Here is a 72,089-nt window from a genome sequence, read left to right as displayed (position 1 = left end):
AAATTTCTCTCTCTCTCTCTCTCTCTCACTCTCCTGTGATATTTCCTCAGATGACTTTAAATACTCAGCCGGACAAATGGGGAGCGCTAAGGGCTCTAATCCAGTACAAAATTTAAGGAAACAGACCAAGATTTCCCAATAGGGCGAGAAGATTATATTTAAAAGAATTAATCGACCCTAGTGGGCCGATATAGATAAGTGCTGAATGAGAGAAATCTTCGATTGCGCCGGCGGGGTCGGTATCGCGGTCATCTTCTTCTATCGTGTAGGTTGTGAGGTGAATTACCAACCTCGTCAACCCTGGTGTCAGTGTTACTATTGAGCCGCCAAAGGCCCTTGACATGGCTCATAAAAAGTTTGTTGTCGCAAGCTGATTAGCCGCCTCTAGAAAAATCATCTCTTGAGAAATTAAGTCGTCAACTACATACTATGTACCTCTCCCTACCCCTTTGGGAATACAGGCGTGACGCTATAGCATGTTACCTGTTCAGCTATTTTTGTTGCCTTAAAATAATTGTACCTATCAAATTTAAGAACATTACAAACAACTTTAAAAAATTAAAAGCCCTCACGATTTTTAACAAAACAAATACTTACCATTATAAGTACGAACTTTCATGCAACCTCGTCATCTCTTGGGCAATATTACTAATGCTAAGTAGTTGGAAATTGATAGCCGGTTGTTCCGAACGCATCACCACATATAACCGTCGGGAGGTCGTGAGATATGCATGAGAACTGGGCATGGTATTATATCTACCTACAGGGATATACGTGGATACATGTCTACACTGGACACGCCGCACCCACACGTATTGTCGGAGTATGCATCCGCGATCAAATGCCAAAGCAGACAATAGATTTGTTGGAATGATTGTTGCTAATTTATAACCGAATAATGTCAGGAGTTTGCCTGTATACACCTCTGAAGCTAAGTACTAAGGCTGCGTTTCCATTGACGCGGAGCTGTGCGGAGATGAGCGGAGATGTGCGGATTTGACCAATCACAGCGTTCGAGAGAGCTACAAACGAAGACGCTCTGTCTGTGATTGGTCAATTGCTGCACATCTCCGCACAGCTCCGCGTCAATGGAAACGCAACCTAAGTGAGGTGTGAAGATTAATAAGGTGATCAGGTGATTGGGACGTCAATTAGCACAGCTAATAAGTCACGAACAACAGATTATCGTAGCAGAATCTCGTTGCCAACAATCAGTTTAAATTTAGCCGAGTTAATCAGTAGGCAAGAAAGATCTAAACTTGTTTATTCATCCTGATGAATTCCAACACCCTGTTGAAGATTGCAAATGTTTATCATGACTATTTAAATTGTAATATTTGTAAGGAAGAATAATCCAGCAGGTAATCATCTAGGTAATTTACAGGTTGAAAAATCATTATTTTTGATTAAAATTTTCTTCTTGTCTGCTGGGCCAAGTCATATGACTAAAATACCATGGTGACGCAACTGTAGTGGTGCCGCTATGGTGTCCTAGTGAGGTATACATGAACCTAATGAGTTTTTTTTAATCACCACATAGCATAAAACAAAGTCGCTTTTTCTGTCCCTATATCCCTATGTACGCTTAAATCTTTAAAACTACGCAGCAGATTTTGATGCGGTTTTTTAATAGATAGAGTGATTCAAGAGGAAGGTTTATATTATATATAATAACATCCATTAAATAGTGGAAAATACTGTTATTTTCGAGGTTTTTGTAAATAATTTCATTTTTTCCTCAGCATTGCACCCGAGCGAAGCCGGGGCGGGTTGCTAGTTATTTATAATTCTGCAATATATCTTCTGGTGACGGGCAGCTACCAATCCTCTACATTACAGACGTGAGTTTCGTCTGTCTGTCATTATGTTTATTTAGTCTCTCCAGTACATAATTTACCCAAAACCGTCAATAGTCAACCGTATCACGATTGCATCGCTTCAAATCCTAAGGACATTCTCAAAGTAAAAGGTCTACCATTCACACCTGTCGCGCGGTTGCTAGACGACGAAAAATCCCCAATAATTGGTTGCGTGTGCGCACGAACGCTGCGGGCAAATTGACGCTAATAAACTCGTTGTCGATCTTGATTTGTGTACACTGCATTTGAAGCGTGGATTTAGAATTAATACATAACACCTCTATAGACAGCGTGGGTAATTTTATAATGAACTCAGATTAGGTGAATAGATGTGACTACGAAAATCGCATTAGGTTAATCTATGATTCTATTCCATTGTATAGGTCTTCTTCTTCTTTCGTGTGGGTTGTGAGGTGGATTACCAACCCTATCAACCCTGGTGTCAGGGTTACTATTGAGCCATGTAACAACTACGTACTTACATCAGTAAGTGCCTTCCGAAGCGCGGATCATCTGACTTTCGGACAATCAGGTGATCAGCCTGTAATGTCCTAACCAAACTAGGGATCACAAAGGGATTTTTTTGTGATTTGTCCCCACCGGGATTCGAACCCGGGACCGGATCATGAGCACAACGCTCAACCACTAGACCACGGAGGCCGTTATTGTATAGGTAGGGCATAGCATGAGATAATTTTTGGGTTTTGAAGTGACATGTGTAATTCCAACAGCAAATAATATATTTAATTGTGACGTCAGTCGTATACAGCCTATTTACGAAGCCTTTAGGCTAGTAGCGAAGTGGAGTATGCTCCATATTCAATCCGGTTGATTGAGAGGAGGCTTGTGCCCAGCAGTGGAACGTATATAGGCTATTTAGGTATGCTAGCACGAAATCTCAATAATGATACACAAACACAAGCGCCTGAAATAAATGTTATGCAACTTAAATATACAACATTAATTTGCTTCAAAGTAATATCGCAGGAGCACTAAACTTACAAGCAATGTTTTAAGGATGAATATTATTTTTTTTATAATGTGACAACATATTTTTTCTTGCATTTGTCTTAATAGTCCTCAGAACGGTTAAACGGATCTTCTTATAATATTCACATAGAGATTGCTTCTTAGCAATAAGGCGGCCTATTGTACTCTTTCTATTTTTCTTTTGTTTTGTATTTTATATTTCCTGTTTATGCAATAAAGTATTTGTTATGTCATAGAAATATCTATAACTTTTTTTAAATTATTTTAATAGACACCTACAAGAAACATAAGAAGGGTTCTGGTGCCTAGTATTAATTAATTTATTTATTTAATTTTTACAGTAAGTACCTACCTACTACAAACTGCGCTAAGTGCTATGTACACAAGGCACATTTGCCGCCATTTGCAGCAGTCATTAGGTTAGGTGATGCGCCGTTGATATTTCGTCGTCCGCGACTTGCGCCAGCGCGGATGACACGACTAAGATTTGCGCCCGTTTGCACCAACGTCGATTAAAGTCGTAAACAGCATTACACAACAATCATTGTGGCGCTACAGGAGCTGATCGCCTTAGCAACGCCTTTTTATGTTCTATTGAGTTGAATAAGCTCTTTTAATCACCATTGACAGCTGAATCAATTTACTTTAATTATAAAACAAGTTGTGCTGCTGTCATATACAATTTCATAACAGGAACGATAAATGAATGACTTGCTCAAATAAATTTCCAAAGTGAGTATCTAGCATGAATCTACACAAAACAAAAGAGAATCTAGGTTATATACTGTGCCATCTCATTCAAATGGGGACTTATCATTAGCTTACTTAACTCTGCTATCCGTGCAACCGACCCCGCAAGGTCTCCGCGGGCGGCGAGTTCGTGTGGTCGTGCCCGTAGCCAGATTAAAGTATTGCACCTCACCGTAGTATGCTATACTAGTACCTCTATACTCACCGACATTTCGGTCGCCATGGCAGCCGAAACACGACTTACTACCACTGAACAACCCTCCTTCATGCAACAACTATAGAGCTCATTTTAAAACAAGATGCTGTTTATGAAATAGGACAGTTAGACCTGTCGAATGCTTGCACGAATTTATGCTTGCAATTGTGACGTTGTTTCGGTTTTGCAGGAAACGTTTGGTACCTGTAATTGGTGCGGTGTAATGATTGTACGTAGGTATGTACTTGAGGTAAAGGCCCGAGGAAAATAAAGCCTGCTAGCCTAGTAAAATATTGGACGATGCCAATCATTCTCAGTCATTAACAAATGGCTGCAGAGAATTCCTTATTTAGGTACTTCTAGCTAAACCACCCGAGCTGTGGCGGAGCCGTGTTAACCCAGTTGGCAGAACGCTTGCCTCTCACTTTGAGGTCGCAGGTTCGATTTCAGCACAGGCCTAAACCAATAGTTGTCGAATTTGTTTTCGAATTAATGTTTGGATCATAAATGATTATCACGTCCTTAGTGGTGAAGGAAAACACCGTGACGAAACCAACATTCCCGAGAAATGCATTTTCGGAGGTATGTGACCTGACCTGTATTGGGTTGATTTTCCCTTCACGAGTTGGAAGGTAAGACAGGCGGTCGCTTCTGTAAAAAACCGGTCCTGTCAAATCTTCAGGCTAGGGAAGGTAGATGATGATGAAGTACATCTACATAAATAGATAAAGACAATCGGTCAAAAAACCCTCGCTATATTAAAACTAGTTTTAAAATAATTTTACTGGTGTCTTAAAAAAAGCGTTTGCTAATAACAAATGTTCAGGACCTCCGCGAAATAAATATATTGTATTCTATTCTATTAAGACTACTGAGACCTTTCAAACCACACAATTGGCAAAGCTAATTTCCTAGAGAGATCAGTTCACTACTAAAATATTACTCAATACTGTCTCTTCCAGTTTTACACGCTATAAATCACTTGAGTGCAAGATAAACGGAAACAGTGTACAGTTTGAACAACTAAATTGAAAATCATGAACTTATTCTCCATTCTGCACTTTAGCGCCTCTATAATTGGGAGTATTTTATTTATAACTCGAAAATTACACCAGCAAGCATTTCATCGACAATCGTGAATTGTATGCAAGCGGCTATTGGATGCTTTGTGCTGTTGCAATTACAGACACATATGTGGTTGATAATACCACCTATATTGAGGAATAGAAAATCGCTTAGGATTGAGGACCCAGAGTCGAAACTAACTTAGCCACTGAAATACCTACAGAAAAGAAGTAATTTAAAATTGTTATCAAAGCTGAACTTAAAAAAGTAATTAATTAACAATCTAAAAAAGATTTAAGGAACTACATGTAGTTATAATAATTATACATATAGTAGCTTTTTTTTTTTTTTTTTTTCTTTTCTTTTTTTTTTTTTTTGACGTGACTTATTGTAGATTTGCCGCAGATGGCATTAACTACTTGGCCGGACAAATGGGGAGCGCTGAAGGCTCTCACCCGGTACAACGTTTAAGACAACAGGCCTGAGGGTGCCCAGTTGGGCGCGAGCATATAGTAGCGCCTGTAAAACAATTAGTAACGATTCTTATAATAGGCGTAACTACTTGAATTTAAAATATAACAGACAGGAAACATTGCTCGTTTTTACATCAATAATTTTACATATTTTGTGTAGCGAGTAACATAAGTTGATGATACTGTGTGCTAGAATTGAAAATCACACTGATTTCATCAAAGACACACCTGAAGCTACTCTATACTTATACATGGTGTGTCCTATTCGTGACTGAATCCGGCTAATGTGTGTAGCCCGCAAAGGTATCGGCTCGCAATGAAGATAGCAATGGCAGTATTAATTCATTGCTACGGAACCCGAACATGCCCGTCGGTCATTATCTGCGCTTCTTACGGACCCCTACATTCTCAACACCCTGTAAGAAGTTCATTCTCATTCTCACGGACCTAGAATAGATACCTTAATTACTTTCTTAGCTGATATTATTTTTATTGTCGAAAATCGATCTAAAATCAGACAGGCACGACTGCCTGAAAAAAAAAGAAAAAAAAGAAGAAGTTTAGAAGCAACCTTCTATAAAAAACCGGATCTGTCAAATCTTTAGGTTACTTTAGCGGACCTTATGAAAAACGGAATAAAGCTATAATATAATAGGTTAGAATAATGATAGGCACTTCTCATCAAAAAAAAAATTAAACACTTCGCAAGTTCATGTTTCGTAAGAATTATCAGAAATATATTAAATGCGAGTGTTATTCGAATAAATCATAAATTTAATTTCAATAAAATTTGCAATATGTATTAAGTTTTTAATTCTTTATGTAATATTCCAAATTTAAAATTAAACACGTGTTTTGCTGCAAAAATGTGTTTCAATTTTATTGATAAGAATTAAAGTTTCTTTTTTTTTGAACTGATTATTTAGACGCGGAACAGCTATTAGTGATACTTATTCACATTGCTCGATATCTATCCGGGAGTCTGATGTATGGTCAACGCTTACAATTTAACTATTGGCCATTTAAATACGTTCCACTAGGCGCATATCTTCTTTTTAACTAAGGCTAGACACACATTAGAAACAAAGTAACGAGAAATGATATTCCGTAAATATTATTTAACAAAAAATAAAGACAAAATATCTTTACTGTGTTGCACCTTAAGATTTTTCTAATTTGGTTTTTTTAAAGATTCGTACTCGCTTGCTTGGTTGGTTCGTGTTTGCAGTATTTTTATTTCCTCTATATTCTAAATCTGTTGTAGGTAGATACACACACACACAGATATAATATACCTACACTCACGGATATAATATACCTACACTCAGGTAGTTAAATAACAGATTTAGAATATCAGCTCTAGCAAAGCTTATAATCAATTGATTTGATTTATCGATTTCTACAAGATGCATCGGATTAATATCAAATGTAAAGGTTAAGATGTTATGAATGATGTACTTCCTCATATGGTACCTAGACTAGGTATCAATGGGCATTGTGACCATGTAATTCATCACATCGAATGGATCTCACTTCAATACCAAGTGAAACTGCAAGTTGGACACTGTCTGGGAACTGATATTAGGCAGACAAATTACTAAAGTGTACAACAATATTTTGTGTTTTTGTTTTAAAAAAGAACGTTTAGAGCCCTATGCCAAGGCTTTTCTTGCAGCGTATTTTCCCCGTCTATACAAGTTGTGAGAAGCTGCAGTAGCTTCAGGCTGATGAGACTTTCGTTATATAAAAAATGACGATTCAAAGTGTAACCTGAATACAGATATTTTTGAAAACTCAGACAAAAATCTCAATTATATCATGTGCCGCTTTACCGCGTAAACTAAGTAAAAGCGAGACAGACAGTCCACGCACGCCTTCACCCCTTAGCACCAAATTAAGACCCAAAGGGGGTGACGTATATCAAGTTAGGCACCTGATAGGAATTGGTGCGGGGTGGAGAACTCACGCCTATTTCCGATCGTGGTAACCAGAGATTATGGAATTCCATTTACTTCTTCTACTATCGTGTGGGTTGTGAGATGGAGTACCAACCTCACCAACCCTGGTGTCAGGGTTACTATTCAGCCGCCAAAGGCCCCTGATGTGGCTCATGTAACGACTACTTACTACTACTCACTCGCTCTCTACTTATTTGCTTCGATCCTGACCTACTTCTCTTGCTTCCTGCACATTCAGAACCTTTTCTAAAAATGTCTTCAATGTATTGGCACCGTTTCATTCAAATTGTAAGAATATGTTATTAAAACACGAACATACCCATATTTCGCAGCCCTCATGTACTCCCAGCTCCGAAGTAAGTATATCTTGAATTAATATTTCGCATTAGAAGCATAATCTCTTGGCACCGTAAATACGAGAGTCGTGATCAGTCGGTGCGCGGCAAAGTGCGAATACACATCGGAGCACGCTAGATGGATGCGGGATGACCAGCCGGAGATATGGACTGTATTAGATATACGTCACATGAGATATAGGAGAAGAATTGATTAAGGCGACTGGCATGAATGTTCGCTGAATGTGAGCATGTTAGAACAAGGTCGCACGACGCGTTGTGTGTCCGTTGCGACGTCAGAGCGGTGAAGCTCCGTTGTTCTCAGCAACATGCTACTTACTATACTTTTGACAGTCCGTTGCGATGACGCAACGTAACGGCGACATCCGTGTGGTCTCTTTTAAATCATGTGTCATGGTATTTGTTTCTGTAGACACTGTAGGTCGGGGACTGAAGCATATCGGAAGCGACTGAACCAAGCTAGAAATCTTACGACATGAAATATAAATTTCTTTGGTCTATATTGCTTTAGCATCTCTATAATCTATATTGTTTTGGAATATGCATTCATATTGTATTATTAAACCTTACACAGCTCATTCAAGGACCTTATCTTAACCATAGCATACCATACAAAATCACAACTGATTTAACACTAATTAAATGTCACTTGAAGCCGACCAATAAAATGTTATGGATAAATAAACATGGTATTTTACTGTCTTACCATTTTGTACCAGTAAACATCAGCAATTACCAACGCCATCAGTAAATGTCCATCCAAATGCCAATAGTAAATAATCTGTAGTTCAATCTCATACAATTATAGTAAGCTTTAAATATGGCGGATAGATTTATGGTCGGTAAGATGACCGTCTGCGCAAAATGCGCGATAATTTTCAATAAACATGTGTTCGGCCGATCACTCATCTTCGATGTTTATTGAGGGCATCAATACATTTACGATGTACTTATTAAGGTAAATAGTGGCCCTGATTTCTGCAGACACCTCTTAATTTTACTTTAAGTTTTACCCGTCATTTTCTTATCCGCCGAAAAGGAAAAGGACGAATGATTGACAACTGTTAATTTTATGAAGAATGAGTAAATTAATGAATAACCCGGGCGAATCAAATAGGTATCTCGCTGGTATGCAAACTTAATTCGGAATGAATTAAACTTAATTCTGTCGGGCCAATGTAATTTTTATAGGGTTGTTTTAGATTCCATAAAACTGAACCTGATAAATATTTTTGTAAAGTGATGCATAAGTTATTTCACTTCGCACCATACCGCACTCTATTTATCTTTATAATAATCTTTGTAGATAAATGTCAACTTCGTGGGCCTTAGCCAAGTCACAAACGATAATGAAAAACGACACTGACAGTGATAAAAATATAATTATTGAATTGACTTGTCGCCTTATGTCAATCCCATATGGTTGAAGTTTAGTCGATTGATCATCTATCACCTCCCCTCAAAACTCTGATTTACACATCAAAATAAGCCAAACATGATTACGAGACCTAATAGAGGATGTTCAGAGAAAGTCGCATAACGTTGGCCGGTAACAAATTGCATACAACCTCGGGGTGTAGGGTCGCGCATGCGCGGTGTGCGCGTGAGTGGACGCACGCCGAACCGTGCGCGCCGGCGCATCTGTCTTCCCCAGTCGTCTTGTCGCGCGCTTGCCCAATTTTGATGTGAGTTAACGAGGCTTCAACCTGTCTCGTCCTGGTTGTAGACTATTTGTAACCATCTAAGTTATGCGGCGATTAGATATGTCTGTTTCGGATGTTTAGTTTGGAAGATAGAATTTATCATTAATGTAATATTATAAATTAATATTTCGATTTTCTTTTTAGAATAACATAACATAAGCTCACGACTATATCACGATTGGGGTAGTCTAAAGTTACAAGATGAACTAAGTACACATACCTCACCGTGGTTGATGGTTTCAGTACTTTCAATAGAGAGACGATTTTTTTTAACAAGAAATAATCGAATGCAAGAAGATAGAAGCAGCTTAGATGTACAGAGTGATTTGTCTCGGCTTAGGTCAATAGGTATTTTAAGAAATAAACTAATTTTAAACTATAATTACCTATGAATTAAAGTTTTAAAAACCTAGTCTTTACACTTAAGAACAAGTTAGTAATAACTAACCGTAATTATTTCTGTCAATAGTACGTTACTAATTTACATAAGCCACTGCCATTATCTATTCGCATATCGCTTCACAATAGGTAATACTTAACAAAAAAACCTGCGTAGAATTTGCGTACCGCGCGTGAGTTTGTTCTTAAGTGTAAAGATTCCTTACACGAAATATATGAAATGCTCTCTTATTGATTTACAAGTTTAATCTCTTAAGAAATCAAGAGAAATTCAATGCAATTAAGTAATTGACACATTGCAATTTATTTTCAATGAATCCTAAATGATAACTGAATTGATTTGAAATTTGTTAGAAAATAACTTTAAAGCTCATGTGAAGCTTACTTTATGTAAAAAAGCTTATTATAAGATTAATGACTACCTAAATGATAAAAATGTCTGGTATTAAATGTGTTCCTCTAGTTATTAAATAACTTGTAATGTATACCCTCATTGATTTAAAAGATGTGTTGCTGTTGCAGTTTCTTGTCATTTCTTCTCCTCAGCCATGACACCTTGCGAAATGACGTAAATTTAAAAATGTTACATTGACCTTCAACAACTTTATCCATGATAATTACGTTGAATTTCTAACAAATGCAATTGATCAAAAAAAGAAACAGCTTTGACGTAGGCAATGGTGCTTTTTCAACGGTTTAATTGCCAAACGTTAATACAAAACCTTAAAATAATGAATAATACTACAGAAAACAAAACAACGTTATCTTTCTATTCGAAAATATTTTTGTTGCGGATCCCTAAGAAAGCAACTGACAATTTCTCGACAAGAGCGCACCCATGTGGGTTTTTGAATCGACATTTCCGTTACATGAAAATTAAGCTAACACGTCTTTAGACAAAGGTGATTGTGGCCAAAGCTCTCATTCTGCCTACACTTACAAGTTAATCACTCGTTAATGGATTCAGGTGCGTGGGCGCAACGTTTATGCGAATGTGTCGGCCATTGTTGGACCTCGCCCAGGCTGTGTTTACACGTCCGATACTTAGTGCTATACTCGGATGTTTTGTAATACGGTACATTTTGTAGTTTTTCCTGTATCAAAATAAGTGCAGTTTATGGTATTTATATAAGCAAGGTCCTTTGCTGTAGCCTTCTTTCCTAAAATATCGACGCTTTTATTTACAATGTTCACTGGATTTCTTATAATAGCTATTTTACTTAAATTTTCTACTCCTTGGTCTTTTTATTAATTCATCATCACTAATTTAAGAGCCACGCTCTTGGCAGTGTAGCATTCCTGTCCATGCTACTTTTTAAGGAAAAATAGGGCGGCGGTTTCCCTCTTACCTTGTACTCCGCAGTACTCTGTCTGACGCGAGTGGGATGGCGCCGAGAGTAGTCTATTTCAAAGCCGTACTAGGACTCCTGTCCTCCGCCTCTGAATAATACTGACAGTTACTGCTGCTCTCTGTCAGGTTCTTTTTATTTATAAATTAAAAAAATAATGGGCTCGCTCTGTGTGAAACGCTTTTCTATCCACTGTGGCAAGACTGTAAAAGTAATAAAGTCGTCAATTATAGTCGCGTACCAACGAAGACTCGTATGGCGCGTATGTTACTTCTATAACTTATAAGTCATGTTAAACACTCGAGTATAGTCCACAAGCGGCAGACTGTATGTCTCAGGCTAGCCTCATTTGTCCAAAGTAATTATGCACGAATTGGCCCTAGAATAATTTATACGGAACCCTACAGCGGCGGGCTCGGTGCATTGTATACGATGCTGAGAAAGCTACACCAGTTCGTATATTAAACTTATACTTTGTTGCTACTTAATAAACTTTGTTTTTGCCTGTACTTTAGTGCTGATATTTAGTTTGTGCTAATAATTATTTTCAGGTAATTAATTTGAAAAAACAAAAAGGATATAAAAACTTTGCATCTTTGAACTATTTTTACTCTTATAGTATAAAAAATATAAAATCCTCATGAATTGACATTCTTCTTACAAATTACCTAAGGCAGTAAAAGCTTTTAATTTTCATATCCTATTTGTCTTAGGGTATTTATAGACCTAGAAAGTCTGACTATTAATGCCAATGGTTTAAATTTTATCGCAAGGAATTTGTTGAAAATTTTCTAAGGATACCTGAACGCAGGAATACTAGGTATAACGCTTTAGTACTTTCTATGAAAAATACTTTATATAAAAATATAAAAAAAACCGTTCCTTATACGTTTTCTTCCTCTTCTCCATCTCCCTCCTCTCTACGCTTTTATTAAATTCATTTCCTATACCTAAAGGTCGCGTGGGAGAAATTGCTATCTTAGCAAAAAGGCCGCTAGTGAGGTAATACTCACTGATTATAATTGTTTATTTTTATGTTGTTTTAAGTGCAACAAATACTTTGTAATGTATTGTATAGTATTAGTTGTAGAGCTGAGTTTTGTTTGGAATAAGGAAGTAAGTATAGTATAGTAAGTGCAATATAGTATAATATAGCTTGGTTACTACTTTTAAATTGCAAAATATTCTGCACTCCATTAAGTTACGATGAGAGCTTCCTTTTATCTCACTCACCTCTAGAACAAAAGGTAATTTATAAATAATAGTAGTTTAGCGAATTTGCTTGGACCAGTTGGGAGTTTATTGCATCGTCTGACATTTTTCTAGTATTACTCAAATGACGCCTACGCATCTATTGTTTCATTAACAATTTAACTTTTGTGTGAAAGGAAAAGTAAGTTAATACCTTTTTAGGAATTTGTAGATGAAGGTGTTATTTCGTCATAACTTGACGTTTGTTATTTCATAGAGGTGCTTTGTTGACGTAACTCACGCCTATTTTCCACTAGGATAAGCAGAGACTATGGAATTCCTTTTGCGTCGATCCTGACACACTTCTCTTGTTAAGTTCTACGTTCATCAATCGTTTCGCCGATTCGGAATAGATCCTAATGAACCTTTTCTAAGGATATCACCTATTTTCTTACTTTTAATTAAAAGAGAACTTGTAATATGACAATTATGTACTTTCAAAAACAGCTACGTTTCAGATTGCGCCTATTTCTCGTTAGGGTAAGAAGACACCACGGAATCCCACTTACTCCTATCCTGACATACTTTCGCACTTTCATTTTGCACTTTCCTATTTTTATTTTCAAATTCAAATTCAAAAATCTTTAATCAGTAGGTAACATACTTACTCTTTGCATCGTCATGTTTTACACAACGAACGTCTCACCCGCCTAAAACTACTGCAGATTTATATTTTTCTCAAAAAACTGTAAATAGCCCCTAAATGTTTTCTGGCATTGAACATCCTAATATTCCCAATAAGCTTGACGTTCGACTGTTTAATGGTAAACAGTGAATTTGCGAATTTCGTTAGTACTTATGACTCACGGTCGTGGGCAGTGAAATACGATCAGAATGAAGCTAATAGTCGGATTTATCACTTCACAGCATAATTGAATGGCCGTTACTTTAATGAGGCGATCTTTGCAAGGAGTCGAAGTAACTTATGTTTTCCTTTGGACAATTGATTGTGTGTTTGTTCTAATGCACGCTTAAATTGGCTACGAGAAGGTGCTAAAATACCTATAGGTGGATTGTCTTTCGTTTTGGACTCGTCTGTGTTGTTGAAGACACATTAAAGCCGGGTACAAACATTGCACTCTTTCCTGTGTATTATACGTGTCATTTCACGCAATAGAGCAACGTGATGAAGTAAGGGTAGGTTTGATTCAGTTATAAGGATTTGCGCACGAATTCAGACCCTGATTTTTGCTGTAGGACACCTAGGTGGTGGCAGCATGTCATAGACAAGCGCCATCTTTAAATTTAAAAAAATAATAATAGAAACAAAATGGAGTAACAAGAACGACGCCGTTTTATTTTCCCGCTCCTTATATTCATAATATCAACAAAGCTATACCAATCTATATTCTAATTTCTTCATATTTCTTCATGGTTTCGACAATGGGGTTTGGCTTTGTAAATGATATCGACACTGTCTTAAAGTCGTAAGACGTAGTCGATTCTTGACTTGGCTTCATAAAATATATAGTAATTATACTTCATTTAGAACCATAATAAAAACATTAAGCTCAGGTAAATGTCAACAGAACAAGTAAACAATCTTATCTGTTGCAGAGTTCCCTCAAACCTTGCTAAAAAGCTTCAACGTTTCATATCTAAGTACAGGCAAGCAGAAAAGCTGTTTCGTAGTTTTACTTTTGACCCGTTCGTTACATATTAACGTTTTCATGATAGCCACTTTACATTACCTTGTTAGTTATTATTTTATGAACAGCCTACCAGTGTGGTGGCACACTGTTGGATAATCCACCATCTTGGAAAGTTCATAATCCTTCAGTCGACGTCTGCGACATGACTGGGATGAAAGTCGCGAATCACCTTTTATATTGAAACTAATTAAAAAACTTTTAAAAATAGAAAAATGCATATTATTCTGATAAAAAAGAACCCAAGCACTTGACCGCCCTCGCAGTACTCGCTGAGACTATGATGACCATCAATGGGCCATCATCAGTGACCCCTGACGGTCATTTTATAAACACAACCACGAATGAAGTCCTGAAATATATATGACGATTCATGTAAGAATGCGTACTACGTTTTATATTCGCTTCCACTCCAGCAAAGAAGCTAAGATTATAATACATACCTAAGTACTTTTCTGAATAAAATATCTTAAGCACTTGACCATCCGACAGTACGTCGCTGAGACTGCGATGACCATCAGTGGGCCATCAGTGACCCCCGACGGTCATTTATAAACACGACCATGGGAACCGTCAGATAACGCATCGCACGTACCACCTGATTAGAATGGGAACGTTTTTGCTCGCAATTACCAACATTTTCCACCTTTTAGAGACATTTGCCATTACGTTTCGAGACTATTTTGATAATTAATAAAGAAAATTTTACTTTTTTAAGATTTGATAAGATCAAGAACTGAGCACCTAAGTAACGTTTGATCTTTCCGATAAAAGTCATTACCCATCAATTCGTCATGTTATGCAAACTTACGCCTTTTGACTACTGTCATCGAAATCATGTATTTTGACTTATTTTCATTTTAATATTTATTAATAAAAAGACAAAATGCAATATAAAAAGGCTTGCCACGACAAGCTTCGTCAAAAATTATAAACAGTCAGTGAAATTCCCACTAGCATCGTCAAAGAACAAACCTTATTAGCAACAAGTTTCGTTAACATTAAAATTGAATAAATACCTACATTTTTGGTTTTTGAAATTAATTTATTATTTGTTCATTTTCCTTAAATTTTGCTTAAGTGGCCTTGTTTCCGTAGGTCAGGCTAGAGTCGTCATTAGGTACATGTACACGCGGACACGAGTCCTACAAACGGGCACATCAGCAGATACCATCGGTTCTCATGCCCGAAGACGAGCCACTTCCGAACTATATCCTCGCTCCATTATGACGTTAGCATCACATATTTTCGTTTTCAAAAAACGAATTGCGAAAGTTCGATCGAATAGTATAAATTTTCTTCTTTACTTTCGATATATCGACCTTGAGATAGGTAAGTATTTGGAAAGAAAGAAACAAGGAAAGAGTTACTATTTTAGGACACCACAGACACAGATAGACGAGTACATTAGATTTAACACAGAAACCACTCGGAAAATAAATTACAAATAAATAAATAAACACTGTTATTATTAACTTATGTGTCACACTTGCGTGTTTCGAAACTTGTTTGTAAGTTCTGTATAACTATAAAACAATCAATTCAATTCAATAAGAACAAGTCAATTGCGTTAAATTTTATAACTATAGGGCAAATAGCAGATTTCTTGCTTTATGTTTTTGTTAATTTTACAGAAGAGTCGTTTCCGCATTTTCTTGTCAATTAAAATAGTTTTTCCTGCAAGTCCTAAATTGTCTAAATGACAAAACGAAATCTTCACATATACCTATCCAAGGCAACGATCATGAGTCTCGAATGACAGACAGACATACAATGAACTTTCACGTCGTCAGCCCACATCTGTTTCACGTGACGCACTATGGATCGAAAAATGGCTTTCATAGACATAGGGATTAAAAATTTTAAGTGGTGGTTTTTTTGCTGGATATAGCTTCTATTACCTATTACTATATAGGAAAATGATACCCGAGTTGATTCTGTGCAAAAGCGGATGAATTATAATTTTTTTATGAAAAATTTGTATGGAGCTACTATGAGAAATCCGATTATCTCGAAAACGGCAAAAAAAACCGTAATATCCTGACAGATGGTTATCGTACTAATTATTTATGATTTTTTGACATAACTCATATAACGGTTTGAGATGCCGTTTTTTTTTTAAAAATCGTCAAAATAAAAAATATTTATTTTTTGTTTAGAAACGGTTTATTTCAAGTAACACAGGTATTTAACAACATTATAAGACAAAATAGCATCACGCCTGTATTCCTGATGGAGTAGGCAGGGGTTAAGTATACCCAAGTAAGTATAAAAATGGCTTTCATAGACATAGGGATTTCAAATTTTAAGTGGCGGTTTTGTTGCTGGATATAGCTTCTATTACCTATTACTATATAGGAAAATGATACCCGAGTTGATTCTGTGCAAAACCGAATGAATTATATTTTTTTTACGAAAAATTTGTATGGAGCTACTATGAAAAATCCGATTATCTCGAAAACGGCAAAAGAAACCGTAATATCCTGACAGCTAGTTATCGTACTAATTATTTATGATTTTTTGACATAACTCATAAAACGGTTTGAGATGCCATTTTTTTTTTAAATCGTCAACATAAAAAATATTATTTTTTTTGATTAAAAACGGTTTCTTTCAAGTAACACAGGTATTTAACAATATTATAAGACATAATGGCATCACGCCTGTATTCCTGATGGAGTAGGCAGAGGTTAAGTATACCCAAGCTTCATCCGCTTCATCCGCTTTTGCACAGAATCAACTCGGGTATCATTTTCCTATATAGTAATAGGTAATAGAAGCTATATCCAGCAAAAAAAAACCGCCACTTAAAATTTGAAATCCCTATGTCTATGAAAGCCATTTTTATACTTACTTGGGTATACTTAACCCCTGCCTACTCCATCAGGAATACAGGCGTGATGCCATTATGTCTTATAATGTTGTTAAATACCTGTGTTACTTGAAAGAAACCGTTTCTAAACAAAAAATAAATATTTTTTATTTTGACGATTTTTTTAAAAAAAACGGCATCTCAAACCGTTATATGAGTTATGTCAAAAAATCATAAATAATTAGTACGATAACCATCTGTCAGGATATTACGGTTTTTTTTGCCGTTTTCGAGATAATCGGATTTTTCATAGTAGCTCCATACAAATTTTTCGTAAAAAAATTATAATTCATCCGCTTTTGCACAGAATCAACTCTGGTATCATTTTCCTATATAGTAATAGGTAATACAAGCTATATCCAGCAAAAAAACCGCCACTTAAAATTTTAAATCCCTATGTCTATGAAAGCCATTTTTCGATCCATAGTGTGACGCCATTATCATCGGTTTGGTTCAAAAGACGAAACGTAGCGATAATTACCAGGTCAATGTTATTATTAACGTCTCTCTCTTTATTTAAGAGCTGCGCTCTTGTCGGTGAGTAATCGCCATTCCTCTCTTCTTCCATCTTCATTACTCTTTATATAGAGCGTGTAGAACAGTGGTTGCCCCAGTCGCCTTCCGTTCCGCAGTACACCGACCAATTTGTAATTAACCATAGGGATATTATTACATCACATAACATAAATAGCCTATATACGTCCCACTGCTGGGCACAGGCCTCCTCTCAATCAACCGGAGAGGGAATGAAGCATACTCCACCACGCTGCTCCACTGCGGGTTGGTGGAGGTGTTTTTACGGCTAATAGCCCAACGGCTTAACGTGCCCTCCGAAGCACGGAATCAACTTACTTTATATAATTATGAATTTTTTATTGGAGATGTCCTTAGAAAAGGTTTAATGTGATTTACTCTAAACCGGCGTGCGTGTATGAAGCGATTGATGAATGTGGAGGAAGCAAGAGAAGTGTGTCAGGATCGAAGCAAATGGAATTCTATACTCTCTGCTTACCCCGGTGGGAAATAGGCGTGAGTTTATGTATGTATATTTTTTTCAGTACTTTTTATTTTTATTGTAGATTTGTCATAAATGGTATTAACTATGTGGCAGGACAAATGGGGAGTGCTGAGGGCTCTCATCCGGTAACTCTTTGTCAGTACATACGTATATGCATAACACTTAAGCTTGTAGAATTTATATCTGATATGTTAGTACGAGTTTTACAGCACACTTATACCACAGATTCAGGTCTCTTTAAGTTCTATCAACTAGTGGAGATTATGAAGAGCATAATAGAATAATCTAGAACGATTGTCAAGACTTTTTACTTTCCCGAAGTACGAGTATCTAATACACCGTAGATTGTGTGGCTAGGACTAGGTGTACTATATATACTTCTGCCTACCTCTTTGGGAATTTATGGCGTGATTCTATATAATGCTATGAGTATAATTATAATTTTCCGCAGTTACCTAAGCAGCTAGAGTGCCTAAAACTTCGTAATTTCTGAATTTAGACCACTCTAGCTTATTTATGCTTTATTCCTAAATTCCTAGGCAATGTATCACGTTATCGGCGTACGCGCAGGTTGTTGCGGGTTCCGTGTTATATTTGTAGATAACAGTACCGATTGTGACCACCAGAGGTCGAAAGCTAAGCGCTAATTTTCCGAGCCTAGATATTTTCTAAAGATAATTTATGTTAATAAATGTCCTCAGGAGATAATATTGTTTACGGCATTATTTAAGCAAAAACACAGTACAATTTTAAACTTCGAAGGTTATGTAGATATATACATAATAATGAAATAGCAACAATATAGAAATAGGGCGTTAGGGACATCGTAACGAAAACTTTGAGGGATGATCCAGACCATGATTCTGATTTAATATCAAGTGGAATTTTCCGTCGCAAAATTCGTATTTTTTTTTAGATATTTTAAATTATTTTCAAATTTATATTTTTGCTTTTGCTTCCACTTGATATTAACTCAGAATAATGAGCTGATTCATCCCACTGAGTATTCGTTACGATGTCATTTATACCCTGTATATAAAATTCAATTAGATTTTGAAGAATTGTAAATCATCTTTTCTTTCATACTTTGTATAAATGTAACATATCATAAATAATGTATTATAAACAGCCAATTTAAGTCTCACTGCATGTACATAAACTCACGCCTATTTCCCACCAGGGAAAGCAGAGACTATGGAATTACATTTGCTTTGATCCTGACTCACTTCTCTTGCTTCCTCCACATTCATCAACACCGCAAAGAAGAAGATCAACACCGCAACAGTTGGACAGAATAACAAAGTCAGCACACGTGGTCAACTTATAAAAAACTAACAATATAATCAATGCACTTATTGTCACCCAACCCAATTAACATACGACAGCAGTGTTTTCTACAAACCATTTGAATGAAACAGTATATGTAAAACACGTTTTCAGACGCGTGCGTCTAAATCCATTCCACAAGCATCATTCGTTTACATGACAATATGGTAACATTGACCTCTGGGTTGACACTATGACCCCAGTCGTTTTGACCTATCGGCTCTTAAGGACGTGAAGCGCTCGCGACCTTAGCATTATTTCCAATCCCACAGACTAAATCAACCCTTTGTTAAAAAATTACGTACTGGTCTGCAAAACCGGTTTTGAAAGGGAGTATTCTATGCTGTGGCTTATCGGTATTGTGTGTATTCCGACGAGTTATGGATCTTCCTTGCCCTCTGCCCCTAGTTTTGCGTCAGTCCATGGAACAATTATTCCATATGTTAGGCAGGAATATTTCGTTGTTCATTAGGTTAGCGGTACTGAATACGTCTTGATCTCTCTTTAATGTAGGAAAGCGTGTGAATTATGGCTTATAAGTAGATTATATACTTATATCAGTAGGTAAATATGTTATTGTATTTCTTACGTATGGTTTTTACATTAAAGGAAACTACAAAGAATAAGTAGATAGGTCTTCTATAGTCGTGGGTTATGAGGTGTATTACCAACCGTAGGGCTATCACTGAGCCTCTAAAGGCCCCTGACAAGGGTCATGTAACAACTACATACTTACATCAGTAAGTAGTAATCGAGACCAACGCAGCAGAAGAAGAGTGGATTGCTAAGTAGTGAGTTCTGGGACTCCTCTTGTGGTGTCTATTTACATAAATTCTTAGTATTGTTTTTTCATATCTGTAGTTACCAAGTGAGGCCTTGCAGTAATAAGACATTGGTACAGTCAAATAGCGATTACAACTCTAAATAATATAAAAAGCGATGTCAAAATACCTACTAGCTAGCCACCTTGACCGCGGACTTGACAGAATATTTAAAGGCAGTTTATGTATGCATTAGAAAACCAAATAGCACTAAAGAATCGAAAGCGTAGTAATACAATAGAAAGCAAACATTCCTTGTTTTACGACGATATAAACGATTTGCAATATAAACACCAGAAACAACATCGTTTGTTTGTACTTAAACCGAAATAGGTGTTAACCTGTCACCTAGAGAAAGTTATTATCGAGAAAATAGATTTTAGTTTTAAAATAGATATCTAACACTACCTAAGTTGTAAAACAGTAAAATAATAAATTAAATACATAAGTACATAAATAAAAAATACATATACTTAATTTTTGGTGCACCAAAATAAAAATAAATAATTACAAAATACTCTTTTAACCAGGTACATGACAAATGGCGGCCTCATCGCTGAAAGCGATGTGATGATTTCTTCCAGACAGATAAGGCGAGGAAAAATGTAAAAGTACCGGCTAAAAATGAGCTGTTTTTTTTTCATTGCATTTTTCATCGGTGGATTACAAAATCTTCTGTCGTGTAGGTTGTGAGGTGGAGTACCAACCTCATCACCCCTGGTGTCAGGGTTATTATTGACTGGTGGGTTACAAAATGACAAGTAGGTAGCACTTTGGTAAACTATATTTTAGAAATGTAAGTTTGTTGAATTTTGAAATCGACACGCATCGAGCGCTGAAAGAGCTCTCATCCGATAATATACAACCACTACTTTATCAGTACCTGCTGTTTTGTTCAGTCATTAGGTAGTTAGGTACATAAATAGCCTACTTATATATATATTATGTCCCACTGCTGGGCACAGGCCTCCCCTCAATGAACCGGAGGGGGTATGGAGCATACTCCACCACGCTGCTCTACTGCGGGTTGGTGGAGGTATTTTTACGGCTAATAGCCGTGACCAACGGCTTAACTTTTTCTGAGAATCAGGTGATTCAAGCCTGAAAAGTCCTTACCAAACAAAGGACAGTCTCACAAAGTGATTTCGACAATGTCCCCATCGGGAATCGAACCCGGACCTCTAGATCGTGAGCCTAACGCTCTAACCACTAGACCACGGAGGCTGTTAAGGTAGTTAGGTACCTACCACCTAATACTAACAGAACTCAGATGAACAAAATTACCATACTATAAAACCTTTACCATCCCAGGAAAAGAAAGACCGCGCCTAACCACAGTAAAACAACATGGTTGACAATAAATCAAATAACAAACGCCTTCCGTATTCCTTCATCTGCTGGCTCCACGTTACTTTATCACAACAATATGAAATACAAACGAGAAATGACCGCAGAGCAATACATGCAATAATAGCGTCCTGAGTCCACCTTCCACACAATGGTACTAGCTAAATTCATATTATGTCACTGTAGGGCCAGTGCCACGAAATCTGATTAACCCTTTCACGGGTAGAGACCATGGGTCATTGATGGTTCATAATAGATAGTATGACACCTTGGAATCGGAACGTCATTAGACGTTCTGACCTTGAAAGTGTTAATATTAAAACTAAAAAAAATTAACATAACATAACAATTACTTTTGCACAAGTAATACAGAAATTCAAATAAAATGGAACGAGTACAAATAGGTGATCTAATAGGGGCCATAAGTATTTCTTTTGGAAACGAGGTAGACTACGGAAAAGACAGTGCGACGACCTTAATGCCTAAATGGAAAGATGAAAAGGAACTCACCACCTAACAGTGGGATTGTCTAAGCTAGAAATAGATATTTTTTTTGTAGAAATGAATACAGCCGCCTTTTGTGAGTCGGAAAAATATTACGTAGGGAAGAAAAAGACTTATTGGCAACCGTAATAAAGTGCTTGCTTAATATTTTATTATGTCGCAATATTTAATTTTTGTTAATTAATTTAAACTTCTCCTACAAAATTAATATTGTCATTGCAAATTTTTGAAATAACAATATAAGGTTTACAGAGACTGTTTGTTTTAAAAACTAATCGTAGTTACCGAATGATCAAGTCAATTGCACCATAGACTTTAGAAGTACAAGTAAAACTAATTTATCTGCTTAAATTCAAAATTATAAGCTTGTATCATCATATCACGCATACGCTACCGTGAATCATAAATTTTGATGGTATTAGTACAAACACCGTTTACTAAATAATTCGTGAGCTGATAGTCATGAATTTGTTATTTGCCTATCTATACCAGCTATATTAATATCTATTAACATTACTTGAACAATGATTGTCTAAGTAAGTGTTCTATTAACTTTTACATAAATTATTTAGTAAATGGAAGGTTGGTTTAAATGGTATACCGACGAGGTATACGGCATGCGTGTATGAAACGATTGGTGAATGTGGAGGATGCACTCTTGCTTCTCTAAGTATGTCAGGATCGAAGCAAATGGAATTCCATAGTCTCTTCTTACCCCGGTGGGAAATAGGCGTGAGTTTGTGCTACTTGGCCAGAACTGTCTGTTTTTGAAAATCAAAACTTAAATACCTACCTAATCAAAGTTTACACCACTGGCCCTTAAGTTTTTAAACAGCAAATTGTATATTTATGACGGTGTCAAAACGCCCTGTTGGGCACAAATTGCAGGCGGGCCGACTAAGGGCATGAATTTGAATACGATTTGGCCCTTGAATCGCACAATGGGACCTAGGGACTAAGGCCGCCCTGGATCTGATCGTTCCTGGTCAGATAGCCTTCTATGACGATTTATTGCTTAACCAACCTTATTGAATTTTAAATGGTCATTATTCACATAAAGCTATTGTCCTAAAACATAAGATTTCGAGCAGGATTCATAACTGGGCTCTAGCCTCTCTGTGGGAATGTTGAAAGGTCAAACGTTTCGTGAGAGGAGTTTTAAAATAAATCGGATTGCTTCGACAATTTGAGCTATTAGCCGTGGCATTCGGCGATAAATCTCCCTTCTCGGACGCAATTTTAAATGTCAGCGGACATAATTCTAAATATTTTAAAGAAGAACTTTATATTAGACAATATAAAATTACGCCTGTTAAATCTGAGCGGATAAAACCAAGTAAGTAACCCGAGAAATAATTTACTTTTATACCGAAACATAATACAGCATCACGCCTGTATTCACAAAGGGGTAGGCCGAGGTTATTGAATGTATATGTCGCAGGGATATGATAAAAACGGGGATTTGATCAATTCCCTAAGGGATTCGATCAAATCACGGAAGATGTTAAAATAACAACACGATTTTATCTTTTCCCTAAACAAATCTAGGGAATTGAACAAATCCCTAAATTAGTTCAGTGAAATGACATAAATAATTTTGCTTTGGTATTTTCAAGGTTTATTTGGTAAACCAACTACAACATAATTATGATAATCAGATGTGTGTAATACAAGGAAATATTGATACTTATAAAAAATCACCATTACTTAGAACAATATATTTTTTTGAAAGAATGAACTAAAATTTCTTTAAAAAATAAAAAATATTTTAGTTGCGTATGATACATAATTGCCTATTTGTAATAATCACTTATTAAAACATGTAACTGATTTGTGGCATCGTGAATTACAAAAAAATTTTGTGTCTAATACAATCCTTGTAATATTATTTGCATCTAGTGGACCCCTGTCTACTTTTGGTACATATCCCTGCGACATATATACACCCACTCTTCATTAGCTATGTTTAAGACCGATGTAGGTAAAGGAGGCGAGTCTGTTACCACACAAATCTTTTTTATATAGTACTTTGTAGATTTGGTAATAATGATTGAATCTAACAGAAATGTAACATACATAATAGAAGGAGCAATGGTTTAAAGGCGCAAAATTCAATTGTATTAAATAAGTTAAAAACAACTCTGTAATGCGACGAACTTTTGTGGCAGGCTGTCACTCCAAAAAAGTTATACGAGTAAGACTTTAGTAAGTACCTATTAATAAAGTTTAGTAATACATGAGATAAAAATAGTTAGCGCATTAGTCACACCGTACCACACAGAATATCGGCACACTTTCATCATCGTTTTGTGCTTAAGGGTTCTATCTTAATATGGAATGGAACACGATTTTCACTGATTGTGTAACTATGCCCTTTCCTTTACCTACAGTTGTAGCTGCCCAAACGGAACATAACATAGTATTTACCTACTTTAGTAAATTATCATGTTTGGCCGGTTAAACCACAAGCCCGAAGACGCTATAATTTTGAATTTGGAAACATATCACTTAGTTTGATAAGATTTGTTCGAATTTACCAAGACTTGCTTTGTTAATCCAAGTAGCTAGTGCTATCTGAGGAAAAACTAAAATAAGACACATCAAAAAAATAAATTGACTTTCTGTTTAGTTACTCTAAATCTTGGATACCCATATCTTAGAGTAGGTAACTAACGAACTCATTATTTAAGTAAATTATATACTGGCGACTCGACTCGGCTTTGCCTAGGTAAAATTTACTCGCTTTTCCCTCGAAAAATTGCCGATTTTAAATTGCTTATCTTCCCAGGCATGTCGTAAATACCGACAACCAACTCAACCAAACCAACCAACCAACTGTGTCTTTTCCAATATGATGGTCAATTTTATAGGTGACGTGTTGATCACCAAGTCATCATCTTCCTGGCATTATTCCGTTTTTTATCCACTTACCTATCTTGAAGATTTGACAGGTCCGGTTTTTCACATTAGCGACTGCCTGTCTGACCTTCCAACCCGCGAAGGGAAAACCAGCCCCATAAAGAGCCGATTCACCTATTACCATAGGTATTGATCATCATATCCATCTTTAGGACTTTCGTATCAAAACTGTACGCAAAATGCATGTAAAATCGGAATCGTGCAAAAGCACCTGCTAAGTAGATACAAGAATATTAAGTGTATAGGTCATCGGCCAAGAGGGGCAGCGGGGCAGTAAAGGACGCGGCCAAATGTCACCGCGAATCGGGACTTCGCAACATACGGGTACATTCTAGACGTGTTGTTTTGTAACGGCGAATTGTTTGAGGACGAACATTTACATATTCAGACGAGAAGTTGTTTTGTTGGTATTTTCTATTTGGTTAAATAAATAAGCTGCATATTGGATATAACAATGATTTTGTTTCATTAACTACTATTGAAGTGTTATTAAAAATTTCGTCACGGCTGAAAACCAACACTGGATGGTGCCGTAACATGGTTCCATTACAGCACAAGCTGACCCATTTCCTTTTGTTTTCATAATATAGAAAAATGAAAACTGTTACTGGCGAAAAAAAAAATATTATTCTTCTTAATCATGTCCGTCCATTTGTCTGCTTTTGTATTTACATAGATACTATATTACATTATCTACTTGTATTTTTTTAAGATTTCACTAACTCCTGCGCTCGCGGTATAGGCTCACAGCAACCACGACGCGAGCGCCGCGAATTAGGTATATCGCAAACTTTGACCAATAAATACAGCGAATGCTATCTACGCAGATAAACGTCGAAAGGCTATTGGTCGAAACCCTCGATATAATTCGCATCGAGCTCTGCGCGGTGATTCTTCAGTCCCCGCGGAGTTTTGTGAAGTCGTCAGACTAGAATAACTCGTAAAGAAATTAGCATCCTTGACTTCTATCGAATAGGATTTTTTCGCTCTTTGATAACCCTTTTATAGCGCTTCTAATACTTATGGTACTTGTATTTTTAACAACTCACCAGTTTACCTTCTCATGATGAAAAGTGTTTTTGTTAGTCACTGTATGTATGTATCGTGTGTTTTTCATAGCGTTTGTGCTACAATTAACAAGCGTCATTGACCTTGTTTGTCGAACATTGTTGTTATGTCAAATTGACTACGTAAACCGCCTTCATTTGGCCAACATACTTTGGAAAATACATGCAAAATTACTATTTACCTTTAGTTTTGACGACCTGTATTGATAATATATTTTAATGTAATTGAATTCCGTAGTAATATTTAATTTCATTGAATTTTGTAATATCTGTGACGTGTGATTATTATCAATAAATGACTATGACTATGACTACGAAAATAAACTTTTAAATTAAATGGAAAGTTTAGTCTCTGACGATTAAGCTCACTACCGCAAAGACATTTGTTAGGTTATAATATATTTACATTGGGTATTTCTTTAAAGATTTGAGAGTTTGCAAGGCATCTTCTTGCTTTCTGTTTTTATACCACTCTTACACCTTAAGATTACCTACAAGAAACTACTCATCTCGCCTAAAGTACCACAATGGCTAAACGGGCGTGTTATCCTATGCAATAAAAAGTACTGTTATTGTGTTGTTTTCTTCAAATTTTCCCGCCAGTTAGCGCTAACATTCAGCCTGCGCCGCCGCACCATCTTCGCAAAGGTCGCGCGCTGACCGATAACGATTGCGGCCTTACTGCCTCACCATCAGGGACGTTGCACCATGCGATGGGTTACCATGGGAACACGGTTACATGCACTTTTGGTATATAACATACAATAGAACATATTGTTTAGTGTTGTTTTTATATGTGAAATAAAGCGTTTTTGTATTATATTTTTAGTCAGTAGCACATTTATTATTCATTTGAAAAAAGAGATTTGTGATTTTACATAATTTCTTATCCTTTTTATTGACTATTATTAATACATAAACAAATGAATGATAAATTTTATCAGATTACGGTTTGATGAATTAAAAAAACATGTCATAAAACACTTCAATATAATTTTTTATGAATTCCATTTACTTATATTATTAAATCAGATATATTGTTATTCAAACTATTTTTGGATACCTTAGGTATCAATTACTAAAACCCCAATAATGAGCTTAACTATACGTCATTACAATATTCACACATTCATTTCAGAATAGATTTAAATAAGTAAGTATTTTGACGAATTATATTAACTTGGTGTGATGTGTGACAACTTAAGCAATTTTTTTGTTCTAACAGTATCGTAAATAGTCTGTAAGTACTCGTATACTACTTAATAATGCTATTACATATAAAAATGCAAACATTAAGAGCGTTCAAAATGTCTACCAAATTATATATTCTTCACATATTACCTAATATATATCTAATATTATTTAGCCTGTACTATCCCACTGCTGGGCAATCACCCCTTTATGTCTCCCCATTTCACAGTCTTCGGGGAACTGCCACTAATCTCTCACGCCATCTTTTTCGGGGTCTACCTTGTTTTACTTTGTGAGACTAACCTTTGCTTGATAAGGACTTTACAGACTTAAATCACCTGATTATCTGAAAAAATAAGATGATTCCGTGCTTTGGAGGGGACGTTAATCCGTTGGTCCCGGCTAGCCAACCCACAGTGGAGAAGCGTGGTGGAGTATGCTCCATACCCCCTCCGGTTGATTGAGGGGAGGTCTGTGCCTAGCAGTGGGACGTGTATAGACTGTTTATGTTTATGCTTTTACCTTGTTTTCTGTGACTATTCGGATATCGACTGAGAGAAAATACTGGCCCACTGCTCGACTTACATAACTAACCCTTCTTTTCATTACAAAGTTTATCGTTACCACACTAAAATAGTATGTAATAAGACAGGTATACGCGTCGATAGTTTACGAGACAGCGCCCAAGTCCCGGTCCTGTGGGACTCGCGGGACAATCGCACGTGGGCGCGAGTCTTCCCGGCGATTATGCACGCCCGCTGCGCCCGAAGTGTCGAAGAAGATGCTTTATCTACGTAAAAAATTATAATAATTAAAACTAAATTTTGTCACAAACAAAAAATACCTACTGACTGAATATATACATAACCTAAGCTCAATTGAGTTGTCAGAGATACATCCATCGTAAAATGATCGTGAGATGATTATCACAATTCACTCAGTTTTCTGTTAGATGGTCTTGATTAAAATACTTAAATAAGTAGTTTAATCTTTGACAAACTTATAAACCTTCAAACACTGGTTATCAATACTGTTCCAACTCCACTGGTTTAATTATGACATTTGTATATCCCTGTAACTCCCTGCAAAGTAAACATAATGTTCTTCTAGGACAAATCTTTAAATTCTAGTAAGGCCATGATCGCATTTTACTAAAGTCAATTTTTCAAATATTCCTGCCATTAAAGTTTTTAGAGCGATATTTTATGAATAAATGGTTTGCATCCCGTGGTGCAGTAGATCTACTTAGTAAAGAGTTACACTGCCCATTTGCATACGGTCACCATAAAATTAAAGTAGAGCATCTTACCCCGCTACCGCACGCGTTAAACGCTCGCCATAGTCCGTGCCATAATTGATACGGGGCGAGCTAAAAACCAATAGCAAACCCTCAAATGATTTATACCGGGCTAATGCGCATGTGCGGCGACTTTATTAACATTTATTATGATAATGACCGTCTTGAATAATGTTTTAATATGCCAGAGAAGCATTGTACCGCGGACCGAGGATCGCGCGTGGGGTGGATAATGCGGCCCATGTCCTGGACCGTAACCCAGAATCTAGAATATTTAGTAGGTACTAAGTCATTAAATCACTAAGGCTATGTCCGAGACACATGATTGGAGATTTGGAGATATGTCTGTCGAGTGGTCCTGTCTAAATCCCTCTCTGTATTGTTGGTGACGATTGTTAGGACATTGAGCTGTAATTTATTATAAGAGTAAGTATAAACAATCACTTATTAAAAATCTATCGAACACAGCTTGATTATCAAATATGCGCCACAAATAAAGTACCTAGGTCTAAAATTGCGATCGCTAAACGTGAAATTGATCATTACCTTTATTGTTTTTAGTAGACTCCCTTACTTACTTAGGTATAAAGTCTTGACTTTGTCTTTAAACTCCTAGCAACCTACGAACGAACGTCTTCAAATTAAAACACCCACATGAGCGGAATAATTCTTCATAATTGGCCTCCAACCGTATACTTGTAATTTTTATGAACATAAGAGTACTCCACACGTTTTCCCCAGTCTAAATTCCCTTAACCGTTTCCTAATATTAAAAGCTCTAAGTGCGAAGGATTTCTTTTCTTGGTTCTTTTAACTTCAAAGCTACTAATCTCCAAATAAGACAGTTCCACTATGCCTCAAGATAGGTACTACTACTTGGGGGGTTAGCGAATATGCAAAATATTTCGTAAAGCGACAATGAAAGTGACACCTAAAATATTAAATAATTATCTAAAGAATGAAATAAGGTAATATCGTATAAGAAGGTGACATGGCAATCCCAAATGTTTATATGACTTTCACTTTCGTTTTTCGTTATCATATGCAGCTTGGCTAAGGCCCCTTCACACTTTTGTCGCGATGTAGCAAAACTAATCCGCCAGTCTCGTAAGCTGCACGGGATCTATATCATCTCTTGAAAGGACTCGAAGCGTCATTACTAGCAACATAACCCAAAAAAAATCACCAACAAAGACAATGTGCATCGAAAGCTTTTCTACCCTCGCGTCGGCATCTGATTCCGTATGCTAATACATTCATGTGGCTTTGTCCGCGTTGCACAACCGACAATTAGCTAGGCTTTGTCCTGCTCGGGTTGACTTCAAATTATACTGTTTAATCTATTGCCTACACACTGAATTATGCGGACCCGTGTCGCTTGTCGTATCTTATTTGTTATTATAACAATTTTGACGGCGATAAAGTTATCCTATCACATTGATCAAATATAACTCGCTGAAAAGTGGGTACTTTTTAAGTACGTAGTTCATCACGCGACGCTGTACCTCTAATTTCTCCAATTTTGAATATAAATGTGAGTTTATATTTTATTAACTTATTTATAGAATTATTTAAAGGCCATTGTAGGGTCTTCATGCATTCTGGAGTGGCCAGTTCTAGTTTGTTCTTTTGGCTCCATCTGGTAAGTTCAAGACCTCTTCGGACAACTACCAAATACGCTACGGTCGAGATAAGTTCAAAAACCTGTTAACTTACAAGAAAGGTAGTCACAATAACTCATAATAATCTAATTTGTACGAATTCCAGAAAGACTGCAGTCTTACATAATTACTCACTTTACAATTAAGAAAAACGGTAATTCGTTGTTCACTCATTTCAAAATGACCGCCGGTTCAACGATTGCAATAAACATTAACAAATGTATAATTAATTACTTAAATAAATGAACAGTGCAATTCGGATCAGTCGAAACTGACCTTGAATTTCCAAGAAGTATTTGTTAAATAGACACTTACGCGACTTACTTAGAGCTTTAAATCTCGAAAGTCCTCTTCATCGACAGTCTTCTTTTTACCCTTGGAACGAGGGCAATCAGAGATGCGGGCTTCCGAAGGTGGAAACTAAGAGGTTGTTCTACAAAGGCCGCTAGTTAAAGATAATAAATCTACTTATCTGCTCTTCTCGCTCAGAGAGACGGAGCAAGTTTTTCGACTTACAACCTTAGTTCGTGGTAGTTTCTCGTGGCTCGGCTAGTGTGGAGAAAGCATCGTGACTTCGACTTAAAAATAATGAAATTCACTTTTTAATTATAACAGTGATCCAAGTGGACCTGTTCTCTCAGCGCTTCCCATTTTTCTGCCCAAGTAGTTAATGCCATTTGCGCCAAATCTACAATTAGTCGCGACAAAAAAAAGTCGCTAACACAGTTGGCTCGACTGTTGTAGACGGCGATACAGCTCACCACCTATCACGTCGATTTAACAGAAAGCTCGGTGAAGTGTAGGTACTTAGTTCATGCGATGGAAGTACCTCTGACCACCCCGATTGGGATCTAGTCGTGAGCTTATGTTGTGTAAAAGTGATTTGAATTTTCAAGAGGGAGTAGAGCAAAAAAATGTTCTCCACACTATCAGTCTATCTTACCTCACCGGAGCGGACAGTAGCTTGGCCGAACCCCCACATACGGGCCTGATTGAAAAGTTTCACTCACAACTTACAAAATTTAAACTTAGCTCCAAATACTCAGAGTTCCTTTCAAGTTGCAACTTGTCAGTCCACGTCTCGAACTTTCAACTTATTTTTGTTAGGCGGCTATTTTGGAGTTGTCACATTAGTTGTTGATAGTTTTAGTTTAGAGTGGGACAAAATAAGTGGTTTTTTTTTTTTTTTATCAAGTGAATAAAAGGTAATCTATTGCCCCATTTGAAAGAAAAATATTAAGCAAAAATAATACACAACAGGCGACTCCCTCCTTTAAGTAATAAATGGCACCGATTCCTGTAGACACCTCCTAATTTAACTTTAAGTTATACCTGTCATTTTCTTATCCGCCGAAAAGGAAAGGGACGGAAGATTGACAGCTCTTAACTTTAGGAAGAATGAGTAAATGAATGAATAACCTGGGCGAATCAAAAAGGTATCTCGCTGGTATGCAAACAGTTTGACGTGTGCTTTCAACATAATTCTGTCGGATTATTGGCCAATGCAAAATTTTTAGACAGTTGTTTTAGATTTGTGCTTAAAATTGACGTGTGTTCCATACATTTTATGCTTGTCGATCACCCGTCCCTTTCCTTTTCGGCGGATAAGAAAATGACAGATATAACTTAAAATAAAATTAGATGGTGTTTACAGGAATCAGCACGTTTGAAATGCAAATTAGATTTCTCGATTTCTTTTAACGCTACACTAGAAGTAGATACTACAACACAGAACATAGTGTTGCATTCAATTAGTATCTATTGTATGTTACAAAGGTTACAAACTATTAATAGTAGCAAATATACAAAAAGTGATATACTTGTAGGATTTTGGAATTCCACGAAACGAATGTATACCTGAAAGAGGTCTATACATTTTTTTGTTTATGGCAATGTTCTAGACTAGTCTATGAGTGGTGTGACTTTCACTTTTTTCTCGGAATGGCGAAACGATTATATTTGTGTATATAAACTATGTGAAGCTGATTTCCCAAGCTTTTATTTGCATCCCACATACTTATCTGTTACTAAAAGTAAGTTTAGTCCCTACCTAAATAGGTACGTGTGCATTCCTTAGCGTATTTGCTACGTATTTATCACATTGAGAGCACGGTTACATTCGACGGTGATATCATTCGACAATCATAATTCAGTTTTGATTGTCAAATGCTATGAATATTTAGTATGGGCAGAACACTGAATTTAAGTAGATACCCTTAGCAATGCTGTAACCACTTATGTAGGTTAGTATCTTGAAGTCATGCACCAATATAGAGGTAGGTATTGATAGAAATACTAGAAAGCAACTACGTTGATATATTGGGCTTACATAATCACGTTAAGTCAGTGTTTTGAATAAGTACATAAATTATATATTCTTCTTCTTCTTTTCTTTCTTTAATAGTCAATGTGGTACTGTGATACGCCGGCTTGCTTCGCCAACGGGGAGTGCCGGTTCGCACACCAGTACCGAACTTGCACCAATCACTTATTAATTTATCTTAAGTGCAGTTCTCAGTAACTCAGTTGGCTCGACAATTATAAATATTATAATTAGAAGACAAATAAAAAAATAAGGAAGTATTTTATTTGATGTGTTTTATTTTTAGTTTTTTAAGAAGATGAAAATAACATCGTACAGTGTAATTACTAGCACGTGGTCTTGTAAAATATAAATTAATTATTACATTATTTGTGACTTATTGTAAATTTATCTCGGATCACATTCCCTACTTGGCGGAATAAATGTATATATAGATGCAAATACCACCTTTTTCTCCAAAAAACAATTCAAATCAGAAATAAACCCGTCATTTGACCGCAGACATACTAAACGCTTCAACAAAGAAATTATCAACACTACATGCGCGGGAGCCGAATTCCGTCCGTTAATCGCGACCGAAATAAATATTCGGACGAGGTAATGCACTTTGCAGGCCACTGCACGAAACAATACAGGATGATTTTAAAATTAAATATTGTCACGTTATACCAATTTTTATAATTTTCATTTCAATTCCGTAAGTACGTGGTTTATAAAAGTTGTATCTTCGATAAATATAATACCTAAACATAATAAAGAAAGATATTGTACTGAAGACAAAATAAATAATTTCGAGTTGCTTTCCAGATTTCCAGATCTTAGCCAATTTAAAAAATAATATTTGTGGAGTGTGGTCCATTACGGTTGAGGGGTGGCCTGTGTCCAACAGCGGGACGTATACAGGCTGTTTATTTTTATAATATTATGTTTTAGATACTTATGTAGGTAAATAGGTATGTCCACGTCGTGACCAGATCTTAGAGTTGATCATTTCATGATGTGTTCGATCATTTTATGAAATGGTCATATTTCATAAAATAGAATATATCACTAAACACTAACCGTTTATCGACATGAGCAACTAAATGCATGATTAGTTCATGATAATTATGGCCAAACGTAGGCAATCGTATCGTAAAATTAGTAGTGGCACTTGTTTTTTTTTTTTTGTTTTTTTTTTTTTGACGTGACTTATTGTAGATTTGCCGCAGATGGCATTAACTACTTGGCCGGAGCCACTGGTGTCGATTATATTCAAAACTTTATTGATATTATAATCGATGAATCAATATAATTGTACAATTTTCCGTATCGATAGTATTGATTTGATAAATAATTTTGAACCTAAGAAAGGTCGACTATTCGCATTTTTATTAAGTACACCACATGACATGGACACCGCTTACGTTAATGATATGGCCAAAACGTTGATTGAAATATTACTAAACGTTGACGTTTCAACGAAATATGACTATCTCATGAAATGGTCGACCACATCATGAAATGATCAATTTTAAGATCTGGCCACGACATCAATATAACGGCCTCCGTGGTCCAGTGGTTGAGCGATGAGCTCACGATCTGGAGATCCCGGGTTCGAATCCCGGTGGGGACATATCACAAAAATCACTTTGTGGACCCTAGTTTGGTTAGGACATTACAGGCTGATCACCTGATTGTCCGAAAGGAAGATGATCCGTGCTTCGGAAGGCACGTTAAGCTGTTGGTACCGGTTACTACTTACTGATGTAAGTACGTAGTCGTTACATGAGTCCTGACAGGTGCCTTTGGCGGCTCAATAGTAACCCTGACGCCAGGGTTGATGAGGTTGGTAATCCACCTCACAACCCACACGATAGAAGAAGAAGAACAATATAAAATACGCATCCTGTACAGCCGCTCTTGAGATTGGAGATCCCGTCTCAGTAGCGGTCATCTGGCGTCTCGCCAACATAAAGCAAACAAACCGAATGTTTGTCCGTCCGTCGGTCAGACGGGCAACAAACGACTGAGCACTTCGGATGCCCTCTATAAACAGAACTGTCACGGTTTAGTTGAGTCATGGCGAAAAAAGTTAAATACTTGGGCATTTACCTTAATAAGTGTCCGAAGAAATATATAATTTGAAATGAAAACTAATAATCTATAAAAAGCTATAGAGCTCCGTTCCAATAGAAACCTAGACACTAAATAAAATAATTTGTAAATCTTAAAATAATGTGTTTTTTTTTTTGTTTCATTATATCCACTTTTTTACTAAGTATGTAAGTAGTAAATAACAAAAGCGTAAATCCCACCTAACAAGACAAGAACAGAATCCTAGTCACTGAAAGAAAACTATTATAGGTAGGTACCTACTGACTATGCCTATTTTAGTTATAAAAACATATCAAACTGCAAAGATCAAAAAAATATTACGATCATATCAAACTCTGTGTCAATCAAAGAACATCTTTATCATTTTGAACAGAAACATATTTTTATGTATAATAAAAATTTGTTACACATACATATAACACACGTATGAAGAAGTGATCACGTAGTGTGCCGTATTATATGCAAACAATCGATGTTATAGATATAACTATCGTAATATAAGAATCACAGCTGATTAACACGTTTGCGATAAGAAAATATGATGACAAACATTTTAATCAAATCCATTCATTGTTAGTTTATCCGGAACAAACCTTGACTAGGTCAGTTGGAAAGTGACTTTGTCAGTGATTAACATAGCTACGATTTTACAAAAATTTTAATAAAAAAAAATACGTTTTATAAATATTGTAACAAACTATTTGATTAACTAAACAATGTTAAGTCAAAGTAAAAAGTGGAAATCGGTTTTTATTCAAAATAAATTACATTTGATAAACTTTGATTATTTGAAAAATAGTATTAACAATTGCACAAATATCTGTATTTGAAATAATAAGGCGTTTTAAGGAATATATTAGCGCCAGCGTAAACGACACATACTAATTAACTGATGAATTTGTCGCTGCATACTATTGTAATTCATTTTGTTAATACCTACAGTCAGTCATTATACATCCAGACAGGTGACACAGAAATCACTATTGTAGTTTTAGTGCAAATTGCTATAAGGTAGGAGTTAGTTGTTAGTTCCTGACCAATTTTGATTTGCAAGTGTTTTAGTCCATAAAAAAAGTATCAGTGAAGTATCTACGAAATAGACAAAGTTCTAAGACCCAATATTTCAATTCAGCAAGAAAGTTCGTGAAAGACGTTCACTTATTTGTTAATTTATCATCGTGTGAATTCGTGTAGTCGGTAAATTAAAATTTTAAATATTTACCCTTGACCTGCAAAAAAAAATCGTAACTACGTCATTTTGAAGTACAAGAATTACTTAGTTGGGAAATATAATTGGTCTATTCAGTTTAGTGCAAGTTAACCACGGGCCAACACGTAGTCATGGACACAAGTGTCCATTAGTATTAAATAATTTTATAGTTTTAATTCTTTCAATATTAAAAGAATAATAAAATTTCGAGTCAGTGTCAAACTTTACTTTTAAACGTGAGCAATGGCGACTATTTTACAAAATCTTTTACAAACGCTGGAAGAAAAAAGTGGTAAGTACCTATGCAAAAGCTGTATAAATATTTATATAAGATCATAAACATATCTTTTCATACGTATCTAATATCGATAATTCTTCGATTACTTCATTTTAAGACAATGTTATAATTAGTGAAGTTGATAAGGATTGACGAGAATATGTCAGAAGAAAAATATACAATATACAAATATGGATCTGACAAGTTATTACGAAAAGAGGATTTAATATTTTACACTAAAAAGATTTTACACAAAAAAAAATTGCATATAACCAATATGTTTATTTTTTAAAATTGATCACTGAATCTAAAAGAGCGAAAGTTTATTTATTGAATATAAAAATTGAAAATTATGAATTGAATTATATAAATTATAAAATGTAAGTAGGTACCTTTGTTTCCGGTGAACATAATTTGGTACAGTTTTAAGTTTATTTTTTTAAATAATTACATTAAGACAAAAAGTGACTTTCTGAAAATAAACTTTTTATCGTTATGATCATTCATTATTAAATTCTGAATTTAAATAATTATCGTCAACCAAGTAATTCATCTTAGGGTGTAAAGACTCATAAATTATATTTTTTACCAACACGTAAATTACGTTAATATTTTTCCTTTTTCAGACCCACGCACACGGGGCCTGCTTCTAGCTACGAACCCTATCCCTTTAGCGATCATATTGATCAGCTACCTCTACTTCTGCACATCATGGGGTCCCAACTTCATGAAGGATAGAAAACCCTTCGCCTTAAAGAATACCCTCATAGCGTATAACGCTTTTCAAGTTTTGTTTAGTGTTTATCTGTGTCTTGGGGTAAGTGTTCAGTCTGTTACATTTTTAATTAACGTGACTTATTGTTGATTTGTCGCAAATGGCATTATCTACTTGACCGGATAGATGAGCGACTTGTTGAATTTATCGATAGATTTTTATCGACAATTGGCACAACCACAAAGACAATCTTGTGCCATTAAAAAAAGTTTTGTTGTAGCTATGTCTTGTACATTGTTTTAAGTTTACGCGGTTATTATCATAATTAAAGCACATAGTAACGGGTTTGGTGCGAGTTCAGATGGTTCCGAACATTCCGATGTCAAAAACATAAACAAGCGGCAAAGAAAGAAGGTAGACAGGTATGTCTGCCCGTAGAAAATTATAGATCTACCTACTCCACTCCAATCTCATCAGTCATACCGTGATCATGGCACTTGCAACAGTGTCGAAATATCGGTCTCATATCTCCATTTAAACGCGGTAAGAACCCGTTACTATGTGCTTTAATTTTGTCTTGTACAGTCGGTTGCAATAACATAAAAACTCATCAAAAATTCAAATGAATGCTTAATAGTTACAATAATTACTAAAATATGAGAATATCTGTGTATTAAGAGTGCGTTATGTACTCTAATTAATAAGATATTAATCTAAAACCATGACATTGGTATGTAAGATTAGTACGACCGACCGAGTGCCATATTTTTTTAAGATTTGAATTTTTTTCCAGGGATGGTTCGCAGGATGGCACGATTGGCCAGATTTCTTCTGCCAGCCTATCGATACCGAAGATAATGCGTCAAGCAGAGCTGTAAGTTTAATTTATCTACTTAAATATCTCGTTGACGATTATATGGGCGATCGCTGGATTGCACACACTGTTCATCATAGGTATCAAGTAGAATAGAATAGCGTAGTATTGATATTAGGATTTCGTATCAAAAGTACCTGCTAATTGTTAAAACCCTTTACAATTTAAAATAAACTAGTGATAAACATGTATTTATTTGACAGCCAACTTAAATAAAATAAAAATTCGATTGGACTTTGCTTGGCTGTCAAATACTTAAGTATTTGACGTTCACTTACGTTTTGTTTCTACCGATAAATTGGTAAGACTTTTCCGGAACGTAACATAAGCTCACGACTATATCCCAATTGGGGTAGTCAGAGATATCTACATCAATCTTAAAATGAACTAAGTACCAACACCTCACCGAGCTTTCTGTTGCACCAACGTGAGAGGTGGTCAGCCGTATAACTGCGCTTGAGATAAATAAATAACTCTTTGGTGCAAGTCCAGTGCCTGGACTCGAACCGGTGCTTCTCGTTTGAGAAGTAATCCGATGAAAAACAAACCCACAATGACTTTAAAAAAAAACTTTTTTTTTAGATGCACCACGTGGCCCATTGCTACTACTTGGCGAAGATCACAGAGCTGCTAGACACGGTATTCTTCGTGCTGAGGAAGAAGGACAATCAGGTTACCTTCTTGCATCTGTACCACCACGCCACCATGCCTATATTCTCTTACTTTGGATTGAGATATTTCCCTAGTAAGTAATAGTAAATATTTATATGCTTTCTACAATAAATGAGTTAACAAAGTACAGACGGGTACAAGGATTCTTTTTACTCGTAGGTACCTTTATATTTTTTTAAACTGAAAGAGTATGTATGTTCCTAACATGATGGACCATTATAATCTATTATGGGTAATGGAGTGATCACCAGTTGTCGTCTGACATCTTTTGTCTCTACTTAGGTGCTCGAAAAGGTTGTCGAAAAGGTTTTCGAGCATATACAAAAAAAAACATATACAACATATAAAACATATACAACACATACACAAAGTCATGCCTTTTTCTTCCATCGTGTGGATTTTGAGGTGAATTACCAACCCCATTAACCCTAGTGTCAGGGTTATTACTGAGCCGCCATAGGCCCCTGACATGACTCATGTAACGACTACGTACTTACATCAGTAAGTAATAACCGGGACCAACGGCTTAACGTGCCTTCCGAACGACAATCAGGTGATCAGCCTGTAATGTTCTAACCAAACTAGGGGTCACAGAGTGATTTTTGTCCCCACCGGGATTCGAACCCGTCATTTCATGCCTGTAATTCCCATTGAGAAGCTTGATATACATCTTAAGATGGATATGACGAGGCATTCAATTTATCGTGCCATTCTGGAAAGTGATTAAACTATAAAAAATCTTCTCTCTTGACTTCAACCCTGGAGTCCTGGTTACTATTGAGTCATGTCAAAAAGGTTATTATAAAGTTAGTGATTATTTAGAAGATATGAATGCATGGGATTAACTGTCTGAGAACTGATATTAGGCAGCTAAATTACTCAATTGTATACCAATATTTTATGTTTATTTTTATTTTTTTAAAGAACGTCTAGGGCCCTGTGCCGAGGTTTTTCTTGCAGCTTCTTTTCCCCGGCTATACAGGTTGTGAGAAGCTGCAGTAGTTTTAGGCGGATGAGACGTTCGTTATGTAAAATTGACGATTCAAAGTGTAACTATGTTACCTACTGAATAAAGATATTTTTGAATTTGAATTTGTCTCATATAACGACTACTGTACATAGAAAGTGCTACAAAAATAAAAAAGGAGGTATTAATTTATTTCCACGTGTGGGCCTTACTCGACAACTTTTTATCTGCAACTCATTGACGTAATGTTGATAAAGTATTCATGTTGATTAATATATGTAAATTTACGTTAACTATATTCCCAGCCAATACATTCAAGACAACGTCTAATGTGGCAATATTTCCTTCAGAGTTCAAGACTAATTCTAACAATGGCGAGATTTGAATGACCAATGAATATAATCAATCACCTCTGATCGACTCGGAGTCGTCTAGGTACAATTTTGTCCCTAAGTCAGTTAGAGCATTGTAGATCTTAACAGTAAAAACTGCATGCAATTATACTTAGTGGTACTCGAGATTAGCTCGAACAATCTTTTTTTTTTCACGTGACTTATTGTAGATTTGCCGCTGATGGCATTAACTACTTGGCCGGACAAATGGGAAGCGCTGAGGGCTCTCACCCGGCACAAAATTTAAAACAACAGGCCTGAGCGTGCCCAGTTGGGCCCGAAGCTCGGCTCAGGGCGTCGTCTGAGAGGAAGAATTAATCGACCCTAGTGGGTCGATAACGTTAAGCGCTGAATGAGGGAAATCGTCGACCACGCCGGCAGGGTTGGTATCGGGGTTCTGAAGTGTTAGGTGTCGCAAGCTGATTGGCCGTGTGCATCAGTTGTACTCGTAGTGTATTGAACTCACGGTGTAAAAACAATTGAATCTTCAAATCAAAACTAAAAGAACACTTTTTATAAAACTTGTGCAAAATAGAATAAATACCTAAACATTAATTTGTTTTGTTGGCTATCTACAAAAAAAGCTGAACGACTTTATACCTTAGATTTAGTTTTCTATTCTAATGTTCAATTAAAATTAACCTTGACATCGAATTTTGAGTTTGATTATGTTGGATATTATAATAGTAGGTCGAGCCTTATGACGTCACTAATGTGTTCTATTGAACGATACACCTAATTTTGTATCTTTTGTCATTTTAAATATGAATCATAATTAAGTACTCGTATCTTAAATAATTATTAATATCACACATTAATTTACATTACATTGAGTACATTAATTTGTTCTCAATAAAGTTTATGATTTTCCGTGAGTTAGTGTTGTGATTATATACAAAAAATCTATCAGAAAAAAAATCAAGTATTCCGAATTTTCAAATTTTCTGGCAAACTTTTCCAACTTTATTTTCCGTTCGTATAAACCTTGTTTGAACTATAATAACAAACCTTTCAAAAATAGCCAACATATTTTCAAGTGATGCGCTTACCAACGATCAGCAGTATCACAATTTTTAGTAACAGTACCAGAATTATCACTAACAAAAACTTAGCTCGATCATAATAGACGACGATACGGCGTTAGTCCAACAGAAATCTCGGTGAAGCGTTGGTACATAGTTCATCTTGCGACGACGCAAATTGAGAATTATATTTGTGAGCTTATTTATGTATTCAAGTGAGTAACTGGCCAGTCATCAGTCAACCTGAGAAATAGATGGGAGTTTTTAGGGCCCTGTTTTGACGTGGCTTATTGCAAACGGACTCCGTGGTCCAGTCGTTAGGCTCACTATCCGGAGGCCCCGAATCCCGATGAGGAAATATTACAAAATCACTTTGTGATCCCTAGTTTGATTAGGACATTACAGGCTGATCACCTGATTGTCCGAAAGTAAGATGATCCGTGCTTCGGAACGCACCTTAAGCTGTTGGTCCCGGTTACTATTTACTGATGTAATTATGTAGTCGTTACATGAGCCACATCAGGGGCTTTTGGCGGCTCAGTAATAACCCTGACGACAGGGTTGATGAGATTGGTGGTCCACCTCACAACGAAGACGATTAGAAGAAGAAGATTGCAAAGTTACCGCAAATAGCATTAAGTACTTAGCCGTAGTAATAAGGAGGTTTGAAAGTTCTTATCTGATACATAATTTAAGACAACAGGTTGGGCGCAAACCTCGGCCCAGGGCGTCGAGCTGGCTCTAATATTGTTCTTTGTTTTCAGATGGCCACGGAACATTGTTCGGCATCATGAACTCCTTTGTCCACATCGTCATGTACACTTACTACCTAATTGCTGGCCTTGGGCCTCAGTACCAGAAGTATCTGTGGTGGAAGAAACACGTCACTACCATCCAGCTGGTAAGAATCATCTTTGAAGTAACCGTATAAGTGTCTCTCACGCCATATTCTAAATAGATGACGCCGGCGTCGGCTTAAGGACAATAAATAAATCGAATTAATTTCGCATGGACAGGAGGAGGATCCGGTGTTATGGGTGACACGCTCGTCCTGGCTTGACAAGAGCTACGGGTTCAAGTCCCGTTTTTCTCTTTTTGATTTTCCATAAGCAAGGGTGAGGGCTATAAAAACAAAAAAAGACAATTACACAAGTGAGATTACAGCCAAAGTCAAACCGAATAACATAACACGTAAACAGCTAATTCTTTTCCTACTGCTGATTATGAGAACGAAGGCTGAGCCGCCTCCCCTCAATAGGGAGTATGGAGCATACTGTGGAATATGCTCCAAACAAACATCAATTATACCTAACATAATACGTTTTTTTATCACCAGGTCCAATTCTTCCTGATCTTCGCACACAACTTCCCCCCACTATTCAGCAGTTGTACTTACCCCAAGTTCCTCCACGTCATTCTATGCACAGACGCAGCATTCTTCTTCTACATGTTTGGCAAGTTCTACATCAAGAATTATCTTGTTAAAAACAAGTCACATTTGAACGGGTCAGCCAACGGAAAAGTGAAGGCGAGAATAGACTAAACAAAAAACCAGTAGTATCTAAAATAGTTATTTATAGAAAATGTATGTGAAGTGTACAATTCATAGAGGTGTTAACTAGTCAAATTACCTTCTTTTTAATACATTAATTCTCAAAATAAGTTTGTAAAGGATTTGAATACGTTAATATATCAAACTTGTTTGAAAATTTTAAACAAACCGAGAAGTAATGCTGTTCACTTTATTTAAAATGATAGTTTGCGTCTAATTTGTGATTGGCAATTTATCTTTAACTGAAAATACGTGCACCTTTGCGTGCTACTTAATTTCTAGTAGTCTAAATAGTAGTACTACGTTTATTCTGAGTGTATTTTGTGTATACTTACATTACATTATAATACAGAGTGACTGTAAACGTTAAATGTATATCATCGTTAATGTGGGACTAAAAAAAAATAGATCATGTATATGCATATATAATGGGTAGTAATAGGTAATGTGATGTTACATGTGTGCAACGCCGTTTCTTTGGGAAACGTAGCCTGAAAAATCCCTCATTATAACGTTGATAAGTTCAAATGACTGATTGTATTATAAAAATTTGGTTGAAAGTGTTGTGTTGTGGTTTTAGCGCCTAAAGTCGTAAAAAGTTTGATAGTGATAAACCGCGACTATTTCACGCATAGCTCAGTTCATTATGTTTTTACAACCTTACAAAAAATGTATGAATCCCTAAATAGTTGTAAAGATACAAGTTCGTTATGAAACTTTAAGTACATTTGAATCATTCGCTTTTAAATAGGATAACGAAATGACTAGCATTAGCGATGAATATAATTAATTAATGCTATAACTAGTTGTAAGGACAATACTTTAAGATAATAAATTGTTAATTTTATATTAATTCAGCCTAAAGTTATTATTTCCTCCCTTGTATTGTTATACAAAAATAGTTACATTATATCACAAAAATACATTTTTTATCAAAAAAATCGAAACACATCGCAAGTATCTGTTTCTAACTGAAAATAATTAAATACGAGTATTAGAAATAAAAATAAACGTTATTTTTAATTTACAATTTAAATTTGAATTCAAATATAAAATTCAATCAAAGAATTAAACACGTCTTCTGTTGAACAAAAATTCGTGTTTAGATTTTTTTAAGTAAGTAGTCTAATAAAAATTACATCACTAAAATATAAAAATAAAAGTTAAATATTGTAATAATTATTATTTAGTACCAAAAATACTTTGTAACCTGTGGTTACACTACATGACACATTTAATAATGATAGTAGTTAATTAATGTACCTGATTAGCCAAACAATCAAAATGACGGTTAATAGAAAAATGACTTTGCACAAATTATTCATAACCTCTTGCACAAAACGTTTTATATTTGCCAATTGCAAATAATACCGTAACGTTTGAAAATAAAGTAAAACGGTCAATATAAGAGCAGATAACAATAAGAAGGATGATTTTGCATAATTTTATTGATCTAAATAGCCATAGATCATTGATCATTGGCCCAATAATGCGTATTAAAACCTGTCAATTTCGTATAGTGATGCGCTTCACCATATTTATCGAGAAAATCACTTTCGCATTTATAATTTTAGTTACGTATTTAGGCACGCTTAGTTCTAAAATTATTCACTTAGCAAGAAATGATGAACCTAAGTATTAAAGTGCATAAAGATCCACTTTTACGAATTTAAATACCTTCTACTTTTCGATTATTTAAATAGCTACATTTACATAATTCATTTTTGTAACATAACAGTTAGTAGGTATGCAAATATGACGGAATGTTCTATAAATACGTGCAAATTGGAATTTTTCAATGTATTAAGCGTAAAAAAAAGTGTGGATGTTGTTCGTTTTTTGAATTCGATTTCAAGTGAAACAATTCAATTAACGTATTCAAAAGTAATTAATTTAAACGTAATTTACAGGGTTACGTCATTCTTTCGTCGTATGTGGGTATTGTACGTCAAATGAGTTTGCGTTTTTTGGCTTTTGTAGGCATATACATAAATCACGTCTGATTCCTGTGAAGGAGCCTACTTAAGGAAAAATAAAACACACAAGTCACTTTTACGTTCTGCACAGAAATAATTTTATCATAATTTATTTATCTTAGGAGAACAAACCATAAGTTATTATTATAATACTCTATAGAAAATATGGGCACAATATAATATTGTCTTTAAAATGTTAATCTTATTATATTTTTAATCTTTAAAGAATCTTTGTCTGTTTATAGTCACGTAAAAAAAACAAGTAACATAAAAACAAAACACTACTTATTCAACATCACTTTTCCATCGATACCTAGTCGACGCAGCTCAGTACATCACTACACTAGTGTTGTACAAAGCTCGCGTTGACCGATGGTGCGTGCCAAATGATACGATCCATCATAGCCGTCGTGTTTTGTGTCTCCCAAGGCCAGGTGTGAAGAACTACTTGGTAGGTAGGTATTTGTGAGGTTAGTATGTGAACTTTATAAGTTATTTAGAGATAACCAAAGTTATAAGCTGAATTTGTCGTATGCAGAAGTGAGTACATAATTAAAATCTAAGGTTGTTCAATGCCATGGATAAAAAGTCTAAGGGTGGTATTAATAAACGAATCATCAGCTGAGAATGCCCTCAACATCATGCTGAAGTCCCTGTTTTTATATAAGAATTGTCCCATTGACATGATCTTGAGGGCAGTCTCGAAGCTGAGATTCATTTATTAATACCACCCTAAGTGTATTTGGATAGTTTCCTAGGTCAAAGATAAAATTACTTAGTTCTGATTACTAAATAAAGACAGATCTAAAAGAAAACTTCTTTGTCACCTTTATTAACTTATTTATGAATTTTGATAAAGAAAAATGTAACAAATGTGACATTACGTCACAACGTTACGTTACGTTACGTTAAAACGTAAGTTTTTTCTATGACGTCATAGCACAGGTTGCTTTTCAAACAGTTCCGTAGTAATTTCGTGTCTTGACGTTTAGTTAAAAGTAACTGATTTGAATAGTTGGAAACTACCCTTTTCTAGGACAGTAGGGTACCCGGCCCATTGTAGAAATCAAGCAAAGAATGCTAAGTGGGTAGGCAGAGATGTACAGACACATCTCTGAGCCCAGTTATGTTTAAGTTCCACGTAACAGGAAGCGAACCCATTGCCAATAACCAGGCACAAATTCAAGAAACCACGTGATATCAATTATCTATGAATCAAACTCATAAAGTCGATTTTAGTGGTCTAGAGCCCCAGTCGGGATTTGAACCAGGGACACTATAACGGACTCACCAAAAACAGTCTATAGGTATTATAAATGTAGTCTATACATATTTCTAGGCACATACCTCCTATTAACCGAACCGGTTTTAAGAGCCGACTCTATCACCATGCTATAGACAGGTGTCACTTCACTCACGTTCTTCCAAAATTACTTATTATCATAAACGAAAACAGATCTTTCGAAACAAAAAGCCATCAAACTTCTCACTCTGTAAATCAAACAGGAAAACCAGCACAGTATCCTCACCCCACCTCATACATTGTTTGGTCAAACTTTTCACACGCACGACCGAAATCTGTTAACACGACCCTTGTTTATGCCCAATAAAAATCACCACAGGTCCGGTCCGGATATCGAGAATTTTCCCACCCTCAAAAATGTACAAAAACCAAACTGCATTTGCTGTCCAAAAACTCCCCTACTACTTACAAACTCCGACTGTCAAAATCAACACAAGCTGCAAAATTAAGTTTGTAAAAGAAAATCCACTCCCTCTCAAGCGATTTGCCCCATATGTTAGAAACAAGTGAGCCGACATCTTACACTGGACACCCCAAATTGAGGGTCCGAGGGTGGAAATTGTTGGTTTTATTGGAATTTCCTATGAGTTAAATTCACACGTGGTTTTCGGGGAAACCCTTAGGGGATGATTTACAGGGGTATTTTACAGATTGACGCGAGTAACTTTTTGTATAAGTGTCAATTCTTTGTAATAAATAGTTAGGGTAAATAAGAAAGCCTATACTAAGCTATGCGGACCCACCATACCACTAGCCCTACCCCTGGTAGTAGGGTGGGTCCCAAACCATACCACCATCATGCCATCAAGTAATAGTGTTGTTATTAAAAATTAAAACATTTTTAAAACAAAAGTTTTGACATATACATACACTTATTATTATTTACAGCAAATAAACTAAAATGGATACACCGCTATTAATACACATTAAAAATTAAAAAGGAACAGAATAAAAAAAATATTATGTACGCAATTTGTCCAATGCATGACCAATGGTAATTTCTTTGTTGACTAATTGCATTTGTACATCAATTATAAAATCGTCGTTGATAATTTGGTTTATTCGCCGTTTTTTAGGTACCATATTTGCATCATGAATCTTATGTAATACATTCAGTAAACGCATTAATGTCACAGTATTCTTGTTAAGTAATTTATTTATTTTCGAATGAAATGATTCTAAAACGTTGGTTGTTCGATGGCGCTCACCGAAAACGCTAAATACTACAGGGGAATGTATTTTCAACCAAAACGTTTCGATGTAGTTTATAAACTTTTCCATTCGTTTCAAACTGTGACATTCTGATTTTATATAATGAAATCCTGGTAACACCTCATCAAGAGGTAGTAGTGGTAAGGCGGCAGTGAGAGCTACTATTCTCCTTTCAGGTTTATTTTGCGTATTCTTCAGGGATTTCGCCTTTTTCCAAATATTGCGCACCCAATGATAATAACAACCTTTTAAAGTAACGTTAGGGAATACTTTTAAAATTGTGTTCATTGCCGCTATTTCATAATCACTGTGAACTTTATATGGTTTCCATCCAGGTATTTGGGACAGAATCATAGATAAATAACCATACGAGTACTTTGTCACATCATTATGGTGGTATGGTTTGGGACCCACCCTACCACCAGGGGTAGGGCTAGTGGTATGGTGGGTCCGCAATGCTTGAATCCTAACAGTCACACAGAGTGAGACACTACACACAGTTGTTGATTTGCTATTAATTACCGAACAGAGCAATAACCTTCGTTAAGGGATAACTAATAATCTTAGTAAATATCTTGTTATCATTGTTAACATTTGACTCAAATAATTTTTTAAATGACTCCAGTTATAAACTAACCTGAGTTGATGTCACGATAAGTCGTGGCTAAGGCCAGGTAGTTTTTTACTGCAATATGATTCATGACGTGACATTAGCTAATTCATCTGCAACCAAACATTTCCCTCAATAAAAAGGCCCTCTCCACATATCTTGAATAATTCATTCTATTCCGGAGCGGAAGCAGGATCAATTGGGCGGAAAGGCTTGACCGCGAGGTCGAGTGACCCTTCCCTTGTCGCGATTCAATCATAAGGCCTCTAAGAGGACCCTCTCAAACCCTCCGAAAGCCAGCGGTTTATGAGATGTGAAATATAAATCTGAGAGTATATTAGCTCTATTTTTAGGGGAACATTTTAGCTGTAGGTTCTTGGAAAATACTGTGACGAGTGCTGATAATATTATAAGTGTCCTTTATTACAAATGAGTAATTGCCATAAACGGAACTTACGTACTAAACTACAATAAGATAATAAGCTCGCATTTATTAAAAAGAAAAACTAGATTACGAAAGAATATAATAAATTTTACCAATTAAACAATAAAAAATGACTTTAAAACAAATATTCTTCACTTCACACATACATTTTATTATCGGTCCATTTTCCGTACTACTGATCTCAGAACCCATCCCGTCATAGTTTTCGAAAATTTTGAAATGACAAATTTCAATCTCATTGAAATCTTTTACAATGGAAAAATAAAACCACTATCATCATTAGATATATCCTAAACTATACAACTCAATCATTTGAAACGTGAAAGACTTGCTTCAGGGTCAAGCGATATAATGGGTAGAAAGTTTTCAACCTTAAAGCGTTCCCAAGATGACATCTTGCAGTGCTTTGTAGCCGTAGTTCCTCTTGGGATGGGTTCTGAATGCTCACTACACGAACGCGACTTTGACCACGGTTTGTAGCACTAGTAGTACGGTTATGAAGAATACCACGTTGGGCGGTAAACATTTGTTCGTCTTGCTAGGTCTGTTCTCGGTTAGCGCTGACCGCGGCTGGATGAGAGGCATCGCAAACGCCTGGTTGTTGCAACGGTTTAGCTGAAAAAAATATGTAAATTTGGTAAAGATGGAGATGACTTCCTTGACAAAGAGAACAATAATACGAAAGATAAGTTTGTACATTGTACTCTTTTAGTCTATTAAAAATAGTTCCCAAGCTCTATTTCTACAGCTCTCTTAGCAATTATAGACAACGGCTTTACTAATATTTAACACAAGAAAAGTTATCTTTTTGGTTTTGAATATACTTAAAGGCTTTTCCGTAAGGTGTCATTTTCATTTAAAACAGCTAAATATTAAGAAATGGTGATTTATGTGTAAGCGAAGGTGAATTTGATTTCTGTAATCGATTTTTCACTTTAATATTTTTTTTGCAAATGGTGCGTATACCTCACAACACGTGGTCTCCGGGGAGCCGACGCAGCCAGATCGACAGCCTCGCACGACAGCTTCGTACGAGTCGCCCTTCGATATCACTGATGTGAAACACTTGTCGTCCACGCTGTGACATGTTATCGTGTGTACTCTGCAACAACAGAACCAATCTCAGTACCGTATAAGCCTTCAAACCGTTCAGTCAGTGGGCAGCAAACCTACGAAACATAAAAGGTCTTCACCTTCGATTCCCTATACACACCTCCTCGTTGAGCATGCATGGTTGGGCTTCATCTCTGCAAGCATGGTAGAGCTGTAGATAGGTTAGTTATAACAGTAGTGTCTCGTAGACATACGTTATTGGTATTAAATTGAACGTAGAACAAATGGTTAAATCTTACAGAGACTTTAACGTGTGTGGTGCCTACACATCATTTTATTTATTTTCTTTTTATTTTCATTTTTATCATCATCAACAAGTAAATATTACGCTACAGATGCAGACTACGACGTCTGTCTTCATCGTGGTTTTGACAAAGGAACAAATGTAAGCAAAATTTGACTCACCTAAATTTTGTCGGATCCAAGCATGCTCTGAGCGGCGTCTCTGACTTATACGCACAAACGTAGCACTCGAGGGGACGTTTCTTGGCGGTTCTGGTGATGGCTAGACCGAGTGCCTTGGGCGTGGCAAGTACCCCTGGTGAGCGGCGAGCGGCCGCCGCCGCTGCCGCGTTACCCTCCGCCGATATAGCCTGTCCTCCAATCTTATCCCCCTCTTCCTCGTCGTCATCATCATCGTCGTCGTCATCTTCCTCCCCCTCCTCACCTCGCCTGCCGATCGATGCCTTCGTCAAAGTTCGAATGTTACCTTCTTTACTGTCACTGCTGTGAGAATCCGAAAAAGCGTTCCGTTAGAGCGATTTTCTTCTTTCCACAGCCCGACCCGAATATATGAATCTGCTAGCTATTCTATCTTACCTGATGTCTGATAATCAGTTAGTTGTTAAAATAATTCGTTATTATAAATGTTTCTTAGGACAATAATCTTGCTCACAGATTCTAATATTCAGATCGACCCGTATACCGCTCTTGCAGCGCGAATGTAATGTTTTTTGATATTAATTTATCTTTGATTTATGATGCAAGTTCCTTTTCAATAGGTAATTAAGCCATAAGTTGGACACACAAACAGCAAAATATATATTATGGAATTTATGTACATACACATTTCAGAAAATGAAAGCTTATCCACTTATTTATGTCAGAAGTTCTATTTGTCCATCACATTTCATAAAAGAATCTTGTAGTATTTTTAAACGGCTGTAGAGCTAATAAAATAGGGTGAGATATTTCTCCAAAATTTTGCGATTCACTGAGCGATATACCTACACAGGTCCCACTGAGGATCGCCAGTGTCATTAACCTAAGCTAGTGGTATTATTGGGGTTATATTCGGGTTGTTGCTGGGGTTGATTGTTCGTTGTAGTGATTCTTAGGGTAACTTACTCTTCTTCCTCATCGTCGTCGGATTTGCAGCTGATCCTCGTGGGTAACATCAGCATGACGGCAAGCGCCAGGCACAGCCTCCACCTAACCATGTCTGCCCTTGTTCGTACACTCTCCCTAATCGCGCCCACACGGTAGATTTGTCATTGTAAACACCAAAAGTTCCGCTTTTTTGTAATCCCAAATTTTGTATCTGACAGCACTTTTCAACAGCTTTTCGTTTTTGGAATTTCTTCTTTGTTATTTCTGACGTTTGTCGGAGCATTTCTGGTATACGCCCTCATTTTCGTTCTGTCATTCAAATGTTTGTGTGTAAGAAGATTATTGCCATGTAAACTTTAGTTTTTATTCTAAGTCTAATCTAAAACGATATTCTGAAAACTAGACATAATGCAGAATTCGATATATTTTTTGTTTTGAAGTAGTGGTTGAGAAGAGAAAACATCGATACATACAACCAACTAATAATACATCGACTCAAAAGTAAAAGAATAATACAAAATACTCATGGAATTCGAAAAGGATACACTCGGATGTTATCGGAGATTGAATCAAATGTCCCACATGTGCACACTCGAGTCATCTACACGCATGATTTAGAACTAGCTACTACTCAATAGGTGGCGCTGTACCTACTACATACACTGCATTCTAATAGGAAACTCTTAGGGTTATGTTATGTATGATTTTATAATTCATTATTTTTATTTCTTAGGTTTAGTTGTTGGCTTTTTATAATAAGTATTTTTTTTTAACCGAGGCATGAACTTGAAGGCTTTAGGTATAAAATTTGTTTCGAAGTTATTTAAATAATATCATAAAGGAGTAGCCAGAACCTCTGACTACCCTAATTGGAAAAATAGTCGTGAGCTTATGTTGTTGTACTTATTTTATTAATTATTTTAATAAATATTGATTGTTTTTATGTGATAATTGTATTGTGTATTGTGACTTAGTCCACATAATTATCTAAGATAAAATCATTTTTTACTTATAATTTGTGAGGTAAACTAGTTAGATGTTAACATTCTGACATGTTGTGATGGTGTAAGATATAGGCACAGACATAGTGCGCGCAAAAAAATACTATTATGGCGCCAATGTTGCAAACAGTCATGCAAAGTTTATTACATTTAGGCACATAGAACTTTAAGAAATAGTGTACTATTTGTTGTGTTTTTACCTACGTGAAACAAAGAGATGTTATATTTTTTTAAAAGAATAGTCTTCGTAGTACATACATACTTACATTAAGATTTTTTTAACTTAGAATACTGTTTGCACTATTCTCTATTCTATTCTTTCGTTTGTTTATTTTTTATGGTCTTTGCTTACCACAACGGGAAAAAGGTGTGATGTTATGTACAGTCATGAGCAATATAATGTACCCACTTTAGGACTCTGACGCACTAACATATTTGACATTTAGTGAGACTTACAGTTCAATTTGTCAAAAAAGTTAATGTGACATGGTACCAAAGTGTATACATGTTAATGCTCGTGACCGTATGTACATCATTAATTTATTGTTCTTTATTGTTTATTAACTTATCATCTCTCTTATTTCTCGTACATCTATGTGGTATAATTCCATTCATATATAGATAGAGGACACACTCGACGTTTTAAAGAAACTTTTGTGAGGCATAGTGTCCTAATTGTGACTACGCTTTATACGACTTTCTTATAACAAGTGGGTACTTTAAATGGTACCTAATGTTTAATCAACAAAGTGCAATATCGCTGTACCTAACATCACGATGCTATTTTCCTAGTTTATAATCTTTATGCCTGCTGAAACAAGGTGTAAAGGCATCTTCAATAAAAGCTTAGGTATAGCCTAGCTCCCGTTTAGAACCCGGGGCAAGGGTCGCACAAAGTGTCCGGAGCACGACCTCATTAAAAATGAAACCATATACCTACTGTCTGGTCGTTTCACTGAAACTAGAGGTGGACGGTTGCGTTTACAGATGAGAGAATACTTTGATATCAATACTAGGCATGCCTAACCGTTGATGTCGGCGGCAACGTATTTTATATTTTAATGGCAGTCGATAGCATCGCTCCCTGTTACATAGGACTTAAATATAGCTGGCGAGCAGTGGTTGTATATACTAATCACCTCTAATAAACCTCTGCCTACCCTTTCGTCAATACAGACGCGTGATGCTGTTATGTTTATTAGTAATTTATTTATTTTCCAAACTTACAACTACTACAGGTTTACCCCAATGCTATAGCGTAGTAATACATTACAAGGATATTTATAATTAAGTAAGAATTAGGTAGTTCCCTAGGTCAAAAATAAATTTAAAAAATCTGATTACTAAATAAAGATAGCTGATGATGAACTGACGGAAAACCTTTTCTTTTTTCTATTTAAATTATTTGTGAATTCAAGTGAAGAAAAACGTATTTATCACGTTTTTCAGATATTTTATCACGTTTTTCTATGACGTCACAATGTGCTTTTTCATACAAATTCCGTGTTCTGACGTTTAGTAAAAAGTAACTGGTTTTACTAGCTGGAAACTAGTCCATTTCAGTTGTTACATGAGCCGTGATAAAAGCCTACGGAGGCTCAATAATAGGTAACTCTGCCCCCGATACCGACCCCGCCGGCGTGGTCGACGATTTCCCTCATTCAGCGCTTATCGCTATCGACCCACTAGGGTCGATTAATTCTTTCAAATATTTTTCCTCTCAGACGACGCCCTGAGCCGAGGTTCGCGCCCAACTGGGCACCCTCAGGCCTGTTGTCTTAAACGTTGTACCGGGTGAGAGCCTTCAGCGCTCCCCATTTGTCCGGCCAAGTAGTTAATGCCATCTGCGGCAAATCTACAATAAGTCACGTCAAAAAAAAAAGGTAACTCTGTCTACCTATCATAATCTCTACCATTATCCCATTGTTTATAGGGTACACTTACCTAGCCTGAAGTTTTGACAGGTCCGGTTTTTACAAAAGCCACTGCCTGGCTGACCTTCCAATCCCCGAAGGGAAAACGAGCCCAATACAAATTAGGACAGGCAAATAAGTCAAATCGAAAATCGATTAAATTATTGTATGTATGTGGGTACATCATTTGGTTGTAAATTAACATTATTTACAATAGGGGGAAAAAGAACATTCACAAATAAAAATGTAGTCTTAAGTATTTAATCACATACACATAACATAAACAACCTATATACGTGCCACTGCTGGACTTCCTCCCCTCAAACCGGAGTAGGTATGGAGCATACTCTACCACCCTGCTCCAATACGGGTTGTTGTCGTGTTTGTTTACGGCCAATAGCCGGGACCAACGGCTTAACGTGCCCCCCGAAGCACGAAATCATCTTACTTTTTCGGACAATCATGTGATTCAAGCCTGCAATGTCCTTGCCAAACAAAGGACAGTCTTACAAAGTGATTTCAAAAACTTCCCCATCGGGAATCGAACCCGGACCTCCAGATCGTGAGCCTAAAGCTCACGGAGGACCACGGAGACTGTTAAAAATTCATTGTGATTATTTTTAAATTCAGTAATATTCATATCGTTAAATTTATTAGGTAATTTATTATATACTCGTATTTTAATTCACATGAGGTAACAATTATTTGAACATAACGCAAGTCAAGCTCTCTTATAAATGCTTTTCATCACGTTATAATAAAAACCTTACATAATGTAATTAAACAAAATAAATAAAAATAAATAACGTTCTTTCCTTTTTTTTATTTTATAAAATAGGCTTGCGTATGACCAAATCACCTGATGGTAAGTGAAGATATGGTCTGAGGTGGTACACGTTCACCTAGTAAATGTAAATCTTCTTCCTTAGTATGAAATTAAACAGAAACTTTGTAATAAATGCTTAGGTACCTATATAAATGTATATAAACCTACATTATAAAGTAGCAGTGAAATAACCAAAAATCACTAACAAACGAGCTCTACGAAAAATTACATAGCGACCCATGAGGGCGTACAATCTATGAAGTTCAAAACGCTATGTCAAAGCGCCGCCTGCCGGAGAGTAGCGGAACTACACTCGCAAAGTCAACCTCTGTACTTTTTTAATTAGCTCCATACAGGCTGAATGCGTGAGCTACGCGTTTTTTTTAGTTTTTTTTTTTACCTGTGTGTTAGTTTCGGCTTTGAGCCCGAGTATGGCAATTGAGGCCCCACTGGCTTTTGAACGTTTGAGGGCAGCTTTGGAACAACTTTTAATTCTGAAGGGGTAATTAGCAACAGATTACTCGTTACTTTAGTAAAATTATTAAAATGTGCACGCGTTTCTGTTCGAGAAATGTAAATTGCTTAATTAGGGTTGATTTGTGGGTACCAGTCGGTTTTATAGGGGTCTTATCTTTTGAAAGCAAGCACCTAGAACCTTTAAATGACTTATCTGGATGTAATACTCTTATTTTTAAATTTAGGTACTCATGCCGATTTTTATAAAGGATTCAAGGACTTAATGCATTATACATTATGTACATTTTCTTAAAAAACACACCTACACTATACTGTTAAATAGTTAATCTTATATTATGATGATAAAAATATCCTCCGGTAAAAGGAGTACCTAGTATGATAATAAACTTTTTTGACTTCAAAACTTGCGAGCGTGTGTGAAGATTTTGACGAGAGTGGGAAAAAGCTGCAAAAGTGAATCGGGATGGTAGTAAATGGAACTCCGTGGACTCTGCCAACCTGAAAATAAACGTGGTCTTATATTAAATGTATATAAAAACACCCATAATACCCAACCACTAAGCATACACTCGACACGAACGACAGTACTGAATAAAAATTCGCTATAGTTACTTCTAGCTCGAAGCGTAGTACTCCGCAGCGTCGGGAAGCTTGTCTGCAAACTTCTTTTATCTTAGACTAGGTTCGTTCAAAAAGTGCGAACTCCGCAAAGTTCACTTTCGCCTTGTGAACTAATTTTTCCAGCAGTGTCAAGTTCAGGGCTGAAGGGAGAGGGGGGAAGTATGATAAAATAAAATATTCATTATGATTGCTGAACGCCCGCGTTCGCGAAACGCTGGTTAATATAGCGGGGAGAATTGGTTGTTGAGCAGTATTGTGATAATTTGATAAATTAATTCTTCTTGTCAACCACAACACGGTTGTGAGACGGTAATTAAATGGTGGTTGTAAAATATAAGTAATTAACATAGAGTATTGTTGTTCGATAAGTGTTCTGTGAAGTTCAATATTTGAAAATAAAGGCTTTTAATTAAACGTCTGTAAATACATTTGATCATTTTTTGGACTACAATACATACATCGGCCAAAAATAATGATATTGATCTAGATAATGTTAATAACTAGACGTGTTGTGTGAAGAATGTAGTTCACTGATAATTACAGGAATAATATAAAAAGCAATAAAGCAAAATCTACTTATTACCTATTGTTTTTCAAGTAAGCGAAAAGATTTCATTATCAAAAATACTTCTGACGCCAATTCTCCACAAGCGGACTATTCGAAAGAAGACTGAAAACTGACGTAAAAATCGTCCCGGACCTGCCCCAAACAGCTGAAAGCGAATGGCGTCTCGACACTTCTTTCCGAGTTTTTCCGTAATTAGTCCATTTAATCCGGGAGGGCCGCATTCATTACCGTTCGCCACTCTCTTTAATATTTTGATCGAATGCTTTAATTTTCTGCTTCTTGAAACGGTTGATTTTAAACTCTTCGATAGAAGTGTAAAAGTTTATTCATCCGCGATCTGATAAGGGTTATTGATTTTTGTATTGTAATAAGTGTAGTTAGTGTGTTTGCTTATTTATTTAAAACAATCATTTTAAAATGACAACTTTTTATCTTTGGCATTAATTATTCCCATTTGATGGCGGGGTCTGCCTTCTTCGTATTTCTCGTCCACTTCGCTCTATTAGACTTGTTTTCAGAGACATTGCACAAGCACTGGTCCTTTTTTACCACATCCGCCCATCGTGTTTTTGATCTTCCTCTTGGTGTAAGCCCTGGTATATTTTATTTTGGCTGTAACATTATCCACATAATCAGGGGGTCGTGTTTTTACGAGCTCAAACGAAGCCATTTTAAAATGTTTTCTGAACATAAAGGCTTATATAAAAGATGGGCCAATACTTATAAAAATATACTTATCTACGATCTATGATGGATAATTAGAATGAAAAGTTTATTACGGTGTTAATTTATTAGGCGATCGCCAAATTATATAGTCCATCATTTTAAAAAGGATAGGGTTTGTAATAACAGATTGACTATAAGTTATTCCAAAGGGTTTTCTCTACTGATTTACGAGTATATCTTATCAAAAGTTCTATTCTATCAAGATAACATCCCCTCATCGTACCTTAACGCATCAGAAGTTCGAACAAACAATTTTGAACTACCTACAAATCTCGCTCCTGCAACGTGTAACTAAACATTTCCTAATTTCAAACCTCCAACTACGAAGTAACTAGCGGAGGCAAATGAGACTCACACACGGACAGGCGACCAGATTACCTTGATCTCTATTACTCCTCGACAATCCTCTCCAGGCCTAGTTTAGTAGATGAGAGAGGGCGGGGAAGGAGGCCTGGTTAAACTGGTGTTGTCAAGTACATATACGATGCTGTCAGAGTTAACATCCAACTTATTAGACGTTTCGGAAATTCGGTTTCGCCCCGCAAGCACCACGGGCTACGCTGACGATAGGGGTTGGACGGGGATATACTGTTTTAGATATTTGGAAGAGGAATTTTCGATACAGATGCTGAAAAAATAGAGCTACAGTGTAAACTCGAATGGCAAATAAAAATATTATCTTCAAAGTTTGGTGTGTTATAACTGAGGACGACTTCAACTCGCTATTGGTATGATCTTTGCAACTTGAGTGGGTTAATAAGTTGTATAATCTTCTTATCTAATATACTTAAGTAATAAGTAAAATAATACCTACAGTATATAGAGATAATTGCCCAAATTACTAAGACAAGAAATTTAAGAAGAGAAAGAGAGAGAGAGGGAGGGAGTTTGAGAGTTTTAGAAGAGATTTATAAGAAATCAATAACATCGTGGAACACAAAAGAACATTGAGGAAATTTCCAATAGGCAGTGGACTAATTTCCATAACTCTGTTTTTATATCTCTTTATACTTAAAGTAAGACGACCGTAAACAACAAATTTGGACAACACGATGTGGTTTAGTCCATATCTTCAGATACCATCTACCATAATATCTCGTAGGAGTAGATAAAGACAACGGAATTCCGCTTCCTAGTATCCTGAGATATTCGCTTCATGTACCCTCACTGAAGTCCACAAACGATATCATCAGTTTATACTACACTTGTGTACGCCTTGTTCCACATAATACAGGGTGTTATTGACACCGTAACACATACTGAGGAGGACGATTCAGACCATGATTCTGAGTAGATATCAAGTGGAATTTTCTGCTGGAAAATTCATGGACATTTTAGTGTTTTTTAATTATTTTCAATTCCATACTTTTTAGGTAGAGTCAGAAAATTCCACTTGATATCAATTCAGAATCGTGGCCTGAATTATCCCTCAAAGTTATCGTTACGGTGGAACCAACACCCTGTATACTAACTGCTACTCTCACCAAGAACCCGGCAGTATTATTTTTTTCGTGACACATTGTTGGTTTGGCTCAAATGGCATTAACCAAGATGAAAAAAATACACTAAATATTACATTAAATAATGAAAGAAAAATACTGTCGGGAAAATCGGAAGCGCTGAGAGCTCTCACTTGCTAACAGTAGTATTGACATATGTATTGGATATGCGTACCAAATAATTCATGACTTCCAACCAACTCTGCTATGAAAAAAAAATTGACAAGGACGGGACGTGAAACCATAGCCATATGGAAGTTTTGGATTGATGGTGGCGTCGTTATAATGACAATGAAGATCAAAAACTTCGCGTGTGCAAGATGAAGAGTCGGTGGTATATGGTTTAACACGGTCGTCCCGGTTTCACAAGAGCTGCGGGTTGAAATCCCGTTCAAGTCTGACTTTTTCGATTTAATTTTCTCTTTGTGAATTTCCCTAATCATGGAGTGCTATGAAAATAAAATCCTTCCAATAAGAAAACACCCTAATTTCCACTCAACCAATTCCAATAAGCTTAACCATAAAGTCCAATTCAAATCTTCATCGAAATCTTATCGACATGAGCCCATCTCTAGTCTGATATCCAGTTGGTAATGCAAACGTTTGTAACCCGGCGGTCCGGGTACGCTTCTCCCGGGCAAATACGTAGGGTAAATAACCCTTATATATCCCTCAGCTAGATATATGAAGATATACGGAGATCAGGGGCCGTAGCGACGTATGTCTTACCTTCCTCACTTAGATGTAATACAAATATGGTAGCTAAATATCTTTGTAATTGGACGCAATGTGGTTATTTCCAATTATTGGTTGTTAAGACAAGGAATAGAATAATTAAAACACACAATAACGGGTTCTTACATACATAAACTCACGCCTATTTCCCACCTGGGTAAGCAGAGACTATAGAATTCCATTTGCTTCGATCCTGACACACTTCTCTTGCTTCCTCCACATTCATCAATCGCTTCATACACAGGTTTTTACCGCGTTTGAAATAGGGATATGTCATCCCGTGATCATGGCACTTGCAACAGTGTCGAAATATCGGGAGTCTCATATCCCTATTTCAAACGCGGTAAAAACCCGTTATTTTGTGTTTTAATTATGATAATAACCGAATAAAATAGAATGTTATGATTTTAATTAGGGCGGTGTTTCTGACAAAAACCACGTAAGGGCCTCATGGGGAAATCATATTCGAATGGATATTTTTTAACAATACCTCGCAATAGACAAGCTACTTTTACTCTAGATATAAAATTGCAGTCTTTTTTTTTTTAATTATAAATCTCGAGGTTTTGCTAAAAAAAGTCCCGTCAGAATGTAATTTTTCAAAAAGGCGGTTATGTGGTTTTCACAATAAAGCGACGATATTTGTAGTCATTGCCTACCTTCACATATAAGAAAAAAATCCTGTAAGTTACGATCTTAAGCCCAGTTGCGTTTTGAAATCCAAATCCCTTTGTTTAACTTGAATAAGTGTTAACTTTATGAAAGTTATGTAGGTAATTGTTTATTATTATTTTTAATGAGGGGATTGTAGGTATCTTCACATTATTAATATTTAGCTTGGAAAATATGCATGACAAATATGTGATTGTAAATAAAAAACAAATAAAGCAGTCTTAATGTAACAACCGTGTTTGATTGACGCACCGACTCCAATGATCTTTGACAATCGTATCTAAAAATCCGAGTTTTCCGAGGTAATAACGCATATACCTGAACTTTTCAGGACGGACACAACCATAATGATTAAAAGATCCTTTTTACTGTAGCTGTATAGTCTATAACCAATTACCTATTTAGCATTTACTTTACTGAACAATCACACCCTCAAGTTACAGTTTGTTACAATGACTCATGATAATCAATAGATAGATAATACTTATATATAGTTACTATAATATAAGGTAAATAAAATAAGGTGCCATAGTGAATGTATGTGAAGATATTGTATGTCACGTGTTCTAAGCCATTTTCGTGGACGGTATGCGGGCTGTTTGTTTGTGGGTGGTTGATTCTAGCGAAATTTCCCCTTTGTTGGTTACCCGCCTGCTTGGAATGCGGTGTAAGCCATAACAGTTCCTCGTAAAACCATGTTTTTCAGGCATAATACCTTAAAAAATACAGATATTTGGTCTTAAAACCACTGAATAGGTAAGGTTGATTATTCAGCTGACTACCACGTCTACGGTGTCCGTCCTGTGGTACCCAGTGCGTGATGATCTTTGCCTTTTTTGACGTGGTAGTAAAGAGCTCGCACAGAACCGGGATACTTGGAAAGATATGGGGGAGGCCTTTGCTCAGCAGTGGGATCATACAGGCTAATAATAATAATAATTCAGCTGACTACAGCAGAAGAGGAAAATGTATTTCAGATACAGAAAAAAAACAATGTACGAAACAAAGTCATCGTCAAATTGTATTGTAGAACAAATCATTTAACAACAACTCTCTCTCTCTCTCTCTCTCTCTCTCTCTCTCTCTCTCCGAACGATTTGTTTTATAATAATCCGCAGTAACAAAAGAACTTAAAGATATTTCAAATAGGCTTTTTAATTTTATGCTAAAATATTTTATTCATATTGAAATTAAACATAGAAAATCCTACTACTTAGGTATGTGTCACTCGCGCCAGACAGAGTACTGCGAGCGGAAGGCAAGAGGGAAACCATTGTCCTATTTGTCCCTAAAAAGTACCTACCATGGCGAATGCTACACCGTCAAGAGCGTGGCTCTTAAATTAGTGATGACGTGAGATATGTGTCGTAAAATCGAAAAGTGACAATGACCCGATTCTTGCAGACACCTCCTTATTTTACTTTAAGTTATACCTGTCATTTTCTTATCCGCCGAAAAGGAAAGGGATGGATGATTGACAGCTCTTAATTTTAGGAAGAATGAGTAAATGTATAAATAACCCGGGCGAATCAAAAAGGTATCTTGCTGGTATGCAAACCGTTTGACGTGTGCTGTAAACTTAATTCTGTCGGGTTATTGGCCAATGTAAAATTTTTAGACGGTTGTTTTAGATTTGTGCTTAAAATTGACGTGTGTTCCATAAATTTTATGCTTGTCGATTACCCGTCCATTTCCTTTTCGGCGGATAAGAAAATAACAGATATAACTTAAAATAAAATTTGATGGTATTTACAGGAATTAGTACCAATATCTCTTCTCTTACTACCCGCACCACGCCGAGAGTTAGAATTCGGGTGGGCATTACGTAGTAGCTACGTACACGGCTTTGTTTCACGTACATATGTATTACCGCGGACTCCTCTGTTCGTATATTATATATAAGGTAAATAAACTCTTCAACGCTTAAGGAATTCCTGGCGTAACTGATTTATGTAAGATGGGAAATTATTTAGTGAAGCATAGTTGGAAAAATGTTTTTGTGCTGTTATCGGCATGATAATATCGCGACTAGTAGTTTGAATTGAACTTTAGACCAATGATTAACTAGTCAAAGGTTTTTATTCTTTAATTGTATAAACATAAGTAAGATACTCCTCTGTCTACCTCTTCGATACGGGGCGAATGTGTTAGTATATACACCCACTCGCTAGTTATGGGTTCTTTGTTTGTGTATTATAGATTTTTATTTATAAATAGCGTGGAAAATGTTCTACTCTTCTCTACTAATTGAAGAATAGTTTAGTTAAACCTTCGCTTGATAACCGTGGCACTAGTATCAAAGAAGGTTACACCTAACATTATGAACATGATAATGACAATACGATCTCCGATATATCGTGGCTGACTTTGCAAACTGACGTATCTGCCAGTTTTTGCTAAAATAATTTGTATCTTATTGACAATTGCAAAAGGTGCACATCAGATTCGTCAAAAAATTCAGATACGTCAATTAGCGACGAAATGAATGAGATACATTTATATTCTAGTCGCAGTTTATCTAGAAGTCCTAAATCTTCAAACGCGCAACGCTCTCTGTCAAATATGTATCAAGCATTCCTAATATCTCTCCACCACATAAGCTATGTACATAAATCAGTACGCTCCTGTAACCTTATGTACTGCTACATAAGTAGAGTGCAACTAAATTGAGCACACGTAACACGGGGGCTGATACCGACGGAACTTGCTTAGATAATGTGCATACATTAAACTAAGACGAACTAACGTCGACGTATCTTGATGAAGGAAGTTCGCTTCGCTGCGTTCTAATTATAGGGAGATTACGACTGCGAGCTTCTACTTCTGCCGGTTGATGATAGACAATTAGTTATATATTAACACGTGATTCAGCGGTGAGGCTTATTGATATTGAGACAGGTACTTGAAGACTTCAATAATTGCGAGGCATGTGCACCGCATGACCTACGCCCTTTGCGATACAACACTTTGCGAGGCGAGCAACGCATGGCACGCGGGCACATTCCTCTCAATGTTGATAAAATCAAATCAATATATATCCAGCTTATTCTTCGCATTTCCGAGTTATTATGTAAAATTTTGCTACACTTCTTATATGCCGAGATATTGAGCAATATGTCAGAGAATTGATGGCTCCTTAAATTTCATAAAAGAAGACAGATCCATTACATACACCTCTAGAATAACAGAGAATGATGGTATGATATATATCAAATATCAAATTAATTAATATATAACATTGACGCCACCGGTCACGATCCACCACACTGAAGAATCGACGTACAAGATGTAATGAATACATTCTAAACTTAAACATTGCAATTTTATGCCTCCTCCCGTTATCTCTCGACCTAATTCTAAAACGCAATCTATCTTCTCAACAAATAAGCCACTATACGTTCAACCGTGCTATACGTAACCTTCCTTCGAGGCGATATCCGTGCTTGTGAGGTACCCGGGTATTTACCCGCTCGTATTTACCCGCTCATCCGGCTTAACCCGGTAAGTCTGTTCGCCCATATATTGGTGTCGAAACCGGGCCACGGGGATTTAAAATTTCGAATTATACGATGGAAATTCTGATTAGACGGATTAATTTTATGGGATAAATTATTGAACGCGCGGAAATTTTGAGTATCAGGAATTAAATACACAAGTTTATGCAAGATAAACAATATTAATACGTGTTTTAAGGATTTATTACATAACATAAAAGTACAAAGTAGGAATATAATAGTCTTGGCTCCCGACAAATAATAACCAAGGATCTATATTTTATCTGTGGTGCCATTTGGCAACATAGTGGTTGAACTAAAATGTTTGGAAGATGTCAGCGAGGAGAATACATTATTTGTGCCATAGCACATCATTTATTTGGATTCTATTACATACGATACCTTGATATCAGTCTAAAATTACAAGTTACATATTTTATCAATTGTGTGGGTTTTTATAGGCTTATACAGGGCGTTACTGACTTCGTAACAAATACTGACGGGGATGATTCATCACATCATAAGGTAAATCCCACTTGATATCGACTCAGAATAATAATTATGGTCTGAATCATCCCTCAAACCTTTCGTTGCAATGTCTATAATAATTATGTTATTATAGTTACCTACTTCATCATCATCATCATCAGCCCATAAACGTCCCCACTGCTGGTGCACGAACCTTCCCTATGGATGGATAGGGAGATAGTTACCTACTTATATAATACTAACAACACACACCGTTAATAAACCACTTAATTGTAATTTTAAATATCAAATGATATATTAAAAATCTTATTAAATTATGATAAACTCTATTTCCAATCTATTCCTCCCTTTGTTGGATAGTTAAGTATCCCTTTAATAGGTTGTACATCGTTGCAGCTCTCAGAAATAAGTAAGTGCCTAACTAGAGTCCGACAGGATCTCAAGCATGACATAAACAGCCTATATACGTCCCAATGCTGGGCACAGGCCAACCGGAGTAGGTATGGAACACACTCCATCACACTACTCCACTGCTGGTGGATGTGTTTTTGTAGCTTACAGCCAGGACTAACGACTTAACATTCCTAAGCACGAACTCGACTTACTTTTTCGAAAATCATCTTAATGATTGATTCTAAATTCTTAACAATATTACTATATTATACTTTAGTATCTATTTTAGTCTAACAGTGTGTGGAAGTACACCAATTAGAGGCGCCATGTTGGGAGTATGGCCCTAGTTCTGAACTTGTGGTTATCTTTGACGGCAGTTACGTGGAATTTCATAATAATATTGTAACTCTGGATATATATTCCTACAAGAGACGTAAGTGTTTCCTGTTAGAATCTCCATTTTTACTCTAAAAACTGATTGGAGTATTCGTTTTACACAGCTTTGTGTGAGTTACATAAGTAGGTATCTACATAAGGTACCAGCAAGTCAAAATTTTGTCCGCGTCAATTTTTAGTTTTAAATCGAATCATAATCAGTACCTATCACAGAACTGGGAAGGTGAAAAAATTCGGACGCCATCCAGTTACATTACGCGCCGAATTCTTCCGATAACGTCATCAGAATTTTTCAAATTAACAAAATAAAAGTCGGTCTTATCTGTTTTGTAATAGTGATGCTAATTTCGTCAAAAAATCTGACATCGCGTGCTACGGTGCGGAAGAATTTTGGTTTCCTTTCAACTTTAACTGATGCCTATTCTGTACACACCTTAATAAACATTCATACATAAAATCACGGTCAGGTATACCTCTACAAGAGTAGACAAACCAGGCCCACTAGTCCTCAGAAAACAACCTGTTTATTTATGATCCATATTGTAAGTATATCTTCCAGACGATATATATCTACCACGTATTGTGTTGTAAAGACCCCTACATTCAAGAAAAACCTCTTCAATATTCCGAAACGCCGATGTGTCTATGAGATTAAACCGCTAATGCAGTTCAGCCACAATCGTAAATCACGCAACTTCTATCGAACCCAGGGTTCAAATAAACCCCTTGGCAAGCAGGACAAATAAACAAGCGATAGCACATGTCTCCCGCAAGACAAATAGATCTCCCAAGTCTCCCCAACTCCCCCCAAGACCATCCCCTGTGCTGACAGTTGGCATTCACCTGCGGGGTACACTGGGGTACATTGGGTACACCCCTATTGTAAATTCTCCGACTAATTCTTGAGATGTTACTGCGACTGCCTGTTTCAGATTATATTGTGTTTTCGCTCGTCAAATTGTCTCGTCTATAAAAGTATGGAGTTTGTGGAAGTTCTTTATCTTGATTTATAAGGCACAAGCTATGGTATTTTTGAAATACCATACCAGAGCATAATTTTGGTTAAGTAAGGGGGTCTGTGAAAACGGAATAATTTAAGGATTATGATAATGGTATTTATGAAATAAACAATATACAGCCCAATTATGCAGTATACAAGGTAGGTACCTACATAGGCAGTTTTCTAACCGACTGCGACTGCGGCGAAGTACAGGGAGGGTTATGTTTGATCGCTATGTGTGTACCTGTTCCAACCTAACTTCTAAACCACCTGTCACAATTTAACAAATTAGGTGTCACTAGAAGCGTCTTGTCTTGATTTTCCGGTGACTATATGTGACGTCACGTGGAGTTCAATGTGGCGCCCGCTAGAGGACATAAAGTGAGTACGGAAAATATTTTTTTCTTTTCGAATGTTAGTGTATTGGGTATCTAACGAAAGGGCTTAATTTTCACATTTTAAATATTTATGTACATATTACATGCGCGTTTTCTTGCATTTACTCGATAATTACGTTGAATCGATAACATCACTGCCCAGACTTGCTCCGGATAGGTTTATTTCCAAATCTTGTATAAAGCACTTATCGGAAGCACGTTACCTTAATAAATCTATCTATCTATCTATATCAGCCTAAATTCATATCCAATTTTGGACGTAGGCCTCTTCCATGTTTTTCCACTTCCGACGATCTTGGGCTATCGACATCCAGTCATATCCTGCGTACCGTACGATGTCGTCCTTCCATCTCATTGGTGGTCATCCTCTCGGTCTTGTGAATGCTCGTGGGCGCCACTCCAACAATCTCCAAGTCCATCTTTCTTTGCTCATTCGAGCAATGTGTCCCGCCCATCTCCACTTGCGTTGGGCGTGATTTTAGTTTTTAAACTTTTATTTTATGTATTTTATCTCTGCCCACACTCCGCACTGGGCCCGCGTGGTGGTTTAAGGCCCGATCTCCCTATCCATCCATAGGGAAGGCCCGTGCCCCAGCAGTGGGGACGTTAATGGGCTGGTGATGATGATGATGATGATTTTCTCTCTCTCTCTCTAAGTAAGCGCGACTTACACAAAAATTACTACTAGAATTTGTAAAAGAAGTTCCAATAAGACTCTAAGCAATAGATTAGAAAGATGTTATAAGATGTTTCTTATAGGAGAACTAACAATTTTTATTTATTGATTCGAATAAGATGAGTATTGGATTAAGTTTTAACGCCATCTGTCGGTGAGTAGCTGCAACAGTAAGTAGCGTTGATCGATAATCTGCTCTGTGCTCTAATGGATAGGTGGCAGTGGCGGATAAATTGTTTCCCCACCAAACAGTGAGTAGAGCTGCTTATTGGAATTAGCACCGCTACTACGCTTTCGTGGTCCAGTGGTTGAGCGTTGGGCTGACGATCCGGAGGTTCTGGGATCGATTCCCGGTGAGGATATATGACAAAAATTATTGTGGTCAGTAGTTTGGTTAGGACATTACAGGCTAATCACCTAATTGTCCGAAAGTAAGACGATTCGTGCTTCGGAAGGCACGTTAAGCCGTTGGTCCCGGTTACTACTTACTGATGTAAGTACGTAGTCGTTATATGAGTCATGTCAGGGGCCTTTGGCGGCTCAATAGTAACCCTGACACCATGGTTGATGAGGTTGGTAATTCACCTCACAACCCACACGATAGAAGAAGACTACGCTTTTTGTTTACTCCTCTGTTGGAATGGCAATATAGAAAGTGTTTTTCTGTTTGTTGTCGTCCTGGAGCCCTGGGCAAATAAAGTCAAGTAAGAGATTATGTTCTATGCGCGTCAATCACAATGAATAGATTTGGCTGACTAGCCTATTACTCGACCTAGTAGAGTTAGGCTAGGCTACTGTCATGTGTAGGAAAATACTATTTTTAAAGTTGGTATTATATACGAAACTATGAGGAACATAGTACATAACATTAGCAATTATAAAATATATTATGTCATTGACAAAATGGTTATCTAAATTTTTATATTAATGGTGTTCGTCACTCTTGGCAATAAATATTACTACATTTCTTCTTTCCTGTTATTAAGTGCGTTCTCGTACAAAGATCGCACACTTTCAACATAAGTTTTAAGCAACTTAAGTCTTGACTACAAAAAAAAGCCCATGTTGTGATGAGTATAATTTTTGATCTTGTAACTTTGAGAGGCGAGCTATTTTAGCCTAATAAAGTGCATAAGTAACACAGTGATTAAGTGTGTAATATTAATACCCACAGTATGTAATATTAATTTAAATAAAGAATTTCCAAAAACAAAAAAAAAGCAAACTACATAAGGAATATTTCTTATACTTTCGTGTACAAAAGTGTTTTTGCTATAAAAATACTACCACTACTTAATCAATTACATAGGTAACATAACATTGCATCACGACGCCCGTGTCCCCGAAGGGGTAGGCAGAAGTCTATAATACTAAATATAAGTACATAGCTAAGGCCCATGTAATAGGGTTAAACAATTCAAAGTGAGAAAACCTCCACCAGCGAATCTAAAAATTGTTCGCTCACGAAACCCTCCGCAGTCACCGTTAGTTTTATCTACCCTCAACTTGTCTACATATATATCTACCATCGAAACCTGGTTGAATCCCTGTCCCCAAGGTAGCTTTCCATCAAGGGTGATTGATAAGCCGAGCCCGGGAGATCGTTGGTACGCTAGGCGTTAGTGTGGATAGGACGCGAAAGCTTTTTAAATGTTTTTTTTTTATTTATTTATTAAAACTTAGTACTGAAAATGCAATTTGCCAATGGCCTGCAAAACTGTTTAAACAGTTTGTCTGCAGGTTTGTCTCTACTAATAATATGAACTTATATCTAATAGTCATTTGTAAGTTGGAGCACAGTGAATTTAACAATTAATTACATAAATTAGCTAGGACACGAGTCTAAAAGGTATTGTTTAACTAATTTTTTATATTTACTTTTATTTGGTTCTAGACGGATGTTCTCAGGCAAACTATTCAGTAAATTTTTATCCACGTTCTATTTTTGATCTGTTTAAAATATGAGGTCTCATTATTGGCTTGTTTGATTTGTTTTTAGAATTCCGAAGCTCAAAAGGTAAAACGGAATCCGTATAGGATCACTTTCTTGTCCGTCCGTTTGTCTGTTAACACCTTTGCTTTTTTTAAGTTTATTCTACCTTCTAGTAGGAATCTTCCAGGATCGGAAATTTGTACCTTATTGGATTTGAAGTCATTTGTTTACTCTACGGACTGAAATTGTGAACTCTGAGGGTTTTCGGCGCAGAAGGCCCAATTCTCCAACTAACACCAGAGTAGCAAAAGGACTAATTCTCAAAATGGCTAATTCTTAAAATAGCAAATAAGTAGGAAAAAGCAGATAGTTATTATGCTAAACTTAGGTACTTACCTATAAGTAGGTATCACGTTTGATTAAATTAAGATTAATTAGAACACAGTACGAATAGTTTAAGAAATAACTCTTTCGTTCTAAAGAGATCATATTTACAAATGCAAAATATTCTTTAACTCACACGACACGAGAAAGAAATATATTATGTTCTCTAAAACCCCTGGGTAGGTACCCCATATTTAAAGCTATGGCAGATTACATTACCTACCTATTTGAGAAATTAAAACGAAATCTTGCTAACAAATGCTACCTATGTTAATGTGACAGGGTTCTAATTCTACAGTAGCAGTAAGTATCTTTATATCCTTTCCAGCCGTATTCGGCCATGGCGACAAGTCTGCAATCTAGGAACGCCTAAGATGCGCTCTTATATGGCTACCGTAACCGATCTTAGCAGTGAATGTGGCCGTACATTCACTGCACGTCAGCACACCTCCGATATAATACACACAGTATACAGTAGCAGTAAGTACATTATTGTTAAACGTGACCGACAGCTTCAAAACAGACGCAGCCTCAGTAACCAGTGCACATCTCCTCTAGGCTTACGATCTAACATTATTGATGGCTAGCCCCCTCCCCCCGGACCCAAATACAAGAGGGGTCAAACACCAACATTTAGAGCCACCTTGAACGTCCGAGCTGAGCCCATATACACCGCGAATATGCATCTTAACACCTCGTTGTAAGGCTTACTTTAGATGTTGTTGCATCGGCCGTAAAGCCTCAAGTCTTCGGTTTAGAGAAGGGTTAGTCCCATTTCGGAAAGCGGAAAATCATTTTCAAGGGAAAAAGTTTAATATTATGTAACATACTGTTAAGGTGCAAAAGTCCAATCAGTAATAAATTAACTGGTTGCACTTATGAACTCCTGGTTACATGTCGTTTGTGTAATACACCAAAAACACCTAGAAAAACATACATTCTATAATTATGATAACTAATGGTTCATGGAAAGGAAAACCAGAAAAATATGAGGGAACTAAATTACTTATTATTAGATATGTTACGTAATTTACTATCAATTGGGTCGTGTAGTAGGTTCAAGATAAATTATGAAATTCTGATTACTATATAAAGCAGATCTAAAACTAACGAAAAACATTTTCTATTTAACTTTTTTCTTTTTTTTTTTTTTGACGTGACTTATTGTAGATTTGCCGCAGATGGCATTAACTACTTGGCCGGACAAATGGGGAGCGCTGAAGGCTCTCACCCGGTTCTATTTAACTTATTTGTGAATTCTCCGACATTTTATCACGTTTTTCTATGACGTCACAGTGTGGCTTTTCATACGAATTCCTTAGAAAATTCGTTTTTTGACGTTTATTGAAAAGTAACTGATTTAACTAGTTGAAAACTGGCCTATGCTTCCGAATACCGAATTAGGAACAGCCCAAGGGGGTGTTGGGTTAACCCCCCCAGGTTGAGCCATTTTACCACGTTAGCCTGTGACGGTCTCCTGTAATTTTGGGGCCTAATGCGACTATTCCTATTTCAAGTTACCCCTGGTACCCCTCGAGGGTTAAGTATGGGCCTGTAACCGGAGATAAGGGCGTATATATATGTACGTGCTCAGGATATAGGGAGGTAGGGTATTATGTGATACGGGCAAAGATGTTGTTCGTGAATGGGTTGAGGTAAAGGTGTGCTTCTTTTTCATTTAAAATTACGAACATGTATGCATGTGACCTTATATGCCATGATTTAAGACTGATGGAAATAACAACAATATTACATTATGGTTGAGAGATGGACTTTTGTTGTGTAACGCAATATATTATTTTCATAAGATCTTATGTACCCACTCTAGAGCGACTAAATTTATTTCATTTCATAGTTTAACATACATCCTCCTTACGCATAAGTAAGATTTTGATGTTTTACAAACATAAATACATACATACGTAAATTCACGCCTATTTCCCACTGGGGTAGGCAGAGACTATGGAATTCCATTTGCTTAAATCCTGACACACTTATGTTAAACAAAGAATTCAATTCTAATACTATTAAGTATTCTTATATCCCTGACAGGGGGTTTGTGTCCTTTTCAATATGATGATCCATTATTATGGGGCGATAGGGTGATCCCTTGTCACCATAAGCCTCATCATATCCATCTTAGGAGTTCGCATCAACAGCGACTGCAAGTTGTCTTTTATTACTTGTGACTCTGCCCACCCCATTAGGGATTACGGGCGTGAATTTACGTATGTACAAATTTGTATAGACTATGAAAATCATTAACTGAGTCTGTAGAAGTAGTCATTTCCTACCAACCCCGAAAGAGGTTAAGCGTGAAACCTAATAAGTAAAGAGCAACTAAATAACTAGCGGTACTAATTCCCGCTCAGTTGCGAGTTGTATTGCAGTTGTACTCAAAATAAAGGCAGGTACAAACAGAAGCGGTGCCGCGCGGAATATAAATTGCTGCAGTAAAAGTTGGTCGCTAAATTAATTGCGTTCAGATTACGGCCTGTTTCGACTGACGCGGCCGCGACCACGTAACAGCCTTACAGTGAATAATTTTACTTTGATAAAAGGGATGTAAGAGGGATTTATTATGTGGTTTGTGACTTACGATTAGATAAAATTTGTAATATTTAAAAAGTGATAATTTTGTAAAATCTGTGCGATCTTCGTGAATTCTGCGGGGACTACTCACGTCGTTAGAAAAATCCGTGCTACCTGTAATGTTTATCCTAAACAATAAATAACAAAACTAATTACTTAAGTCAAACAAACTGCAATGAGTTTTCAGTTTTACAATCGCAATGATTTTGTAGAAACAGCCGCGGGGAAACTCGCCAAAAATGTTACCTTAATTACCAACCCTGACCACATAATGGAACAAAGGGTTTTTTACACCCAAAGTACCGAGTGCACGACAAAAATTTTAATAAAGCCGTACTGGCTTACCTTCGAACACAATGCTCACACCTCAAATGGCTTAACAAAAACCAAAAATTAAACAAGGTCCTTTGTTGGCGAAAACGCTAAATTGAGGAAATTTCCATCCATTCTCCAGCCGGGCGTCATCCGCGCCTAAACCCCGCTTCAATTTCAATAGCACCCCCACACACTCCCTACACCCTTTAGGACGCCTCCACCTCTCGCATCATCCCTTTCTAGCATCAGATTACGTGCTAAGCGTGAGCGGGACGGAGCTACCTACAGGGCCGGTCCGAAAGTTAGACATATATTATTGTATTATACGATCGTAGGTGGCGGGGGGTGAAGATTGATGCCACGGGCGGGGTAGTTTCGGCAACCCTATGGATGGCGACGTAACAAAATTTGCGTCACGCACACATGTGAGAACACGACCTCATATTTCACATGAAGGAAATTAGGTGGAGGAATTAATTTTCAAGTTTTCAATATAGAGAGGAAAAATTGGGTGGGATGTAGGCCGTGTGGTCGTTATTAAGGCTTCGTACGAAATTAAACCCGTATAAGGTTTCTAGCCAATTTGTTCAAGTTTTATTCGTTGATGCGTGGGGAAAGTATTTTTTTTAATATTCTTATGATGTAGCGTTCCATTTAATTAATTAATTATTCATACATGGTAACAGAAATGTAACACAGTGTAAATAATTACGAATAACACACGATTCGAGTAGGTATGTAATTAATTATTGTGTGTTATACAAGATGAACCGCAACGTTTGTGTGCTTTTTACCTTAGTAAGTGATAGCTGTTCTTATAACACTTACATTTAAAATATTATTCCCCAATTAAGTATATTACTGATAATTT

General features: G+C 36.5%; 2 protein-coding genes and 1 long non-coding RNA gene across 4 annotated transcripts; 1 reads left to right on the top strand and 2 right to left on the bottom strand.

Moving 5' to 3' along the window:
• Positions 1-26,863: 26,863 nt before the first annotated feature.
• Positions 26,864-28,451, bottom strand: LOC126373408 (uncharacterized). Its single transcript, XR_007567309.1, has 2 exons — positions 28,373-28,451; positions 26,864-27,853 (listed from the first exon to the last, which is right to left on the bottom strand). It is a non-coding gene; the product is annotated as an uncharacterized LOC126373408 (long non-coding RNA).
• Positions 28,452-35,398: 6,947 nt separating this feature from the next.
• Positions 35,399-42,979, top strand: LOC126373355 (elongation of very long chain fatty acids protein AAEL008004-like). Its single transcript, XM_050019497.1, has 6 exons — positions 35,399-35,943; positions 36,555-36,745; positions 37,437-37,517; positions 38,100-38,262; positions 41,335-41,471; positions 41,907-42,979. Exons 1-6 carry the CDS (start codon positions 35,895-35,897, stop codon positions 42,111-42,113), a joined length of 828 nt encoding a protein of 275 aa, XP_049875454.1. The 5' UTR covers positions 35,399-35,894; the 3' UTR covers positions 42,114-42,979.
• A 4,980-nt stretch (positions 42,980-47,959) lies between these two features.
• LOC126373366 (uncharacterized) lies at positions 47,960-50,289 on the bottom strand. Of its 2 annotated transcripts, none has more exons than XM_050019516.1 (4): positions 50,129-50,289; positions 49,187-49,507; positions 48,635-48,770; positions 47,960-48,283 (listed from the first exon to the last, which is right to left on the bottom strand). In XM_050019516.1, the coding sequence occupies exons 1-4, from the start codon at positions 50,218-50,220 to the stop codon at positions 48,116-48,118; spliced, it is 717 nt and encodes a 238-aa protein (XP_049875473.1). In that variant the 5' UTR covers positions 50,221-50,289; the 3' UTR covers positions 47,960-48,115. The 2 variants fall into 2 exon arrangements, with proteins under 2 accessions (XP_049875473.1, XP_049875475.1); XM_050019518.1 differs by having other exon boundaries at positions 49,187-49,453.
• Between the last annotated feature and the right edge of the window lie 21,800 nt (positions 50,290-72,089).

Source organism: Pectinophora gossypiella, chromosome 15 (assembly GCF_024362695.1).
Source record: "Pectinophora gossypiella chromosome 15, ilPecGoss1.1, whole genome shotgun sequence".
Classification (NCBI taxonomy): Eukaryota; Metazoa; Arthropoda; class Insecta; order Lepidoptera; family Gelechiidae; genus Pectinophora; species Pectinophora gossypiella.
The sequence above is the reverse complement of the archived record's forward strand: the minus strand, read 5'-3'. Positions and strand labels throughout refer to the sequence as shown.

What these genes read in the sequence shown, in the direction of transcription:
- LOC126373355 (XM_050019497.1), top strand. Translation starts at nt 35,895, where the DNA reads ATGGCGACTATTTTACAAAATCTTTTACAAACGCTGGAAGAAAAAAGT. An exon ending in AACGCTGGAAGAAAAAAGTG is followed by an intron (nt 35,944 to 36,554) that starts GTAAGTACCTAT and finishes TTCCTTTTTCAG; the next exon opens with ACCCACGCACACGGGGCCTG. An exon ending in GTGTTTATCTGTGTCTTGGG is followed by an intron (nt 36,746 to 37,436) that starts GTAAGTGTTCAG and finishes ATTTTTTTCCAG; the next exon opens with GGATGGTTCGCAGGATGGCA.
- LOC126373366 (XM_050019516.1), bottom strand. Translation starts at nt 50,220, where the DNA reads ATGGTTAGGTGGAGGCTGTGCCTGGCGCTTGCCGTCATGCTGATGTTA. An exon ending in TTGGATCCGACAAAATTTAG is followed by an intron (nt 48,771 to 49,186) that starts GTGAGTCAAATT and finishes CTGTTGTTGCAG; the next exon opens with AGTACACACGATAACATGTC. An exon ending in CGGAGACCACGTGTTGTGAG is followed by an intron (nt 48,284 to 48,634) that starts GTATACGCACCA and finishes TATTTTTTTCAG; the next exon opens with CTAAACCGTTGCAACAACCA.